Below are 72,089 nucleotides of genomic sequence, written 5' to 3'. Positions count from 1 at the left end.
GTGGATGGTATTAAATGATAAAGTATGAATGTGGGTATCATGGTAAACTGGTGTTTATCCTGATATTCTATGATTACTCATTCTCAAGTAGAGAGGAGTAACTCATGTGTGAGAATGAGAAAAGGTCCTTTAACCTCAGGGTATCGAGGTAATTTTCACTGGACTAACCTTGTGGGACAGCTTGATGGGGGTCTTGCTGTTTCACCATCACAAGTGCAGAAACACCTGTAGCTACACATTTATACAATCTGGATGGTCAAGTAATAGTGTTCAATCTATACATGAATTGTGGTGTTCATTTTGTATATGATTGCTTGTATTCGGTGTTGGCATGAGGTAGCGTTCGGTCTCACATTGTTTGAACTTGTATGAAATGTATAGATGTGTTTATAATTAAATTACATTAGCTTACCCTACTTTTCCTATCTTGTCTTATGTTTTCCGTTCGGTCGTATTTCTTTTGCAATGAACATCCTGTGGATGTAAGCAGAAGGCGATGAGTGTTTGGTGGAACAAGCGTTGGAAGGCGATGATCCTACTGCTTAGGTTAAGACCTTTCGGTTATAAATTGTATATAGTTTTTGGTAAATCGTTCGGTCACAAATCTATAATTGTAATAGTCGTTCGATTATTTACTTTGTTTTGCAATAGTATAAGAACTTTCTAAAGTTTTAAATTTTTATAGTTATTTTTGGATAACTGAAATGTTAAATACTTTACGAACTCTTAGAGAACTGATCTATCATATTTTATATGTGATTAATCTATGATATAGTATTATACTATATTTTAGGATGTTACAGAATGTATGTTTGTCACATAAGAAAATTTTTAACATCTAATAACAAAGACTACATTTATTTATTTTTAAAATTTTGAGATGAAATTGTATTAAAATTGGAGGAAAAATTTCAATTGTATTATAGTTTAGATAATACAAATATATTTAATCCCACATTATTTAAAAGTTTAATTTATATATGCATTACTCTAATATAATAATGTGATAAAGTGATCACATTTTGTTAGATGTGTCTATTGTGTCATTTACATCCACCGTGAAGCAATTCAATTATTATTATTATTATTATTATTATTTTACTTTTAAACTTTCTAATGGTTGAAATTAGTAATTTTGTAAATATCTAGAACTCTTTTCACAATAGTGACATGTTAGAAACGGGTTTTTCCAATGTATTTTAGCAAGGTGTGACCCATCTAGTAGTATTATTAACTACATTACAGAAAGCATATTGTATTGTAATGTATTGAAACAAATACATTATGAAAACTATTTTGCGTATATTTTAATGCATTACAACTTTGCCTTTTGTAATGTATTTAAAATTATTATGTCATGAAAACTAGTTTCAATAAACTTTTGTGAAAAGAAAAAAAAACACACAAAGTTACTTTTACCGGAGTTTAAGAGAAAAAAAAGTAAAGTTACTACGAGGGTGATGATAAGAGAGAGGAGTGGAGGAGTGGAGCCTTAAGTATTTGAAAAGTTAACTAAACTGAGTGGGGTAGAAAAGTAAACATTTCATGACTTTTTCACCTAAATATATGGATAAAAAAATTACTCGAATAATAATCCTGTATGAAATATTTATATTATTACAAAAAGAAAAAGGTAGAATTCTTTATAGATATAATTTGTTAATAATCACAAAATTGTTGGTAAATTAAAATTATTGATGATTAAATTTTTGTTGATAAAATATTCGTCAATAAATTTTATCAATAGACAAAAAAATATGTTAATAATTGTCGACAATAAAAAATTCATCAATAATTATAAATGGTCCAAACTTGTTGTAATTATCGATATATTTTAATCATTAATAAAATTCATTAATAAATATTGTTATATGGTTTTCTTCTTCTTCCTTCTTTGTTTTTCTTATTTTTCCTTTTCTTTCTCTTTCATGGTGATCGTTGTTAGCAAAAAGAAGGTAGATATCTTGCTTTAATAGAGAATTTTGATGATGATATTTCATGGAGGTGTTGAAGATTAAAAAAGTGCTTGGATTCAAGAGATACATTGAAGACTTAATAATTTAGTTGTTAAAGTCTTGTAATATGTGTATTGTATTTAATTTAGTAATTCAAGAGTCAATAGGTAGAACCTAAGTAGCATATATTCAGAAAAAAAAAGTTTTATTTTTCATAAAAGCCTTTGTGATAATCGATTATCCAATTAAAATAAAAAATTTTAGAAATGCCTATGTGATAATGGATTATCCGTGATAATCGATTATCACACTTCAATTTTTTTATTTGAAAACGTTTTTGGAATAATCGATTATCACTTATGATAATCGATTATGAGTGGAAGTTATGCACCTAACTCTTAGGTTTTTAACCTAATTTTCAAATGTAAGAGTATATAAATACTTAACTCAAACCTAACTTAAAGAAAATTTTCACTACGAGTATTGGAGTTGTATGTCTAAGGGAAATTCACTATGTTTCTGAAAAGAGAGCTTGTGATACTTGGTACTTCTAGAAGAAGTGTTTTTTTCTTAGTATGTCTAAGTGGTGAAGTATACCTACAAAGTAGAGTTAAGTTGTTTATCCTTTTGTGTGTCAAAAGGAGGTGCCTTTCATCTCTTATATGTTGAGAAATGTGGTTTCTAATCTCAATCTTTATTTCTCTATTGTAAATTGTTACTTATTTTAGCGGAAAGGTTAATCCCTCTCTTGGAGAGATTAACCACTAAACGTATGGTCTTTTTGATATGAATCGGTATAAAAATTACATGTGTAATTTTTTTTCTTCCATTCTTTCCTTTATTTATTTGCTTTTATTCAAATTAATTTTTCAATTTTATTAAAGAAATTTTTAAAAGCAAAAATCTGTTAAAAAGGAAGCAATTTTTAACACGAACCAATTCATCCCCTTATGTATTTATCTACGCTTTAATAATTCCACTACATGTTTTTTACAATCGTTGTTTCTATCACATTCGTTTCCTTGTTGTCACCTGCTCTTCCTCCTTCTCATTTTCCTTTTCCTTTGTCGTTGGTTGACACCACCTTTGTACTTGCTATTATTGTAGTTGCCTCCATGTTTGTCATCCCTTTACGCTATTGTTATAACCTCTCCCTCCTTTTCCTCCTTCTCCTTCTCCTTTTTCTCCTCCTCCTTCTTTTCCTTCCTCTCCTTCTCCTTCTCTTTCTCTTCTTCTGGTAATCTACATCCAATTTAATTTATAACAAATATTTTGTCAACAAAATTGATACTCATTTTGTTGGCGTAATTATTTTTTTTTAAAAAAAGTAGAATTATCGACAAAATATACAAATATTAAATTATTGACTAATTTAGTGATGAATTTTCAAAGAATACAATTATTAAGAATTTACCAATTAATTTTAAAATTCAATCAATTATGCACAAATTTAAAAAAACATCAATTACCAAGTGATTTACCGATATATTTTACCACAAAATGGTGAAAGCTTAAAGTGATAACTTTGGATACTAAAGAATGATAATTGATACTCACAGTGATAAGCACTAACACTAATACATAGCGTCACTCTGTCACATGTCACTCCATAAACTTCAGACTTGGACAACACAAATTTAAAAAAAATAAATAAAAATAAAATAAAAAGATACAAGCAGACACCTGACATGTCTTTAATATTAATTGTATAATACTAATTGAAATTAATTTTGAAAAAAATAAAACCTAATTGAAAAAAAACAAGAAAGAATTAAATTTTTTCAACCAAACATTATAAATTGTCTGACAAATTTTATCGATGAATTTAATTAATAATAAAAAATTTAATTTAACTATGAGTTTTATTAATAGATTAAGTGACATATATTTTCTTTAAAATTTTAAAAACTGTTAATAAAATTTTATTGATAAATTTTGTTTTATTAATATATTTTTTTGACAAAATAATATCGATAATATAATATTTTTCTCATAATGTATAAATAATACGAATTGTTTAGGTAAGAATTTGGTTTCTGAAAAGTCAAATTTGGAATTGTGATAAAAAACAAACGGGCTGAAAAACAAATCAGAATTTATTTTCCTAAAAATCAAATTTTAAACTTTTTTTCATTTAAAAAAGATATATTTACATAACATAACACACATCAGAATTTGATTTCTCATAAATTAAACTTTATCTTGGAATAAAAATCTTATATATATATATATATATATATATATATATATATATATATATATATATATATATATATATATATATATATGGATATTTAAGAGAATATGTTATTTGGGTAACTTTTTAGGTCCAATCTACTGTACGGATGAAAAATATCACATTACATGGAATAGAACTTTCCTCGTCAGGAAAGAAACCGAACATGACCTTAAGAAAACCAAATTCAAAGCACAAGTCTAACCAAAGAAAAGAAAGAACCCACCATTGGCAGAATACCAAGAACAAGTACCCAAACTGCCAGTTTACATCTTCTCCCCTCAAAGATGATATTTCTTTAAGAATTTCAAGATGAACAGGATGGATTGATCGATGAATATATTAGTGTGTTTCTTCAGAAAAAGGTTTCAGTTTTCTACTATGCATCACTTGATGATGCTTTTGATTTCATTTTGAGGTGGAGAGATAAAGTTGGAAAGTTAATTATTAATATTATTATTATTATTATAAAATAAGAAGGAAAGTGAAAATTTTCAACTGGGAAAGTTTGGATTAGGTTGTGGGAAGAAAGTTGGTGATGAGATGACATTTCTTCTGTAGCTGTAGCCGCCCACACAAAACGTTGTGCTATTAGCTTAAACAATTTTTTAATTACATATTGTTTGATGATAATGATGGAAAGATTGACCAAATGTAAAACAAACCAACCACACACTTATTTTACTCATTACAACCAAAAATACTTTAATTATTCCCGTTAATGCCTATTTCTTCTTAATTCCATATAAAATAATATGTTTAGATATTATTGCAAAATAAATTAAGAACAAAAGATAATCTAAATGTATTACAAAAATGAATTAAAATAATCCTGGAAATCAATACAATAAATGTTTTTTTAAAGGACTTAAATCAAACTTACAATTCGTTAGAAAATAATTATTTTATATTAAAACAAAAGATATATCATAGAGACCAAAACCTTATTTAGACCAAAATATAAAGCAAAATTAACCTTAGTACGTATATACCTTATAGTTGTTAGAATAGATAAAAAAACAAAATTTTGTGAGAATCATACAAGTTAAAATTTTCTTCTATAACTTATAAATAAATCATCTAAACATAACCTAAATTCAAACGCCAAGAAAAAGAAAAAAAAGAGAATGCAGAATCAGAACATTGAACAAACAATAAACAAAAAGAAAAAACATTTCATTTTGGCTATTATTTTGTCCAGAAACTCAGTTGAAGTGGCCATTTGGCTAGAACAAGAACAATTCTTAAGCATCAGAAACATATCTACAACTTAATTACACAATAATACCACCATCAACCACTACCTAAGCGTATGAAGAGACCCTTTGGTTGTTTCCACACGCTCATCCAAAATCGAAATAAAACAACATTTCCAACACTTGAAACCACAAACTTGAACTCTTGAATAATCAAAGAGACCACCATCACTTTCCTTCCACCAGAACCAGTTGGTCTGCACCTTCAGCTTTTCTTCTTCAGGCACCAACCAATTAGCTCCGTAGTCATGTTCTTCTTCATGCATCTTCATGCTGCAATTCGACGATGAGTCAAACACTGATGTGGGGACTGAACCCCAGAGGAAACGATGATTTGGGTGGCAGAAGAAGTAGGGTTGTTGGAAGAGGGTGAAGGTGCAGAGAATGAAGGTGGTGCTTGAATTTGAAACCTTCCCGAATCACCAGGAAGTCTCATGTATGAGTAAGAAGGGGACTCACAAATCCATGATCCTAAAGGACCCTCTTTGCCAGTACCCTTGTATTGCATTATGGCCTTGTAAACGAAAGGAATCAGACCCTCCATTTTGTATGTGTGCTGATGAGTTTCAGAGAAAGAAAAGGGTTTTTGGGTTTTGGTTTGGCCTTCTGGGGTGTCTCAAATGTGATGAATGTGACGAGTGGAAGGCATGATCAATTCCTAGGGTATATAAAAGGGTTGGAGAAAAATGATGACGTTGAGAAAGTTGTTTTGGATCAGAGTCCAATTCTTCACGCAAAGCCAGGAAATTTTCAACATAAACTCTCACGTATGACCTTGAAAGCTACGTGTGAACCAACACCTGCATTTAGCACACAAGTTTTTCTATTATTACTGTTATCTAGCTGGTTTTGTAGGTTTCTGTTTGATGGGTTTGAGCTTTTGGAACAAGATTGGATGGTTTGAGTTTGAAGTTTGGTTTTTATTTTATTAATTCCCTCCCAAACTATTGACGGAGCACTGGTTTCTTCATTGTTTGGTTTTCTCTTTTATATTAATATTATCTATACTCCATTCGTTGTTTGGATGTTGTTTTTAAAGTAAGGTGCTTCGTAAATTAACAATTTGTTCGTTCAACGGAGGCCACTTGTACCTGTCTGATGTTTGAGCATGACATAGGATCTTTACTATTTATCATGTTTTGCATATGAAAATTGATTAACGCGTCACTTCATGTTTAGGTACGTGACAAGATTAGAATGTAGGTGCCCGAAAAATAAGATGAAATAATCAGGTATAATATAGTAAATGAATATTATAAGCAAAGTGAAGTAACAGGTGAATGCATATTTGAATCTATTATATATGCATATATGCTGCCTTTACCTAACTTTTTTCAATTTATTTCTTCTTCTTTGTTTTGATAGAGATGTTCTTTTCCTAGCTACATTAAATCATTCGTATGCTTTGGATAACAAGAAAAAAGCATAGAGAGAAAAACAAAACCCGTGGTGATTAAAATATTCACGTTTGGTTTGGTGAATTCGTGATTTACATTCAAATTACTGAAAATATTTTTGAGTAATTGCAATTTTTAATACTCAAGACTATAACACAAGTAATCACTTACGAAATGAAATTAAACATTCTCTTTGTTCATATATTAAATGATCATAAGGTATACTTTTTTACATGCTCAAAGAAGATTAATTTCTAATAGATTAAGCTATACAAAAAGTTCCGTTTGGTTATGGGCTTTATAGTGTAAATAAAGTCCACTGGGGTTAGCATCTCAATTTATAATAAGTAGTATCTTATAGTTTCAGGCATGAATAAAGTCAACACTAAATAACTGGATTCGTCCCATGCGCAATCTGTTTTCTAGAAAATCTTATAATGCCAAAGTATATTTTACTTGTCTCGTCCCATGCACACGAGACCAGTCAAAAACAATTCACTCTCTAAGGTTGATTGGGCGCAGGTTTAAGGTCTATCAACCAATGGAGTAAATTACACAATGACATCATCCTACGTTACAGCAGCCATGGAGGCTACACGAGAAAATCAGAAACAAAATGAAGCAAAGATAAAGAGAATATTACTTTCGTTTTTCAAGAGCTTAAGTTAAATAATCTTATTGCATCAATTTCAAGTTTACACTACATTTCACTTCTTTTGTCAAAGATTTTACATTAGTTAGAGATTTAATAATATATAAATGCAATAAGACTTTTTCTTTAAGACTTTTTCTTTTAATTACCATGAGTTATAGCAATGCATCTATCCGTAAATTTAAATTGATCGACGAATTCTTTTGACAAATTTCATAATCGATAAATTTAAATTGATTGACAAATTCTTTCAACAAATTCCATAATTTAATTTTGAAAGAAATCTATTGATAAAATTTATCAGAAAAAAAAGTCATTAAATAATAATTAATTATTAACAAATATTTTTATCGATAACTTATCATTATAATTATAGATAGTAAAAAATATTGACATTGTCCATTGGTAAATTACATCCCATATTTTACCAAAAGACATTACCGATTTCTAAAATCTGTTGGTAATTATCAACATATATTTACCGACAAACATTTACCAATATATTTGTGATCGTTAGTAATTATCAACAAATTTTTCTTTTTATTGGTACTTATCAACAACTACTTTACCAACAAATTTTTGGTTATCTATAGTTCGTTAATAAACAAGATTTACTGACAAATTTATACTATTATCGACGGATTGACCTTGTTGGTAATATGCAATTTTCTTTTAGTGATGTGTAGATAAAACTCACCTTAATGGATTTTCTTTACTAATTTCATTATTTTAAAATGATATTAGAGTCTAATATGATATCAAAAATATTAACAATCTATCATAGTTGAGATTTTGATCGATCGTTATCGAGTCACCTTCTATACTTATGCTTAATGTTCTTGCATGAGAGAATAAAGACAATATCATTTAACAATATATCAATGAAAACAAATATTTTCTTAGTGAACTAATTTTATGTAAATGAATTAGATTTAAACACACGTTATAATAATTTGGAATCTTTATTCATTTTAGCGATGACACCTATTTTATTTACAATAATAAGAGTACATTAATGAAATAAACAATCGCATAAGAAAACATTAATATATTAAACAAAAGTATCATCTCATTCCCATTGAGGTCATATATCAATAATGTACATAGAGTTTCAAAGTAAGTAGACTTTATGTAAAAGTTCAAGTGTAAAAGAAAATCATTAAAATATTATATTATTTATTATTTAAGTACCAATAGATGAGTCCACAATATAAAAAAAAATAGGCTTTTGTACATTGGATATTAATTATGCTTCTTTTTTTAGTTAACAATCCAACGCGAATGTAGGTAACTTAGATTTATGTAATTGAGATTTGACGTAATTTTTTTTGCTTTTTCTAATTAAATCAATTTTGGCTTCAACCAGAATTTGAAATACAAAAAAATATCACTGTTAATTTATATACAAAAAAATTTATAGTATCTAATCTAAATGATACAACAAAATTTTAGGACATGAGAAACAAAACAATAAATAACAAAAAATTAAAAACACAAAACTCTTAAAGACATTCATGTATTATCATGATTGAGATAATCATAGTTCAATTTTAATGCTTAAACCCACAAAACTTCAATACAATCAAAAAATATTATTCACCATCATGAAACACTCACAACCACCCATTCATACAAAAAAGTAGCCTTCTAAATATTCATAAACACTCATGCAACAACACAATCATCATCACTATCCAATGAAAGAAACGTGAAGGATAAGGGGGAAAAATCATGAAGAAGAAACATGAAATCCTAATTTAAATTGTTTTATGTCATAATGATAGGGGTTTGATATAAAACTTAATATTTATATCAAATTTTATGTTAATCCAACGTAAATGTCAAGTTTTACATTCGACCCTAACAATTTGACATAAATATATGTTCTAGTTATTTACAAATTTGTCATCACACATTTTATTTCATTAATTTTCTCTAGGTCTGTCATGAATTGTGTGACATGAAAATTAATTTTTCACTAGTGCTAACTCTATTAAAAGATCTAATTGAATACAATATTATATGAGTTTAACCAACAACAATTAGACAAGTCTAATGAGATATCATTAGAGTAGTCCAATGGTCAATATAGTAAATAAGATTTGAGCTCTTCTTCAAATCACATGCTTTATAGTCATTTTCACAAATTTTTGCCTTAACTCCAGATCATAAAGGAATTTTTTTTATCATTGTTCATCTTTTTCAAATGAAAAAAACTAGTAACATGAAAGCAAAACTTGAACTAAGATCTTAGTAAAGACTTCATAAACATAATTGAAAGATTATTTTCAAAAGTTACCTTTGTAATCTTGACTTTTCTAGGCTTAACAACATCTCTAATTAAGTGTAGTTTAATATGTTTAGTCATCTTATAGTACATTGATGATTAACTAATATATGACTTGGTTATCACACTAAATAGACACGTAGTCTTATACAATACTTAACTCATATCATCCCTTCAACCATATTGCATGTAAATGGTTTCTTACAAGTCTCCAAGTAATAAGAACGTTATTTTGACATTCAATTGTTGTAACTTCGTATTATTATGATTATTTATTCAAATCAAAATCTTTATCGAGTAATGTTTTAATCAATCTCATTCACAGGGGTAAAATTTGTTGGTACTAGTTTTGTCTTGAATCTTTCTTTTTCCATACCTAGTAGTTTGACCTTTTTTTTCTCTTGAATAGTGACTCACATCCAACCATATTTTTTACTTTTAGGTAGGTCTACATGTTTTGACATATTATTATTCTTCAAAAATTCAATTTCTTCCTCCATATTCTGTTGATTTTATACACTCTTGTGTGTTCCCTAAAATTTATTAGTTTATGATAAAAAAAAAGTAGACTCCACCTAAAGTTAAGTCTTTTCATTTCTCTTTTTCATATTTCTACATATCATTGTCATTTACATCTCATCTAATATGTTATCCCTACTTATGAAGCATATCAGTAAGACAAACACTAGATCTCATATTATTAAAAGAAAGTTTATCTATGAAAGTTTTTTCCAAGACACTCATAATTTTGATAATAAAAAATGATTAAGAGCACTAGACAAGTTTAAATAAGATGCAACATACTTCATATAAGCACCATATCAAATCCAAACCAAACACTACATAGACAAACTCTAAGTGCAAGACACTACATAACACCACAAGAAGAACTATAAACAAGATGCACACTAGTACAAAAACACCTTTTTAAGTCTCTCCATTTAAGTCTCTTTTGAAATAATAGATTCAGTAAATATGCGTTGACATTTTGGTAAATAAGAGTTCCTATTTTAAATCTGGTAATATTATAATAGATTTAAATTTTGATTTTAAGCCTGTTGGAATATAAACAAACTTAAATTTTACATATGATATTTATACATATTATGATCATGAATATGAGTTATGAACATGTTAAAATTTTGGTAATGGTAGTTATCTATTCACTTGTGTAAATTTAGTTTTCATTATTATAATTTTTCTTATTTTCGAGTTACTGTGGTAAAACATTCCTTTTAATTATTTTTACCGTTGGATTTAGCTAAAATTTTAATATATGAATCCTAAGACCTATTTCTTCACTTTGACCGCTCGGATCATTAATTAAGAGTCTGTACTTGGAGAAATAAGTTCTGCATGTTTGAGTAAATTAATTACCCCTGTTATTGTGTTACTGAGTACTCTAGGTAAAATATAGATTCTATTCAATTTGACCGTTGGATCAACCTGAAAATTTGATATATGATTCCTAAGATATATTACTATAATTTGACCATTCGGATTTGTAATTAGAAGTCTATGTGTTGAGAAATAAATTTCGAAATTTTGAAAAGTATGATGAACACTATATTTTTGTTCTTAAGTTATCATGGTAAAAACTTCATATATATTTCATTTACCGTTACATTGAACCCAAACTTTAATATGTAGTTCCTAAAATATGTTGATGTATTTTGGCTGATCTATGACCTTTGATTGGTGAAAATATGTTGAGTTATACTCGTTATGGGAAAAATGAGTTTATAATATGAAGTATGATATCTGGCAATATGTTTAGTTTATTGACACCAAAACGGGTTATTGTCAAGTTATGGTTAAAGAATGAACATGATTGAGTTAGGTGGATAAGAGGGTATGAATTGTTGATTTTATGAAATGTTGGAGTGGATATAAGAAATCATTACTTATGAAATGATGTTTACTACTGGGAGTAGTATGTTCGGTTTATACCATGAGAGCTTGATATGAGCAAAGTAATACCTGAGGTTTATGAAAGCAAACAGAAAGTGGTATGACCATAAGACTTTGACATAAACATATGATTCGTAAGTTTTATAGAAGCGGGCAGAGAGAGGTCTGACCATAAGGCTTCAGAAAGTAAGACATAGTATACAGGTAAGGCTTAAGGAAGCAGGCAGAGAGCGGTCTGACCATAAGGCTTCGTGAGTAAGCATGGTATACTTGGAAGGTTTATGAAAATGAGAAAGATGATGAATTAATGACATCGGGATAATGATATTTATAAATTGCAGAAATACATGATTGAAACATTTATATTATAAGTAAGTTTAATGATTGTATGATATGGTTGACTTACCCTTATTTGTTTGTGCTGTGATCATATAACTCATGTTATATGTGAACAGATAATGTTGCAGATGTGGTTGAAAAAGCTTAGAGATGATGAGAGAGATGTGGGGAAAAATTTTCAGGGATTTTTGTAAAAAAAATAAATTTGTATTGGAAAAATATGTTGTGTAAGACTTATAAGTTTAATTTTGAATTTATGTTAAGTGGTGAAGACTATATTGTTTAAAGTTTGTAAGTTTGGAATTATAATTTTGAATGAATTGAAATAAAGTTTGATTGTTTATATCAGATATCAAATTAATTTAGTCTCTACTACCAGTAATACCCTTTAAATTATTTGGGTGTTACATCCTACACCCCTAAATTTTCCTACCCATACCCCTCTTACCATTAACTAGTCAGACTTCACCAGATCATGCCACCATCTTCTTCCTCGTGAGCTTCTCGGCAGCCAACCCCAAACCAAAGCCGCACACCATGGATTCTCCACCGCAAGCACCTGAAAGAAGAGAAACCCAGAATCGCGTCGCCCACGCTCACGACCAATCTATCTTCTTCGCGCTGCTAACACCAAAGCGAGACCTCCATGAGCACTGCTTCACCACTATCCTCGCGGACCACCTGCACAACCCAACAAACCATAAACATATCCGCCTATTTATGCCAAACCACTACCACCACTTCCACTCGCACAACAATCGCAAATCGCGATTCCGCCATGGACACCATCAACGAGCATCATCGTCGCTGTAAGACCTCCGTCACGCGTAAACTTACTTCCACGACCACCATCATCTTCTTCGCAGCGCCTCCATCAGTAGCGAAAAGCCATCTCCCTTGCACAACTTGCACTCAGAAAATGCCTCCATGATTCGCAGCGCCGCGGAGGAGAAGAGGCGAAATTGCAAAGAGAGAATAGACGCTGGAGAAATAGTATTCCCCCAATCTGCTGAACCATAATTTTGGGTGGAAAGGGAGCGGACACGTGGAAGCACCTCATTGGTCGCGTCTCCCCCTCAGTCAAAGTTGGTCAACAGGGGTTCTGGTGCAATTTTGAAGAATTTTGAAGGGGCTAATGTGCAGATATAAGAAATTTCAGGGCAATTTTGGAGAATTCTGATGGGGCTAATCAGTGGAATTAGCCTATTTCATTATAATCATTTTTAAGTTTCTTATTTGTTCTTTAAACCTTCTCCAAACATCATTTTTATTCTTGAACATTGCATTGCATTCATAAGATTCAAATTTTAAAAGACAATTTCGTATTCGTTGGGAGACGACTCAAGATTACTTTAACCCTATCTACTTTATTGAATACTGCTTGGCAATACTAAAGTTGTCTTGAAAAGTAGTATTAATTTGATAGCTTCAACGATAGTCTATCACCTTAGGATCAACCAAATTGAATAATCTTCATCTACATGTTGTTCTTTATGTTCCAAAAATCACAAGAAATTGGATAAGTACTTCAAAATTGACTGTTGACAACAATATTCTTTTGTTGAGTTTGATGAAAATTGTTGCTTTGTGAAGGACAATTTAATAGGGAAGGCTCTTCTAAAAGGAAAACTTAAAAATGGCTTGTATCAACTATGTGACAATAAAGATTCTTACGTCTACATGTCTCTTAAAGAAAATTGGCATAGAAGCATGGACATCCCAACAATAAAGTTTTGGAAAAGGTCTTGAAGAAATGCAATGTGAATACATTATCTAGTGACTTATTCACATTCTATGAAGCTTGTCAATTTGGAAAATTGCATATGTTGCTTTTCAAAAGCTTTTCCTCACATGCTAATGAAATGTTATTTTTAATTTAAACATGTCCAAAGGATTGCCTCAAAATTAGGAACTTTTTTTAGAATGTCTTGTCCCTACACCTCTCAACAAAATGGTAGGGCTGAGAGAAAACACAAACATCTTGCTGAACTTGGCCCAACCCTATGAGCACAAGCCAAAACTCCCCTACACTATTGGTGGGAAGCCTTCTCAATTTTTGTTTATCTAATGAATAGACTATTATCATCAATAAATCCAAAAAAAATTCCATACTCCCTGATTCACAAGAAAAAACCTAACTATGGAAACTTGAAAGCTTTTGGTTGTGCTTGTTATCCTTGTGTCAAACCATATAATCAAAATAAACTTAAATTTCATACAACTACGTGTTTGTTTCTTGGTTACAGTAACTCACACAAAGGATATAAATGCATTAACTCTCTTGGGAGAATTTTTATCTCAAGACATATGATTTTCAATGAGAATCACTTCCCCTTTCATGAAGGTTTCATTGATACAAGAAATTCTTTAAAAGAATTAACTGAACCTATGTCAATTTTTCTTCCAAATTACTCTATAGATGCCATTATCAAATATACTCTTAAATCAGACAACAATACTGCAAGTCATCAGGAAGAAATCACAAGTAATAGTCTTGGCAACAATGGTACAAATGAAGGATATCTTAGTGAATCTTTTACTGATACATCAAGAGAAATTCAAGAGAAGTTTCAACATCAGTAGAGTCAGTAAAGAGCAACAATCAAACTAAAATTGAATGCAATGAACCCATTGGATGGTGACTAGAAGCAAAACTGGAACTTACAAGCCTAAGCAACCATACATAGGATTAACAGAGGTTCATGAAGATGACAAAGAACTAGGAAATGTCAAGGAAGCTTTAATCAAGCTAGAATGGAAAGAAGTCATGGATGCGGAATTCAAGGCTCTAGTGTCTAATCAAACTTGGACATTAAAACCATTAAAGGGTTAAGAAAACATCATAGACTCAAAATTGGTCTTCAAAACCAAGTATAAAGCAGATGGTCCAATCAAAAGAAGAAAAGAAAGACTTGTTGCAAGAGGCTTTCAGCAAACAATAAGCATAAACTTTGATGAAACTTTCAGTCTTGTGGTCAAGTCTAGCTTTGTCAAAATCATATTAGCCATTGCAGTATATTTCAATTGGAATGTTAGGCAACTTGACATAAACAATGTCTTCCTAAATGGAAATCTAAAGGAAACAATTTTTATGCATCAACATGAAGGCTATATAGACTCAACAAAACCAAATTATATATTTAGATTGTCCAACGCCATATATGGTTTCAAGCAGGCAGCAAGGGCTTTGTTTGATAAACTAAGAGACACGCTTTTGAATTGGGGTTTTCATAACACCAAAAGTGATTCTTCTTTATCTATTCTTAGAGGTACAAATCATACCACGTACCTCCTCATTTATGTTGATGACATTATTGTAACAAGAAGCAACCACCAGTATTTAGAAACATTCATCAATCAACTGAATGTTGCTTTCATATTGAAAGACTTATGATATATACACTACTTTCTTGGTATTGAAGTACAAAGGAGTGACAGCGGAATGTACCTAAAGCAAACTAAGTACATAAAAGATATTCTGAAGAAGCTCAACATGGAGATAGTTTTTGCCTATCCAACACTAATGATGGCTAGTAGACAATTCACTATAGAAGCGCAACAAATGATCAATGCTACTTTGTACAAACAAGCCATAGATGCATTACAATAATTGACCAACACAAGGCCAAACAATGCTTTTGTGGTCAACAAGCTCAGCCAATATATAAGCATACTTACCATGGATCATTGGGAGGGAATAAAAAGAATACGAAGATATCAGGCACAATAACCTATCTTTGCACATAAAACCTTCAAATGATCTTAACATAATGGGGTATTCTAATACAAATTGAGCAATTAGTACTGATGACAGAAAATCCATGACAAGACAATGTGTATTTCTTGGAGAAAATATTGTTTCCTAGTCTTCAAGATAACAAAAGGTAGTGTCACTATCAAGAACAAAATCAGAATATAGAGTCTTGGCTGATCTTGCTGCTAAAGTAGCTTGGATTACATCTCTGCTGATAGAATTAAAATTACAAATGCTCAGAAAACCAATTTGGTGGCGTGATAACCTAAGTGTCAAGTCAATTATTTCTAATCTAGTCATGCACACACAATCTAAACACATTGAGATAGATATACATTACATACGTGATCAAGTCTTACAAAATGAAGTAATTGTGGCCTATATTCTTACTACTGATGACATAGATATGCAGATTATTTGAGATAGATATGTAGACTATTTGACTAAACCTCTCACTCATACAAGATTCAACTTGCTAAGAGACAAACTTGGCATGACCATGTCTCCACTAGTTTGAGAAGGGGAGTTAGACAGAATCAAATATTCTATCAAATATCCTATTATTTATGACTCTTGGTTTTGGTGATTTATAATATTAATTTTCTTTTATGATATAATATTACGGTAATTATTATAATTATTCATCAACATCTTATTGTATTACCATAATTATAGGATCTTGATTGTACATTACTACTTGTATTTAAAAAATACATTATCAATGCAAATTATGACATTGAATACCATTTTCTATCTATAATAATATATATGATGTGGTGATTTTGTAGTTTTAAACATTTTTTATCTATTAACAAATCTTAAAAAAAATTGAAAAAATAAAGTTCATAGCATAATACAATATATATATATATATATATATATATATATATATATATTAATTTAGTCAACCTTGGAAATAATATTTCCATTATCTCGAAAATATCAAATTATAAAACTTATGAAACATATAATCACACAAGATAACCACCAAAAATTAAAAAATAAAATCTCTTGAATAACCCTTAATAGCTACTAACTAAATGAAAAAAATATACAATACCAAAAATACCTTCAAGATGTGATAAAAGCCACCTATATATGATAAGTGTTCAAAATCCAATAGTAAAGAACCAAAACTACAAAACTTAGCCTTCACATATGCATTTCTTCTAAGTAAATGTAGCAAGAGATATTATAAATTCTTGAAATGTTTCTTAATTACATAAAATTAACAATTATAGCAAGAAACTCATTTTTTTTCAAGAGAACATTAAAAACTATGTATAAAAAAAAATTTAACAACAAAATATTTGGAGTTAATTGACTATTTTTTATATTGGTTATGAAAACAATTACACCAATCAACTAATAGATTATTCTTTCATTGAATGAGAAATTATTGCAATATGAAAAATTATTATTTGTATATGATTCACACCTATTCATATATTAACAACAAATTGAAAATTTTAATTCTTTTAAGAAATTAATAAAATCAGTTTACATATATTAATAAGACCATTTTGATAATTGTTTTTTATCAACAATAAAAAATACATTAAATGGGAACATTTGGGGTGTTCCAACCTTTTTAAAAAAATATTCAAAATTAAAGTTCAAACACTAAGATTACACATGAAAAGACTTGAAATAGAAATATACATAACAAATAAGCACACTCTTGTAATAAACAATTAAAAAGGATATCTATGTTAGATTTTGCTTCCTTTATTATTGAAATAATACATAATTTGGATTTTCTTACTTTCGTTATTGCTACACTTCATAGATTTGCATATTTGAAACCTTCATGTTTTGATATTAAATTAGGCAAATTTGCCTAAGATATTATGAAAGTAGGCAAAAGATTTTCGAAATACGAAAATAGACAAGTCGTGAGAGGTCCAAACAACTTTCAATGAAGAACACGACTTCACTCTAACACCATGGTCAAAGATGCAGTCGTGCACCCCAAAAACGATTTTAGGGCATGGTAATTGATTACTAGGTGTTGTAATCGATTACCACGCCTTTTTTCATAAAAAAAAAATTGAAGTCCTAGGGGGAGTTGACGACTTCAATAAAAGAAGTCGTGCACCCCCCACACATCTTTACTTTTTTTAATTTTTAATTTTTTTTATTAATTAAAATCATTTATAATTTGTATAAAATGTTTTTAAATGTATTTAAAATAATTAAAATTATATCTAATTAATAATTAAAGTTTTTTAATATTATTAAATAAATAAATTTCTTGATTTTAATTATTTTTGTAATTAAATTAAATTTCTTGTAAACTAATTTCAATTAAATAATTTATAACTATAATTATTATAATTATCTAATTAAAAATTCAAAAAAAATTATATTTCATTATAATTTATTTTTTTGAATTTTTGTTATTTTAACAAATTATAATTAATTAATAACATTTTTTTCATTATAAACTATTTAAATTAATAAAAATATTAAATATAAACTATTTAAATTAATAAAATATTAAATATAAGCTATTTAAATTAATAAAAATATTAAATATAAACTATTTAAATTAATAAAAATATTAAATATAAACTATTTAAATTAATAAAAAACCAAATAATTAAGTTGTGGGGTTGACTACTTCTTGTATTAAAGTCGTGCACAGCACACAATTTCACTTTTTTAATTTTTTTTAATTAGAATGATTTATAATTTTTAAATAATGTATTTAAATGTATATAAAATATTTTAAATTATATATAATTAATAATTAAAGTTTTTTAATATTATTAAATAAATAAACTTAATGGTTTTCATTAATTTTGTAATTAAATTAACTTTTATAAAATGATTTAAATAAAATAATTTATAACCAAAATTATTGTAATTACATAAACAAAAATGCATAAATTTATTTTATTTCATTATAATAATTTTTTTTTAAATAAATATTTGTTTAAGTAAATTATTATATTAAAAAAAATTATAATGAAATATAATTGTTTTTTAATTTTTAATTACATAATTAGAATAATAATATTTATAAATTATTAATTGAAATCATTTTATAAGAAATTTAATTTAATTACAAAAATAATTAAAATCATGAAATTTATTTATTTAATAATATTAAAAGTTTAATTATTAATTAGATATAATTTTAATTATTTTAAATACATTTAAAAACATTTTTTTACAAATTATAAATGATTTTAATTAATAAAAAAATAAAAATTAAAAAAAAGTAAAGATGGGTGTGAGTGCACGAGTTCTCTTATTGAAGTCGTCAACCTCCTACGACTTCAATTTTTCTTATATTTCTTTTATGAAAAAAGGCGTGGTAATCTATTACAACACTTAGTAATTGATTACCATGTCCTAAAATCATTTTTGGGGTTCACGATTTCACATTTGACGATGATGTTAGGAGAAAGTCGTGCAGGAAGGCACGACTTCTTCATTGAAAGTTGTCTCGGCTCCCATGATTATTCTATTTTCGTATGTTGAAATTTTTTGCCTACTTCCGTAATATCTCAGGCAAATTTGCCTAGTTTGGTACAAAAATCGAAACCTTTAAGTGTGTCTCAGTTTAGTATAATTAATTAGAGACAAGATCCCTTTATGTGTGGATCCAATGATTTTCCTTAATACTGTCAATCATTGTAATTAGTGTAATTACCAATCAATGGTTGTCAGCATTATTTGTTACCTTATTTGCTTGTAGTATCTTAATGCTAGCCTTAATCATAGGATCATGTATTGCTAGCATTCGCTATATATGTACACGATAATCATTAGATCAGGGATATTGTTCTTTACCTCTCATTACGTTTTCTAACTTGGTATCAGAGCACTTAAGCCCTGAAGGCTCTTGATCCAATAAAATTCATGGCATTCGCTACAGATTCAACGTTCAAAAATGATTTCCCATCCACTGTGTCTGTCAAGTTGGACAGAGACAACTATCCACTATGGAAATCCTTGGTGATCTCTATAGTCAAAGGCTACAGGCTCGATGGGCACATGCTTGGGACAAAGGAGTGTCCTGAAGAATTCATAGCCTCTGCAGATTCAAGCAAGAAGCCAAATCCTGCTTTTGAAGATTGGCAGGCTCATGATTCACAATTCCTTGGATGGTTGATGAATTCAATGACTATTGAAATGGCAACACAGTTGCTACATTGTGAAACCTCAAAACAACTTTGGGATGAAGCCCAAAGCCTAGCAGGTGCACACACAAGGTCTCGAGTCACTTACCTTAAATCTGAGTTTCACATCATCAGAAAAGGAGAGATGAAGATGGAGGAGTATCTGGTCAAAATAAAGAATCTCGCTGACAAGCTTAAACTTGCAGGCAGCCTCATTTCTAATTCAGATCTAATCATTCAAACCTTGAATGGTTTAGATTCTGAATACAACCCTATGGTGGTCAAGCTATCTGATCAAACCAGTCTCACTTGGGTTGATCTGCAAGCTCAATTGCTGACCTTTGAAAGTAGACTTGATCAAGTGAATAGCCTCACCAACCTAACCCTTAATCCTTCAGAAAAATGTTGCCAACAAAACTGATTACAAAGGAAACAAATTGAACACAAACAACAACTGGAGAGGTTCCAGTAGCAACTGGAGAGGCTCTAACTTCAGAGGTTGGAGAGGAGGCAGAGGAAGAGGAAAAATATCTAAACCAACATGTTAAGTTTGCTACAAGGTCGGGCACACAGCAGTAAATTGCTACTACAGGTTTGATAAGTCTTATTCAAACTCAAATTATTTAGCAGGCAGTGACAGACAAGGAGCACACAATGCCTTTCTAGCCTCACTAAGCTCTCTTCAAGATTATGATTGGTACTTTAACAGTGGTGCAAGCAATCATATGACACACCAAACTGAAAAATTCGAGGATCTGGCAGAACATCATGGTAAAAACTCATTAATAGTTGGAAGTGGTGAAAAATTGAAGATTGTTGCCATAGGTTCCACAAAACTAAACTCACTTAACTTACATGATGTCTTATATGTGCCCAACATTACCAAAAACCTATTAAGTGTGTCGAAATTAACTACTGACAATAACATTCTCGTTGAGTTTGATGCAAATTGTTGCTTTGTGAAGGACAAGTTGACAGGGAAGGCAATTCTAAGAGGGACACTTAAAGATGGCTTGTATCAGCTCTCAAGGACTGAAATGGACCCGTGTGCTTATGTATCTATCAAGGAGAGCTAGCATAGAAGGCTTGGTCATCCAAATAATAAAGTCCTAGATAGAGTCTTGAAAAGTTGTAATGTCAAACTATCACCTAGTGATCATTTTAACTTTTGTGAGGCTTGTCAATATGGCAAAATGCATTTTTTTGCCCTTTAAAACCTCTTCCTCTCATGCTAAGGAAATTTTTGAATTAATTCATACTGATGTCTAGGGGCCTGCACCAGTAACATCTCCTTCGGGTTTCAAATATTATGTTCACTCCCTTGATGACTTTAGTAGATTTACCTGGATTTATCCTCTGAAACAAAAATTAGATACTGCATAAGCTTTTACCCAGTTTAAAAACATGGCAGAAAATCTGTTTAACAAGAGAATTAAGACAATCCAATGTGATGGTGGTGTTGAATATAAGACTATGCAAAACCATGCATTAGAAGCAGGGATACAATTCAGAATGTCATGCCCTTACACATCACAACAAAATGGTAGGGCTGAGAGAAAACACAGACATATTACTGAATTTGGCTTGACATTACTAGCACAAGCCAAAATGCCCTTGCACTATTGGTGGGAAGCTTTCTCCACGGTAGTTTATCTCATAAACAGACTGCCCTCTCTAGTCACTCAAAATTAAAGTCCTTACTCATTGCTCTTTCGAAAGGAACCTGACTACAACTCCCTAAAACCTTTTGGGTGTGTTTGTTATCCCTATCTCAAGCCCTATAGTCAGCACAAACTCCAATTCCACACAACTAGATGTGTGTTCTTGGGCTATAGTAACTCCCACAAAAGATACAAATGCATAAACTCTCATGGAAGAATCTTCACTTCAAGACATGTTGTCTTCAATGAAGAACATTTTCCATTCCATGATGGCTTTCTCAATACAAGAAGTCCCTTGAAAACACTAACTGAAAGTCCATCTGCCTCCTTTTCTTTGCCTACTGCAGGTAACTCACATATTGGAGAAGCAACACATTCCGATGACAACAATCCAGATGTTGAACAAGAACCAGCTAGTCCAACTACAAGTGCTACAGTTAATCTTAACAGAGATCAAGCTGCAAATGATTCAAGTGCTGCATGTAATCTAGGCAGAGATCAAGATACAAATGATTCAACAAGGAACAATTCAATTTCCCATGACACTGATCCCACATAAACAGTTTCTGAAGCTCCCCAAGACCTTGCTGAACCAAGCACAACCATCAACACTCATTGGACCAGGAGCAAGGCCAGAATTCACAAGCCAAAGCAGCCATATGTTGGGTTAGCTGAAACCTGCACAGATGAGAAGGAACCAAAAAATGTCATAAAAGCACTCACAAGACCACAGTGGAAAGAAGCTATGGATAATGAGTATCAAGCACTCATGTCAAATCAAACCTGGGTTTTGGTACCATATCAAGGCCAAGAAAACATCATTGATTCTAAATAGGTCTTCAAGACCAAGTACAAAGCAGATGGGACAATTGAAAGGAGAAAGACAAGATTAGTTGCAAAAGGATTTCAACAAACAACTGGATTGGATTATGAAGAAACCTTCAGTCCAGTTGTCAAGGCCAGTACAATTCGAATCATACTCTCAATTGCAGTGCATCTCAATTGGGAGGTCAAGCAGCTGGACATAAACAATGCATTACTTAATGGCTACCTCAAAGAAACTGTGTTTATGCATCAACCAGAGGGATTTGTAGAGTCAACTAAACCTACACATATTTGCAGGTTATCTAAGGCAATCTATGGATTGAAACAGGTCCCAAGAGCCTGGTTTGACAGCCTCAAAAATGCCTTACTCAGCTGAGGTTTCAAGAACACAAAAAGTGATTCCTCACTCTTCACTCTAAGAGGTACAAATCACATTACCTTTCTACTTATATATGTGGATGATATAATTGTCACAGGGAACAACACCAAATTTTTAGAATCCTTCATCAAACAACTCAATGTTGTGTTTTCCCATAAGGACCTTGGTCCACTACACTACTTCTTAGGCATAGAAGTTCAAAGAGATGCATCTGGTATGTACTTGAAGCAATCGAAATACATAGGAGACATCTTGAGAAAATTCAAAATGGAAAATGCCTCATCTTGTCCAACACCTATGGTAACTGGCAAGCAATTTACAACTGAAGGGGAGAAGTTAAAAGATCCAACCGTGTTCAGACAAACTATAGGAGCATTGCAATACTTAACAAACACAAGGCCTGACATAACATTCTCAGTTAACAAACTCAGCCAATTCATGAGCTCTCCCACTATAGATCACTAGCAAGGCATCAAAAGAATATTGAGATATCTTCAAGGTACCATCCAACATTGTCTACACATTAAACCATCCACTGACTTGGACTTAACAGGCTTCTCAGATGCAGATTGGGCCACAAGTGTGGACGATAGAAAATTCATGGCAGGTCAATGTGTTTTCCTTGGTGAAACACTTGTTTCCTGGTCCTCAAGGAAGCAAAAGGTAGTCTAAAGATCTAGTACGGAGTCAGAATATAGAGCCCTGGCTGACTTAGCTGCTGAAATAGCATGGACTCGTTCACTCCTTGATGAGCTAAGACTCCTTCTGCCAAGAAAACCAATACTGTGGTGTGATAACTTGAGTGCCAAGGCATTAGCTTCAAATCCAGTTATGCATGCTCGATCCAAACACATTGAAATTGATGTGCACTACATCAGAGACCAAGTGCTGCAAAATGAGATTGCTGTGGCCTATGTTCCATTAGCTGATCAAATTGCTGACTTCCTCACTAAAGCATTAACTCACACATGATTCAACCAACTCAAAGACAAACTTGGGTTGACTCTCTCACCCATCATTTTGAAAGGGGGAATTAGAGACAAGATCCCTTAATGTGGGATCCAATGATTTTCCTTAATACTGTCAATCATTGTAATTAGTGTAATTACCAATCAATGGTTGTCAGCATTATTTGTTACCTTATTTGCTTGTAGTATCTTAATGCTAGCCTTAATCATAGGATCATGCACGGCTAGCATTCGCTATATATGTACACGATAATCATCAGATCAGGGATATTGTTCTTTACCTCGCATTACGTTTTCTAACTTAATTAACTATTAAAATCCACAACTCCAACAAAATAGAAACACTCTAAACTAAATAGTGTTAAAGGAAAGTTAGTGCATATATATTCAAAAGAATCTTTGCCTGTCTGTTCTTAGGAAACTATAAGCTTAAGGATCTTATGCAAATACGAGAACATAAGCATCAATCTAAGTATGAAAATTTTGCTTTTCGTATTTTATTTGTCATCTAAATTCAAGCCTTAACTTGGGCTAAATTAAATAGCTCATTATATCTTTCTCACTGTTCCTATATATTATATTGTTCGTATATGTCCAAATAGAACATACAATAATTATTCACATACATTTACAAGTTGCTATCTTTATTGTTTATCCCTAACAAGTCAAATTGTTGGAAGTGTTTTTTTGGTATTTTTTTGGTGTGCCATAACAATTCCAACGTATTTATCACACAACTTTCATAAGTTTCCTACTACCATACAGTCAAAGAATAGATGTAATGATTCCTTACCCCTCCCACACATAACACACACATGACTTGTCACATTCATCATTCTCTTAGACAAGTTGTCACGAGTTGCAACTTTTTTAATAAATGGTTTACATGCAAAGTGTAAAACAGATGACAAAGCTTTAATATTCCAAAATTGTCCAAAAATATCAGTGTCTTCCCCCAGTTTTATTCTATTTTTAATTTTGTTGTACGCTAATTTCACTGTAAATATATTAGTCTCACTATCCTTCCACTCCAATTCATTTTCTTTACCCTTATCTAAGGTACACTCTCCAAACTCATACAAAAGGTTAGATACATGAACTTTCTTTTATTCCAACCAATCTCTTTGCCATTGTAATTTCCATTCCCAAGGTTCCTTATTCCATTTTCCAACGTCCCCTAATTTAGCCTCCATAGTGATAGAATTGGCGTACATTTGGGGATGCTTTTCTAGTAGAAGGACTTCGTTATGACAACTATCTTCCTAAAATTGAATATAATTTCATTTTCCTTACACCAAGAAATATTATTATCAAACCAATTCCCTTTTTTTGCCCTTCCCACATGCTTTTTTAAGATCTCTCCACCGCAACGATTCATATTTATTCTCATTATTGTTGTTTAAGCTTATCTAAGATCCATACTTTAACTCCAAAACATCCTTCACAAATTGTGTTTTTCTTTGCATAGACTCCATTTTCATTTACCTAATAAATCTATTAAACACTTCTATGTCTCTCTCACCTAACTCATTCTCTTTCTTAGATTTACATAAGTTTTCCTAACTTACACATGCAATTTTTCTACCATTATATCCACAACCACAAATAAACTCTCACTGAATTCTTCTGATTTAATTCCTTTTAAAGGCATTTGAAAGAGAGATTGGAAGAATAAAGGTAAAATTGTAATAACTTATTTTATCAATTTGATTATGCTTGCAAAGAATAAATACTTTCCTCTCCACTTATTAAGTTTCTTTCCTATAATTCTCCTTAACTGACATTTCTATGTATGTGAATGAACCATCATTTTGCTGGGTACAAACAAAGATCCACATCGGATAAAATAAGAGATGGACATGTGTTTATATACACATAAGATATATCCATTGATAGGATGTCTTTTGGAGTGTACCAAAAGCAAATCCGTGAGGGCTTGACCTAAAACAGAAAATATCTTACCAATACGGAGATCTATGTGTATGTGTATTGAATCTCCCTACACATTTTGCTTCAATTCAATAGTACTGAAAATTTATATAAGGATCAACTCCAATCTCTCCCAGCTTAGATATATATAAAAATTAACCTTTAGTTTTTATGCTAATTCGAAAAAAAAACATAGAATTCTATTAATAACCAACCTAACACAAAAATAAAGTATCATCGACAAATAGTAACATGTTCACTTCTATTTCATTTTTCCTTATCCTTTTTAGCTTATTTTTGTGAACTACTTGCCTCATCAATTTTGGTAACCCTTTAACCACGGTAAAAATTAAAAATGGGACTAGTGAATCTCCTTGTATTGGAGTAAATTTTCATTTGGCTCCATTAACCAATATGGATATTGAAATAGATTCTAGACCATCCTTAATCCACCTAATCTTAGAACAAAAACTTGCAAAAAAAATCCCAATTTATTAAATCATGTGTATTTTCAAAATCTACTTTTATTATGGTCCCGCTTTTCCTTACTAAAAGCAAATTGTTTTTTTATCTATAATCTTATTAATAACTTTAATCAGTCTGTTTAATTGAATTTTTTATATTACTTTGTACATGATACCAACTAATGATATTGGCCTATAGTAATTTAGTTCTTGAGGATTTTCTATCTTAGGTATGAGGGTAATTAATGATGCATTACTTCCTTTTGGTCTTTCCAACTATGAAAATTGTTTACTGCTTCTATCATATTTTCTTTAATAATATCCCAAGAAAAATTTTAAGAAACTGAAATTGAAACCATCAATTATTACAATTCCATATATATATATATATATATATATATATATATATATATATATATATATATATATATATATATATATATATATATATATTTCATTATATTGTTAAGAGAATACATATAAAACGAATAGATATAAAACCAAACAGATAGGTTTAGGGGCAAAGCTTAATTACCAGAAAAGTTAAACTGAATACGCAAACAAATAAGTCAATAACCACTATGGACCACTTTTCTTATATGCAAAACAAAAATGGGCAAAATACAATAAATATGTACTTCGATATTCCGTAAGTAATAAAGCAATCAAAACCTCCTTTAGGCACAAATTCTATCCCCTAACGTCACAATTGTTAACAATGCTTAATTATACTATTATTATTATTATTATTATTATTATTATTATTATCATTATTTCGAATTATTTTAAAATATATTTAATAGTTAAATGATTTAAACATACATTGCAGTCTAACTTTTGTTTAATCATAATTGAACCACTCAACTGATCTGGCGAGAAGTAATTAATTAAGTTAAAATTTGATGGTTGATGATTGAGAAAAGTTTACCACAGAAAAAACCATGCTTAAAGGTCAGCAACAATATGATTTCATTTTCTTATTTTATGCAACATAATTGTGTCCAAAGTATATATTATAAGCTTTTAAATTATAATCCATCAACAAGCGTGAAAGCTAGAAGCTTCTTTAAGAGTATGATATAAACATTAGAATTTACACTTATTACTTTATCACTTACCGTTCAATCAAGCTATTTCATATAAACCGTGTCATGACTCAAAAGTCTATATTATAGATAAGTACAAAACCAATTGCCCAGTAGAAAGAGGCTCAAAGTCAAGCGAAAGCATTAATTTTATATTTAATTTAATTTTTTATTTTAGTCAATGATCTAAAAAAAACAAAAGAGATAAATATATATGAACATTCTTACGTAGTTCTCTAATATTTTAGTCAATAAAAATTTATAAAATGTTTGTGATGGATACTAAAACGATATTAAGTCAGATAGATTGCTTAATCATGTTAGCCCATTGATGTTTTATAATCAAAAATATTATTCATGTTTTTTATATGTTGATTGAGGCACACAGAACGATTCTTAGCCCTAAAAAATGTTTGTTTTAAAATTAAAAAATTAGCAAGTTATATATTCTTTTTTATTTTAAATCGTGATTAGTCTTTATAATTTAAAGATAGCAGGGATATGTGTTGATCATGGTGCAATTTTAGGTTGGATTTCAAATACGGTATCGTAATTCACCAAAAAAAAAAGAAGGAGAAAATCTATGTCGTAAGTCGTTGGTTTTGGTTTCGGTCTTAACTTCATAATCTAGTAAACGCATAAAATAATCTATTTTTAAATTTGGAACAAGTAATAAGTTCACGGAGCAAAAATAAATTCCGTTCAAAAACATGTCGCAACAAAGAAAAAGAATAAGTTATATCAACCTAGTTAAATATTACAGCATTAAGCCATAAACGTTTTACTATAGTCACTTTTTTTTTTCAAAATGTATGGTCGAAATATTAATGAAACTATAGCAATTGTTGATATAGTAAAGTAAACTTCAGCCTTCTAAAAAAATTACGGCTTTTAATTTAGTGCAGCTATTAATGCTAAAGTGTGTTTCCCTTCTAACTTCATAATTAACAAGCAACTATCTAAACATACTTTATCAAAATTATCATGTTTTTATTATTAATAAGGAAAAAATATATATTTAAACATAACTTTAAACATTGATGAATAAATGATGAGATTTTATAGTGTATCAAAATAAATTCTTTAATTAAGAAATATGAGAAGTATATAATCTTTTTTATCGTTATGAAATTTATATTTTAATATTAAGTTTCACTATAGAAGGGTTTTGGCATTGATTGATTTATATATTGAGTTTTGATTTTACAACTAAGATAAAAAAAGTGGACTTTTGACTTCTAACCAAAATCTAAAGGTCCGTAGTTTTCTTTAGTTTTTTAATAACCGAATCATGAAACAATAATAAATAATAATAATAAAAATTATGGATTCGATTTTGGTTAAAATAGTAATGGAAGCCAAATACTATTTGATTTAAAAATATTATTTTAAAGATATTATGTACTGAATTCGAATACCTTAAAATTAAATAATATACTATTTTATAATTATTGATAATAATATCCATTGATAATGGTTATAGACAGAAAAATTATCTACAAATTTTTAACTGTCGATAAATTATCCAAAATTATTTATTACGAATATGGGTTGTTTTCAATGGATCTTGTCTGTCGACATTTTCGATTTGTTTTTGTATTGAATATATTATTCAGCAAAACACGTAAATTTATAAAAATATGAAATTCATACGTAGAATTATGGATTAGTTATATTATACATTAAAATCAAATCTTCTCGCTTAAATAAAATAATTAAAACAATAATACAATATTTGATAAATTTTAAAAAATTTGGCTCACATTTGAAGTCTCCATTTTTTTAATAACCAAAGACAAAAGAAATTATGGTTTTGATTCCTTTACAGTCAATATTTATAAATTTACAAAATTTTCAAAATTGACACGGATCTTTATATACTTTATTTTCTTAAAAAACATATCATCCAATTTAAAAAATCAAAACTAATGTTTAATAAAATAATATTATTATTAAGATAAATCAGCATGTGAAATATTATTGGCTTTGAAATTAGATATTTATATTACTCATGCAATGAAACTCTATTGGTTATTTTATTCATATATTTTACTTAATAAACAGTAACACATTTATAAATAGAAGGTAATAGAATTTTCCTCACTCATAAAGAAAAATAAAAAGAATACCACTCATTAAATTTTCTGTTCTATAAAACCAAAATAGGACACTTCAAAGTCCTAATAATACCTATGTAACTGGAAGACAGCAAAAGATAAATAGAAAAAGTCTTGTTCTGCATCAAAGAATATATAACCTAAGTAATATTGCAGAAAGCTAAGGAAAGAAAAAATGCTGTGTTAGCCCATAAAAGAACACTTTCTTTCTTGTGATACAATTCCATCATTCAATTGTAATTTGGAGTTCTCTAATGGAGACAATGAAGGTGACAACCAAATTAAATTTTTTAGATTCATTTTCAAATTTTATTCAAATACTCTCTAGCCTACTACATCAATTTTTCAAGGATTAAAATATTATAACTTGTGTGAATTAAACTAGACCCCATTAATTGTAAGTTGGAAAATTTAATTAGGACCTATTATTTTCCAACTCCATCTTATAGGATTTTTACTCATTCATAATAATTAAAATAATCAATGCAATTAAATAGGTTGAACTTGATGCAAGAGTCCAATGTATATTAGCCTATTGTTCCTTCTTTATTTTCAACCCTAACTATAAATTACCAACTATAACATTATTCAACGTTACTTAAAAAAACGTAATGTTTTTCCATCAACGCAGAAGATGATAAAATGTTTGACGTAAGTTTGATAAGCATATACCTTCATAATACCCACTCCACTGTCTCAATCCTGTATGAGGTCATGCTTTGCAACTTTTGAAATAATTAAATAAAATATATTTTGAAATAAATGATAAAATATCTAGTAAGAAATTAATGAGATAACCGAAAAATAAAATAAGGAAAGTCACCGTCCAAGGGTCTATAACTCTCTTTCTCAACTACAAAAATCAAAAATAAAAAAATAGATGTTTATTTTATTAATTCTGGAAGTTTCAATGCATATAATATAAACTTTTGCGGGGAATTCATTACAAGTCCAAACTTTTTTCACAGCGATTTTATTACATTAAAGATATAATCAACCATCCTTGAATTGATATATTAAAATTATATTTTCAATCTTGTGTAATAATAAATCATTAAATTGATTAAAATAAAATGTGACAATTAAGCATGTTCAGATTAATGAAAACCCTTGTAAAATAATTAGTCCACTCCTAACAAGTTTGCAATTTTATTGTTTACCTTGACCCTCAGATACCTAATATAATTATTTCATTTAAATATTTTATAAGTTGAGATCAATTATGTTATAAGCTTCACAAGCAAGACGATGACCAAAGTTTTTTTTTCCTATGGACTTTATGTATATCATTGCTAATATTCTTTTCTTGTAAAAAATAATTTATGAGCTTCTTTTTATCAACGAGAAGGGAGATATTTGTCCCTTTGTAATACTAGGAGTAAATATTTTCTTCCTAAACATAACTTTCTTATTATCTTTTCTACTATATCTAATATATGAAAACTAACTACAATGCAAATTACTTTTCAATCCATGTCCCAATTTACATCAATATCCTTAACAGATTACTTTTCCTAGTATTTTGATTATTATTATTATTATTATTATTATTATTATTTATTATTATAAATATTATTATTACTATAATTTATTATTATTATTATTATTATTATTATTACTACTTTATTATTATTATTATAAATATTATTATTACTATAATTTGTTACTGTTACTATTATTATTATTATTACACACACACACACACACACATATATATATATATATATATATATATATATATATATATATATATATATATATATATATATGTATGCTTTTATTTACCAATTGTAACAACAATTTTGTATTGTATTTATTTTTTATGAGATCATATATTTACATTTTACTCTAATATTTATATATATTCCATTTTAATATAATATATAACAAAAGTTTAATTGTGAATTTTAATTATAACAATATCCTTTCACTATAAATTATTAATCTCATAATTATTATTTTTATTATTAGTAGTGTTATTATTATTATTACAATTAGTATAATTATTATTAGTATGGACATTTTTAGTTATATTTTCTTTAATCCATTACTTTAACATTAAAGAAATAAATATTAAAATAATTATATTTATTTTTAATCAATTCATTATAAAAAGATAATGATAATTAATTATTTAATTTTTTTTTACTTTATTAAGTTAATTTTATTTAAAATTAAAATTTAATTTATGTTTTATTTGGTTAAATATAATTAAAATTAAAATTTAATTTATATTTTATTTAATTTGATTTTAAAAATTTATAATTTATTTTTTAAATATATGTGGATATCTAGTGGAGAGTATCCGAAGATAAAGAATTGGTTTTTTGTGTTGATTGGATAGCTCGTAGACATTATTTCTACTCGATCTTGACATGTTATAATCTTTTTTAAGTTGTGCTTTTATTGAAGTTTGTGTTGTATGAATCAAGAATGTGTAATATATCTACATTATAGGAGATTCATAATGTATAACATGCTTACATCTTACTTTAACAACGAACTGTGTATACGCATTTTTTTAATATAATATATAATTCAAAAGTTTAATTATAAATTTTAATTATAAGGTTTAATATCTATTTTGTTCCTTAGTTTTGTAGGGTTTATTCAAAGTTGTCTTTTTTTTTTTTTTTTCAGAAATTCACTAACGTCCTATATTTTACAAAAAACGATTTACGTTAGTCCTTTTCGCTTACGGTGTTAAAAAGGTTAACAACAGACTTGTCCCATTGACAAAAACTTGATGAGTTGGACAGTTGTTGTTGACGTGGTGCAGTGAGTTCATTTAATGTCTTAATTTATGAGAATAAAGGTAAATGACGTGGAAATTTTATAACAGAGGGTTAAAATGAATTGTTGATTCATCCTGTGAGTAAAGTTGGTATTCCCAAATTGAAGTGCAAATGGTTTGGGTTGTGGGTGATTTGTGCTGCAGTGAGCAAAGTTGTTGTTCCCAAATTTAAAAGCAAGGGTTAGGGTTAGGAATGACTTCTTCACAAAGTTATTCTTTTTGTTCGAAGGCATGGGGCAAAGGATTTTCGCATTCCTAACATGGTACTGTTTCGAGGGGAGTTAGGATAACCCTTATTTGTCACTATGGTGATATTGCTATAACGAAAGTTGTCAGAACTACAAGGGGTGTTGGGAGACAATTTTAGGAATGTCGTCATTATAAGGTTTTTTGAATACCCTAGTCACTTTATGTGTATTGGATTTGATGTGTTCATCCATTTGTTGTGTTTGACATTATTTTGCTGCCTAATTTGGTGAATAATAAGGTGAATTTTCAATTGGGATGTCATGTAATTTTTTCAATTGATGTTCTGAAGACAACGTTGATGGTAGAGATGGTACAATTACGAGGCAAAGCATGAGGATATGTGATCTCGAAAATAATGTTAAAGACTTGTAGAGAAGGATAAAGTTCTTAGTTGGAGTTGTGTTTGTTCTGATTGCGCTGAACATTATCATATTGTGGTTGTGTTTAGGTTTATGTTAGGTGGGTAATGTGTAATGTATGTACATTTTGTTGATGTAATGGTTTAGGTGTCTAGCTTCATGTTTTGTTCATGTAAAGGATGATTATCAGTTTCTGTTGTAACTGAAATGAACAATCTGGGTTACTGTAAGAAAGTTCGTTTTAGTCCCTCATATGGTTTTAAAATGTTAAATGTGGTCCCCTTTTGTTTAAAAATTGTGCAATTTTCTCCCTAACGTATATGGCTATCAGACATATTAAGGATACCTCCCAGCATGAACAACATAGCTTTTAATGACCTCCTTAAACTCATCCTTATCCCTAAATATAGTACCAAGTTCTTGTTTGTAATTTGTCACTGACTTTTTTCCCATATGTAGTAAAGGGACCACAACTTGGTCTATCGTCACTATCATCCTCCTCATTTCCACTGTTTTCTAGAGTTAGGATCACATTAGACTCTCATTCATCATCTGGCAACCTCCTTCCACGTCCTTCTGCATCGTTATCATTGTCTTCATACTTATATTGTTCAACATTGTTATCTAAACCAATACTTAAATCTCCTATCTCCTCCAAGTACTCATCACCACTAATATGTGGTTCATCCTCACTATCCACTTGCACTTCTTCCTCACTATGCAGTTTCAGTTCTACGTCACTCTCCATCTCAACTCCACCATCTTGGTCAAACTCCACTCCACCCTCTTGGTCCACCTTCACTCCACCCTCTTGGTCTACCTCCACTCCACCTTCTTCCTCCACCTCCACTCCACCCTCTCTCTGCACCTCCACTGCACCCTTTATCTCACGCTGCACTTCACCCTTTGTGTGGACCTTCAGTCCACCATCTCTCTCCAAGTCACCACCATAGTCAACACCTCCTTCCTGAATCTCCTTTTGGACTTCAACTTCTTCCTCCACATTTCCTTCTACACCAACCTCAATATGTCCCAAACCTCCAACCCCACTACCCTCACCGCTCTCTACAAGCCTTTGACATAGGTAAAGAATTTGATTCTCATTATTTTCTACAACCACTGGTTGGTTCACACCATGTACAACATACAAGTTGACTTTCCCTAAATAATTTGCCACCTTCATCATGTTTATAACTCTTCTATCATCATACAACTTATGTAAAACATGTTCTATATTGTAATATAACTCTTGTACTTCAACGTAACCCAGATCTTTAAGTGCACCTAGTACTTCAAAAAAACTCATTTATCGGGTCAACATCCCAATAAGCTATCTTCCCACCTATATACTTAAAGGGCACTTCTTTTATCAAGGTCCCATGTGATGGACCATTACCTCAAACATTTCCTCAGATATCTTGAAACGGGGACTACTAAATTAACTTAAAGTAACACCTATGGTACCAAAATCAACCCGCAAAATGCGACAACATTTTCCATATTTAAACCCTAACCAACAACGTATTAGAAAACAATTACAGATTCCACTCATTCCACCCATTGAAGACGACAAACATTCTCAATGAAAGCAAATAATAAGGAATTACGACCCCTTACCTAAAACCACCACCAACAAAGTCAGGTTGAGAAGACTTACCTCACTAACGTTGTTGAATGAACCACGAACAACAAACCACGAACCAAATTTCAACACCAATTGAAAGCAGATTGTTGAACCCCAAATCGAGAATTGATTTTACCCTAAATGTAATTTCTCGTCTTTAACCCCTAAATTGATTTTAACCTCTGTTTTAGATTTTCCATGTCATTTACTTTTATTCTAAAAAATAACACCTCAAATGACTTCACCGCGCCACGTCAACAATAATTGTCCAACTCATCAAGTTTTTTTCAGTGGGACAAGTCTGTCGTTAGCCTTTTTAACGCTATAACTAAAAAGGACTAACATGAACCGTTTTTGCTAAATATAGGACGTTAGTGAACTTTTGAAAAAAAAAAGAGAACAACTTTGAACACACCCTACAAACTGAGGGATCATAATATATATTAAACCTAATCATGACGATATTGTTTTACTATACCACTAACCAATTATTGTGTTAATTTTATAATTTAAAACAAACAAATTTATATCTAAATATTTATTTTTAATCTTATTATTATTATTATTATTATTATTATTATTGATATTATTATTATTAGTATTATTATTTGTACTTTTAATAGTTTATTATTTTAAATTTAATAAATCAATATTAAAATAATACTATTTAATTTTATTTAATTTTTATATAAAAATAAAAATACTAATAATTATTTATTTAAATATAAGTATAATTGTATTAATTTCTAATATAAATTAAAGAAAAGAAAAAATAGACCCGTTCGTTATACTAGTTTATGCTTTTAACATAATCCTAAATATAATGCATTTGTCAAAAAGTAGGTCATAACTCGATACCCAATTAGTTTAATGCAAGTTAGAGTCAAGTCATGCTATGAAATAATAATAATAATAATCATAATAATAATAATAATAATAATAATAATAATGTTATATAAGAAAACATTCTTACATTTGAAAGAAAAAAAATGTAAATTTATAACATAGAATTATCAATTCAAACTTTCGAATTATATCCTCCAAATTGAGTAAAAACAATCCCTAGAGAATAGGAATGATGGTGAATAAATCCTAGGAGAAGGTACGTATAATGTATTTCAATACAAAGCTATAAAAGAAATTTGAGCCATGCTGATATAGGCGTTCCTCTCACGTGCAATCCACGTGTGTCAAATTGGTCCGGGCTTACTTAATTCTTCTCCTTGGCCCAATCCACTGACACAGGCCCCTTTTTGCAGCCAGTTTGGGTATGATCAAATTTTCACTAAATCATGATTATGAGTAGGCTGGAATAATGGGAGAAAGTGTGAAAATGAAGACAGTGGTCCGGGAGGCGCGTGGTGGGGATTGGAGGCGCGTGTGGGAATGAGTTTCTTAGAGAGCGCGTGGGAAAGAAAGTGGGGCATTGGGAAGAGGCAAGCAATAGAAAAGCAAAAGGAATGCAGAAAGAAAGACTGAAACAAACAGTGAGAGAGAGAGAGTGATGACGTGAGAGGTATTCAAGTGGCTCTCTTTTTCTGTCATGTTGTGCCCTTTTGGTCTGTGCCTTATGTTGCACTCAACACTCCACTCCACAACAACCTCTCTCCAATAATAACACCACCCTTTAACCTCGACTACGACTTCGACTTCAACCTCAATTCCATTGCCTTGTCTCTGCCCATTACACACGATGTTCTGTTTCTTTCACACGAACTAATTCCCCTCCACCTTTCCTTCCATTACTTTCCAATATATCTTTCCATTACACACGATGTTCTGTATTTTGGTTGAAGAAAGAAGCATTGGTGTATGTAATTGGTAGTGGAAAATGTAATTCAAATTTAATGGACTAAATACAAATTATTGGACTCAAGACTAAATTCTGAGCCTAAAGAAAAATGTGTGTTATGCTGCTAAATATTATAAATTGTTCGCTATCTAGAAAAAAAAAAGTTAAAAAATGCCTAAGGATAAAAATTCCCTAGTATATAAAACGAAACTGTGCTCTTATTATAGACCACTCCTTTTTAATATGTATTAATGTTGTTCTCGTATTCAATTTTTTTTTAATTTAACTATTATTTCATACAATGATAAGTTAGGTTGTTTTATAACATTAGGCATAATTAAAGAATTAAAAAAAAAAAAAACTTAAAACCAATGTTATTCAGGGAAATTTATGTGACGTTTATTATTCGAACTTTTTCTTCACAAATATCTTCACAGCAAATAGAAATGCATGTTTTAATATTACAAAAACAAAATGTATATCTCATCCGTGGAAACCACCATTTTATATATCCTCTTTTCAACAACAATTGGTATTTACATACATCAGCCAACTACTTCTAAATAATATTGATGCGTAAGAATTGTATTATATTAATGTATAAAAACTAATATGCTACTTTTAAGAATTAGTTATGAAAATGAGATCATTTTTCTTTAATTAAATTTATTTTTTATTATTCCAAATATAATAATAATTTATGTAAAGAATAAATGTTTTGTTATAAATTTATTTTATACTAATTTATAAAAGGTTTATTTTATAATTTCTTCAAATTTTTATTAAGTTAAGTTTACTTTATAGAGATTGTTCTTACCAATATCGAAAACGTGGACTTTTGGATAGATGACAAGATTTGAGTAGTTTGATAACTCTTTATGAATCTATTTGAGGATTGAAACAGAAGGAATATTCATCTATAAAAGACTTTCTTACCTACACTCAAGTTAGTAAGAGAATTTGAATCTATATAGTATATAAGTAAATATGTGACCGTGTTCTGTAAAACCCTCGAAAATGGTACTTTTAGAAATGATAGTAGTATAAAAATAGTGAGACTCAATTATTTTAATATTAAATAATTTTATTATAAATAGTTTTGTTATAAACGAGTTTCATTATTTTAAAACGTATCATCTCTCTAGAAACCACTTTTCTAGAGTTCTCTACCTTCTTTCTACACTTTCTTCCCCTCTGATCATCTATTTGACGATCAGGAAGTTCCTATGTGATCACCACTGAATTGTCTTAATTATCCACCGATCAATTTCTACAATAGAACAAGTAAGTTTCTACCCCTTTTTTTCGGTCTATCTTGGTTTTTGATTATACGTATCAAATCTGTCTCACATGTATAAAGTGTGTTTCTTCTTTGATTCTTGGTTTATTATGGGTGCTAAGATTTCATCTCAACTATCATTCCGTCAATTGTAGGCGTTTACCTAAAATTCTTCATGGTGGGAGCGTCGGTCGAGTAATTTTTGGACTGTCCTAGTTTTCCCTAAGGTAAGGGAAGCTAGTTGACTTTTAATAATTGTAGTAAGATGTTTGTAATCTCTCTTTTGGTGTGCATGTGATTATATGATTGTTAATGGTGTGAAATTTGGAAAAATATGAGTAATTACCCTTTATGATGTGTTTTTGAAAATTGTGAATGTATGATTATTGTATAACTTATAGTATGATGAGATGGAGATGTTGTTGATATAAAACTGTGTTATTATTGATAGTTGGAAGAGTTGAGGATTTGATGTATAAATTGGAGATTTAAAGTGATGGGTGTTAGCATGTCAAATTTTGGATTGGTGAGTATAAAGGGAATTCTGCAGTTTGGTAAAGGTCTTTGGGTCTATTATATTTGGTTTAAATCCTAAAATAGTTATAGAATGAAATTGAAATTGAGAAGTAACACTTGAGTGCATTCTATACCATTTTAGAGTGAAATTGGGGGGTTTTGAGAGGTGAATTTTAGAGGGAATGATGGTTTAACAACAATAGCAGTTTGGGGACCATTTTTGAGTTATTTTAAACTTGTTGGAACTCTTAAAACAGTAAAATCTAATCTATATTGGAGTAGAGGTCTTGTTAGAGTGTATGTGCATGGTTTTTAGTCAAAAAGAGGGTGTTGAGTAGTGAAATGGGGAGGTAAGAGGTCTGCACTGTTTTGGAAGGTTAGGGGTATGTTATCACACCTACTAGGACTTGTCTAGATGACTAAACCAGTAAAATTTGTTCTAAAATGGAAAATGGCTTCATAGGTTAATTTTTTAACCCATTTTAGGGGTTCTAAGGGGTGAAAATGAGAAGTAGGACTGCTGGGAGTATTCTGTGCTTTTGGAGAGTCCTAGCAAGTGTAATTGGACTTTTTTATGCAGGTTGCAAAATGGTTTTAGGGTTTAAAATGATAGAAATGAAACTGGATAGCTTGTAGGAGTGAAAAGTGAGTTTTCAAGTGTCAAATTAAGTGACAACAGGGTTCTCTATGTTTTCTCAAGTTCTGAAGGGTCTTAGGGGTCTTTAGAAGTTGAAGGTAGGATCTCCAAGGTCCAATTCGAAGTGGTTTTGTTACTATCATGGCGCTGGGCGCCCTTGTGGGGGTGCTGGGCGCCACTTGGCAACTCTGCAACATTTTTGGGGAGTTTTTAGGGTTCTGGATGTCTGTTTTGGACGTTCTTTATATCATTTTGGGGGGTTTTGGACCCTTCCAGAGCTGTTGGTGAGGGTTTTAGAGCTGTTTTCCCTACCTAAATATGAGTATCATTATGCCATGAATAAATTGTGTTATTGGGTGATTTCTGATGACTTGTAATTATGTTTCTATTTCTTTAATGCATGATCAATAGTCTCAAGTATTGGTGTACTATGTGAATGTGAATTAATATCAATCGTTTCAAAGGTGTGGAAGAGAGTTCCAAGGAGGAACTTCTCAGTGGTAGTTTTAAGTATTGTAAGTATGAATATGGGAAGCTCATTCTTGGAGTTCATCTTGACATTCTAATGGTCACCCATTCTCAAGTAGAGAAGGGTGAGACATGTCATGAGAATAGTAGGAGGTCCTAGTTTAGGGGCTTTACCTTGGCCTAAAGAGAGTGATAACGGACTAATCTTGTTGTAGCTTGGGGTGGGCCAACTGTTTCACCCCAACAAGTGCATGAACTGTCATAACTCAATATTCATACTAATCTGGATAGTCAAGTCTAAGGTCTTTACAGGTTAAGATGTTTGGAATGATGTATGTGATATAAATGATTTATATATGTTATGTTATAAATATGATATGATTTCTTTGGTATCTAGCTTACCCTTGCTTTTGTGTTATATGTTGTGTGTTATTTTCTCTTTTGCAATGATCACCTTAACCGGGGTGAGCTTTCGGAGGACGTCTTTTAGAGGATTCAACGTTTGGTTGAGAGAGAAAAACAACAGGATAGATAATCTTTGGTCTGTTTAAGGATAGGATCTCTCGTCCTAATAGCCTAAAGTTATTTGTAAGTTCTCATTTATGTATATCTTATTTTAATAATTTTATACTACTAAAATGAAATGTTACATGTTCTACTCTCCATATAAATAACATGTATTATAAGATTTTAAAACTCTCAGAAAAATCAATTATAAAATATGAAATATTAATAATAATGATAATAAAAACTTATCATATGTCACACTTAATATAATAAAGATAATATAAACCAAAATTTTTTAATATGTATTATTATAGACCACACGTTTTTAATATGTATTAATGTTGTTCTCGCACTCAAAATTTTTAATTTAAATATTATTTCATACAATGATAAGTTAGGTTGTTTTGTAGCATTAGGCATAATTGAAGAAATAAAAGAAAAACTTAAAACCAATGTTATTTAGGGACATTTATGTGAAGTTTATTATTCGAACTTTTTCTTCAAAAATATCTTCACAGGAAATTGAAGTACATATTTTAATATTAGAAAAACAAAATGGAAATCTCATCCGTGGGAACCACCATTTTATATATCCTCTTTTCAACAGCAATTGATCGTTACATACATCAGCCAAGTACTTTTAAATAATAACGTATAAAAACTAATATGCTGCTTTTAAGAATTTTAGTTAAGAAAATTAGATAATTTTACTTTAATTAAATTTATTTTCTATTAGTGTAAATTGACACTTAAAGTTATTACATTTATAGTGGAATAATAAATTTAAAATGTATTTATTTAAATTCTTAACAAAACCTTATTTATACTATATTTTCTGGTTTATTATACTTTAAAAAATTAGCCAATATTATATTTTTTATGAGTTGTTATAATAAGAAGAAATATAAATATTCATACAGATATACATAATATTTTAAACAAAAACTTAATTATTCGGATAGTTTTCACTTTGAAAATACCATGTTTATTGGGTCCTCGATTTTAAAAAAATTAATTTTATTTTTAAATTTGGTAATTTACATCCAAATTCAAATAAATTATATGAAATTATATGGTAGTTCTATTTTAAGATAGTCCAAATATAATAATAATTTATTTAAATAATAACTGTTTTATTATAAATTTATTTTATACTGATTTATAAAATGTTTATTATATAATTTCTTCAGATTTTTATTCTTAATGTATATATAAGTTAACTTAACTTTATAGAAAATAGAAAATTGTTCATGCGGACATTTGGACAAGTTATAAGATTTGTGTGGTTTAATGGTTCTCCATGAATGTACTTAAGAATTGAAACACGAATAATATTCACGTGTAAAAGACTTTCTAACACTCAAGTTATTAAGACAATTTAAATCTATATGAGTGAATATGTGAAAGTGTTTCAATCCCTAGATGAATGACATATATTTATAGAGTTTTGAAGCTTTCGAGAAATCAATTATAGAATATGGAATATCACTAATAATAAAAACTTACCATGTATGTCACAATTAATATAATAAAGATAATATAAACCAATCAAATAGACCATATTTTTGTTGACATGTGATATTAAGGGTTATATGAAATATAATCAAACTACCAATATTTAACCATATATTTTATCAATATACAATAACTACTTTAACAAATATCTTTGTGAATATTATTTAGTCACTTTAGGCTAATAATGTTGATTGGGCCTTGTTGGACCAAGCTCTTTAGTATATTTATTGGTCCGAGTATGAACACAAGGCCCCAAAAACTTAGAAGTTTGATTAACAGATGGAATGAAGTTGTTGCGACTAATGTTACCATTTAGGTAATGTATGCCCCTTGCAAATTAATTGTTACTATTATGCATGTCAATATAGTAGCAGTTCGTTTTTGCCTTGTGTGGTGGTAGGTTGTTCTCTTTTCTTAGTTGGCCAGGATATGTATGTTATGGTCGATATGTATCCAGACACTTATATCATCACACTTTTGGATGCTTAATTTATACTTAAAATTTTCTGAGTAAGTCCATAATCAGACACTAGACTTGAATCTGTTAAGTTTTGTCGAGCTTCCTCCAAACTAGGTCTGCTTTTTGGAATACTCAAGTGTTATGATGTTGCGCTACTATCTTCAAGCTTATCTCTTCTCACTTCTGTAAGCTTATGCTCGTCCCTTTACTCGTGTGTTGTACCATCATGCAACTCTTTGCTTTGTTTCTTTATGTATTTGAGTTTCTTCTCGTATTTCATGTTTGAGATTTAGATTGAGTTGGCAATCCTCCTTGCCAACCTTTAATAATGGGTGATTCCCTTTTCCTATGAGGATGATTTTGGTGAAGGTTTAGACTTTTAACAAATGATGATGTACGTTGATATTAGCACCACCTAAATTTCCAACTGTGTGATGCATAAAAGTTTGTAGAGGAAAACATTGTTGAAAATTTATTAAGTAGACTCGTAGAAAAGAGAGGTGAGTCACAATAGACAAACTTAAGAACCTTCTCTTTCATAGCCAGAGTTTTCCTTTGACCCTTTTTCCTTTAACATACTAAACATGCTCACAATCCATAAAAGGCCTTTAAAACTTAGTATAGTTATTTATGAATCCTTGCTTTGGAAGATCTATTATTAACTTTCTTTAGCCTAACCCCAATGGGCTTCACTACCACAAAAATGACTTTTGATGTCAATTTTTTTTACCTTTAACGTCAGACAAGGCACAACATCATAGCCAGAGACATAAAATTGACATTGGAATGGAAAATCAACGTTGAAGGATGCCAGTCATGGGAAAACCAACGTCAATTGACGCCTTTTTTAATATGTTTTTGCTTTTACAATTTTCCTAAACTTGAAAAACAGAAAACGTTTAGCATAACTTTTTAGGGTGGTGTCGCCACCAGTGAGGGAGAAGAGAAAAGCTCGCCACTACTCAAAATAATGTCCATGCACAAAAACAAAATCCAAATGAAAGAAAATTATACTAAAAGCATCCAATCAATGTGCGTTTGTGTTAAATGAAGCAAAAATTACCTTTAGTGGTCGCATAACTTGTCATTGGAATCGTGCAAAAGCTTGAGAATAGTGATTGTGTGCCACTGGTGAGGGAGAAAAGAGAGGTCGTCGTTGCTCAAAATAATGTTCATGTAAGAAAATAATCGGTCAAAATGAAAGAAAATTATATTCAAAGCATCCATTGAACGTGCATTCTAAATAAATCATAAATTACCTTTAGTGGTCACTGAACTTGTCGTCGAACTGTGTTCGAACTCTTGAGAACAATGAGCGTGCAAAAAAATGAGTGAAATGCTCTCTCTCGTGCTATTTTTGTAAGTGATAAAACAACATATGACGTCGGATGCCTCAATCGGCTGACGTCTAATGGGTACTGAAAATTCAATTTCACGTTACAACTTTTTACTGATTTGAACACATTTAGTCATCAACCTTGTGACCCTCTAACATCTAAAGTGTTATATGGACATCGAAACATCTTTGCAATTCAGCCGAGAGCCCAAGCTCAACACCTCGACAGTCCGAGCTCGACAACTCGTCAGCCTGAGCTTTACAATTACATAGTATGAACCCAGTAGGAGTTCGACATCATATTATATGTTGGTGGGCTCTCAAAGCCAACTTTGAAAAGGTATATGACATCGTCCCGACCAGTGGACGACACCTAATTACTCATTTTATTTACAAAGGCCAAGCTCAACAGGAGTTCAACATCATATTAGACGTCAGAGGGAAATCAAAGTCGAGGGTGATTAGTGTTTTATGAAATTCTTTCGAAAAACAACATCTAATGACTTGTAAAGAGAATTAATAAAAATTATAAGATGTTTAGACACTGGTATTTATTAGATAAGTAAATGGAAAACATATTGAATAACAAAGCAATAAATTATAGATTTTTATACTAGTTCACTCAACCTAAGCTACGTCTGATTCTTCCTTAAGAACTCTTAAGGGGTTCCACTAATCTTTTCCAAGATTACATGAGATTTACCTCTCCAAGTTTACACCCTGTATTCTCACAACTTTTGGTTCCCTAGTCAACACGACTAGTCCGAGTTTAACCACTCTTGGTTTACAATAAGTATTCTTACCACTCCTAGTTTCAAACCTAGATAACACGTCTAGACAAGTGTTTTAATTCTCTTTATAATTTACACCACAAAAAGTGTTAAGAACAAAGGTATAAATGATAACTCTCAAGGAGAAGATATAAGCAATATGAGGTGTTTTGTATTTTATTAAGATTTTTCTCTCAAGAGATATTTAGCTTTAGACGATATATAATCACAACAAGCTTGAGCTTACTATCCTTTTTATATGATCATTTTTACGTTGTTATTCTTCTTGTGTTATCTTTCTTGTCTTATCATCTTCTTATTCTCTTCAAGTTTTCTTCTTTATATATAACTTTTTCTTGAAAGATGATCGTTAGACAAAGAAGTTGACTTCAGGAAAGTAGGTACCCTTTAGATGTGAAGTCAAACTTTAGTCTACTTTGTAGGGTTCAAAGTATAGCCTTAAGCTAAACTAATCTTGTACGATGTGACAAAGCAAAGGGCTTCAAGGGAAACATTCCCAGAATACTATTTTTCTCTCACAACGTCTTTTTCTTAGGTGTAGTGATTCAAATCATATTTTTTTACTTTAATGATCTACACAAATATCAAGAAAATAAAGTATACAAACATCAAGGTTCTTTATAGTATAGGCATTGAATGTTTTGAATGTTGAAAAACATTAGACAATGTCGTGTGTTCAAGACATTTTATCATTTGGCATTTCATTCATAAATGCATCATTTCGTCAGACATATCACATGAATATGTTTAATTATATTAATTTAATAATTGGTTCATGTAATTTAAAGAATAACTTTGATGTAAAGATTCTAATGTGATGATTATTAGAATATAAATGTATTAAAGTTATAAGAGATTATTTTAGAGTTATTAAAATTAACCCATCTCTTCTCACTTCAATAAAGGGCATTTTGGTATTTTATTAAAGTTGGTAAAATATCGTAAAAAGAAACATGTTTTACTTCTGTTGACACGTTAAGTTTCCGAAAAGCGAGAGAAAAGTCTATGCTCTCAGAAAGATAAAGAAATAATGTTTCTTTTTACAGAAGTTAACATCCTTGATAATTTTTATGTCATCAAAAAAACATATAAGAGAAGTAAGAGAATGAAGAACAATTGACAGGAGAGAACTATGCAATGGATTCTGGTAAGTTATTTCTACTGTGTATGCGAGAATAGTGAGAATAATGAAATTCAAGATCCTGTATATTTTCATTCAATTGAAATTATAGAAATTGTTTACAAGTGGTATTAGAGCCAGGTTCTAGATTTTATGACTATCCATGAATGATAATTTTCTCAATTATAGAAACCCTAATTTTTGATTTATAAAATTTAGGGATTTTAAATTTTTCAGATGTTTAATTTTATTATTTATGCTATTAATTGTTTTTTATTGGAATGAATGAAAAATTCAATTTCCTATTATGTGAATTTGAAAAATGAAACTGTGAATCTGTTCCACGCACATTGTAAATAATAAGGATGTGTGATTTTCAATATGCACTTAATGAAAATTATTTTGTGAATTAAAAGTTTCACAATTACGAATGCTTTTAATTTGAAAAGTGCATCTATTGACACACATGACATAATGCTTTGTTTTATGAATATATGTAATTGTTAATTTCACTTTGATAAAGAAAATTCAATTAAGTTGAATTTCGGGTGAGTTACAATTCTAATCAAAATTAAAAGTTTTGGTAATTTTGATGTTTTTTTTTAAATTGCTCATGTTATGGTCTAACCAAAAACACTGTTAGGAGAATATAAATGCATTATTTTGAAATTCCATTGGAATGTGTATTTACAGTGTGTACCATAATGTGGTCTACGAAATATTATGAAAATTATTCATAATATAAAGATGTTAAATTATGAATATATATTAATTGGTTTTCGGATTAATTGAAAGTCATTGTCATGAGGATGTTATGGATTACCCAAAGGTGAACCATTGTTTATAATTGATGACATTAAAGTGAGACATTTCACATACTTAGTAAATATGTTTGTTTATCCAAAGATAGCATACATATAGACTTAAGTATGATTGATGTTTATTAAAGTATATTTATTTTAGTATCTTTATTGTATGAAATTTGTCAGTTTAAGAATCACCCAAAGGTGAACTTAAATGAATGACTTAAATGATTATCTATCAGTTTAAGTGTCACCCAAAGGTGAACTGAAATGTATGACTAGCGTAGTTATTGTGTTTGAATCCATTAATTTTATCAAAGCATTAATGTATGAGCTTGTATATCATTTCCAGCTTCCATGAATCTATCAGGTTTGAGCAACAATGTGGTCAAGTTTAATGGGCTAAATTATGATGATTGGTCAGAATAAATTCAGTTCTAATTGGGTGTGTTAGACTTGGATATGGCTATTATTATGGATGAAATATCTGCAGCCATTACGGAGACCAGTACAAGTGATGAGAAGTCTCTTTATGAGTTGGCAAAGATCTAACAAGTTGTCCCTAAACTTGATGCGCATGTCTATGGCATAGAATGTAAAGCCTTCTATGCCTAAAACGAAAAACACAAAGGAATTGATGAAAATGATCAAGGAGTACTCACAATCAGACATAACTCACATTTCTATTATGGGATCTCTTATGAGTGAGCTGACTACCAAAAAGTTTGACTGGTCACAACCCATACATGACCATGTAACTGGAATGACTAATATTGTAGCGAGATTGAAGTAATTGGGAATGAAGGTGAATGAGTCTTTTCTAGTACAGTTTATCATGAACTCTCTTCCTCCTGAATTTAGATAGTTCCAAGTGAACTATAACACTCTTAAGGATAATTGGAACTTTCAGAAATCAAATCCATGTTGGTACAAAAGGAAGGTAGATTGAAAAAAATGAAAGATCATTCTATCCATCTCACAACTCATGAAGGTGTTAGCTGGTAAGATGTCGGCAAGTGTACTGAATCGTATCAAGTAATAATAAATGGTAAGACCAAGTATCGTTTCCCAAGAGACTCACGACATTAGACAATCATGTAATTACTTAACTAATTAAGACTTTGAAGAACAATTTTTGGGGTTTTTGAATGCAAATGCAATAAAAATAAACATGAATGCAATTTGATCAATTGAGGCTAAACATAAGAATAAGTGGATGATGTTGATAATATGATATGAGTATGTTGTTGGGGTTTAGATTTCACCATCTTTACTCTCATGCATATACGAATTCTTCTTCTTCATTCAATTGTTAACATCACTTTCTAAAATACTTAGAACCCAATGTCTCGGCGAAAAAAGTTTATCCTTAATTACTAGTTTACAATGTCTTGTCTCCCTAATAACTAATTCTGCATTACAAACGGAACCTTAAGATGACCAAAACTCATATCCCTATGTCTAGGCAATACTGCTTTTGGGAGAAAATTCTCCAGATTTAGGTTTCCCCGTATGTGTCCATATCACGAAAACCAATAATCATGCCATGAATGAGTTAAACAGAACAATGCATAGAGCGAAGAAGAATAACCCTAACAATTAATGAAAGAATCATAAATAAATCATAATCAATTCAAAATACATGAGAGTTTAAGAGGTTACATCTTTCCCAACAACAAATAAGGTTTAGTTCTCTATTATCATGGAAAAAGTAGATGAACAATGGAATGAAAGAATGGAAGAGATAGAAAAACCCTAGAAAGAGAAGAGGAGAGCTGTCACATCCCCAAATCTACCCTCAAAGGGGTGAAACGTGTGTTTCTATGCTTATGCCCATCAAAAGATACAATCCCTAGGACGTCCAAGTCCTTAAATAGATAAAAAAAATAACAGAAAATGGGTCCATGCCCAACATGCTGGAGCTCAGCGCCCCAACTTAGGGCACCCGAGCGAAATTGCGAGAAAATTGGCGTTCAACACCCCTGGAAGGGCGCCCAGGCGTGGTTCGGGAAAAAAAACTGGTGCTCAGCCCTGGCGGTAGCATTCCAAAACTCACTTTTTTTTGCTGTTTTGCTTGCTTTTATGCTTGCTTTTATGGCTAATTCAGCTCTATACAACTCTATATATTGTTGGAGATTCTTCCAGGCACATTATTAGCTACAAAATAAAGGGAATTTAGTGATAAAATCATAAAGTATAACCTCTACTCACTTATTCCCAAAACTAAAGCAAAAACATGAATTCAAGCAAGTTTCTAGGTCAAAAAGGGTGTGTTTAGTATCAAAATTATATCACAGATAACAGTATTTTCAACCGTTATCACTAGCTTCAACAAAGCCAAATCAAGAAAGAAGAACAAGAAGGACAAAGCCCCAATGAAAGTGAATAAGTATAGTATCCAAAAGGACCAAAAATATTTCTTTTGCAAGAAAGTGGGTCACTTCAAGAAAGATTGTCCGAAAAGAAAATCTTGGTTCGAAAAGAAAGGTACTTTTTATGTTTCTATAAGTTTTGAAGCAAATATCATTGAAGTGCCTAATAATATCTGGTGGTTGGATTATGTAGCTACCACTCATGTTTCTTATATTATGCCGGGATTCCTTTCAATCCAGCCCATAAAAGGAATTGAAAAGTATTTATATATGGGGAACAAAATGAAGGCACAGATAGAAGGAATTGGGACTTACAGAATGATTCTAGACATGGGTTATTGTCTAATTCTGGAAAAATGTCTCTATGTTCCTAGTTGTGCTAGGAACTTAATTTTTGTTGCAAAGTTGGATTGTTTAGGTATTGATGTATGTATTGATTGTATTAAGGGTAAACAAATAAAACACATATCAAAATATCCTGCCACAAGAAGCAGTCAACTTCTTGAGTTAATACACATTGATATTTGTGGTCCTTTTGACATTAAATCTTGGGGTGGTGAAAAATATTTTATCTCCTTTATTGATGACTTCTCACATTATTGTTATATATATCTATTACATGAAAATCTCAATCAGTGAACTTCCTTGAGGTGTTCATAAATAAGGTGGAAAGACAATTAGATAGAAAAGTAAAAGTGGTTAGATCTGATAAAGGTGGTGAATATTATGGTAAAACTGATGAGAGTGGATAATGTCCAGGTCCATTTGCCAAGTATGTTGAAAGTCGGGGTATATATGCACAATATACAATGCTCGGTACACCACAACAAAATGGTGTAACAGAAAGGTGGAATCATTTAAGAAGAATACTTAATACCTATCAATTTAAGTGTCACCCAAAGTCCATTCCTTATGTGTCAGTGGTTGGAAGTTTGATGTATTCTCAAACTTGTACTCGGCTAGATATCAGTTTTGCTATTGAAATGTTAGGCTGATATCAAAGTAATCTCAGAACGGATCACTAGAAAGCTGTAAAGAAAGTTCTTAGGTACTTACAAGGTACCAAAGCATACATGCTCACCTACAGAAGGTCAGATTATCTTGAAGTGATTAGCTACTCGAATTCACACTATGTTGGATGTGTGGATTCAAGAAAGTCCACATTTGGATATGTTTATCTATTAGTTGGAGGAGAAATTTCATGCAAAACTGCAAAATAATCAGTCATTGCTACTTTCACCATGGCGACTGAATTCGTGGCATGCTTTAAGGTCAGGCTTCATGCTTTATGGTTGCGAAACTTTGTATCGAGGCTTAACATTATTGATAGTATTGTTAGGCCAAAAAGGATTTATTTTTATAATTTCACAGCCGTCTCCTTCTCTAAAAACGACAAGTACTCAAAGGGTGCTAAACATATGGATTTGAAGTACTTGTTGATCAAAGAAGAAGTGCAAAAACATAGAGTGTTGATTGAGCATATTGGTACTGATTTGATGATAACTAATTCGTTAACTAAAGAACTACCGCCCAAAACTTTTATTGGCCATGTTGAAAGTATGGGCATTATAGATAAGTCAATATTAACATGATGATGTTATCTATCTATATGGGTATGTATGGTTATATGCTTGTATTGACATGGCACTTGTGAATTCAATTAAAGTTATGTTTCTCTTTATTCTATTGTTATCCACATTAAGTTATATACTTGTATTATTGATTGTGATAACATGTTATATCTCTTTCAGAGACATGAAAGTTATAAGATTGATTAAGGTTATGTTGAGTTAGTTTGATTATGTGATACATGGAAAGAATCTTGTCGTTCATGACTTTTGTCCGCCATGATCTGATCATTTCAATTCATATAAGGATGATGACTTAATAATTCTAATGAATGGTGCACACTTACATTTTAGTTTTAGATCTTCAAGTCATCACATGAACCAAGTGGGAGAATGTTAAATTATATTAATTTAATAATTGGTTCATGTAATTTAAAGAATAACTTTGATGTAAAGATTCTAATGTGATGATTATTAGAATATAAATGTATTAAAGTTATAAGGGATTATTTTAGAGTTATTAAAATTAAACCATCTCTTCTCACTTCAATAAAGGGCATTTTGGTATTTTATTAAAGTTGGTAAAATATCATAAAAAGGAACATGTTTTACTTCCGTTGACATGTTAAGTTTCTGAAAAGTGAGAGAAAAGGCTACGCTCTCAGAAAGATAGAGGAACAATGTTTTTTTAACAGAAGGTGACATCCTTGATAATTTCTATATCATCAAGAAAACATCTAAGAAAAGTAAGAGAAGGGAGAACAATTGACAAGAGAGAACTATACAATGGATCCAAGTAAGTTCTTTTCTACTATGTATGTGAGAATATTGAGAATCATAAAATTCAAGATCCTATATATTTCATTGAATTGAAATTATAGAAATTGCTTACAGAATAATCATCATATGGTATCAACATAAGATGCTTTTCCAAAGGCTATAATGTTTAGCGGTCATTCATCAGACGATATTTTCTTTTAAAAAGTTTTGCTTGATATAACATTGTATAAGGTATTTCTTTTTTAGACGTTATTGGTTTAAACAACTTTTCATACACAACAATAGTTTTTTAATGCTTTTTATTAAACTTCAAAACTTGGGTTACTTAAACGATCTATTCTCTAAACGATCATGTATTAACACAAGCTGCACAATAGTCTCCACAAGCTTTAAAATTGAACCTAGAGAGCCCTTATTCCCGTTCTGAGCACCAACCACCTTAGATCGATAAAGTTGTTGTATTTTTGCACCAACTCTTTTCTCTCCAACAAAAATTACATTGGCATCTTGTTGTATCCGTCTACCATTAGATAAATCATGTGCAATCATTTTACAATTTGAACATAAAGGAGGCAATTTTTCATACTTCCACATCAACAATATATGAAAATTTTGCACTTTCCACCAAAATTTGATTAGGCAAATTAGCTAACAAATCAACACCAAGTAAGACATGAGCAAAGAAACATCGAGACTTATTCTTAGTGTGATTATCCAAAAATAAAGGTGTGTCCATATCATATGAGAAAATCACCTACAAATATTCCAAAAGAAAGACTTATATACACCCAACATTAAGTTTTAGTAAATTTCATTTTAAATATAAATTGTTAAAAACCATATACTGAGGAAAAATATATGATAAAATAGAAACTATAAATCTTATATATTTTTCTCTTAAGAATTGTAATATTTGATATAAAGCAATACACATTAAGATAATAAAAAGATGTAATATAAGATTCAATATAAATCATGATTTTATTAGAATTTTTTTATATATTTTAACATTGTTCCTCAAATAAATTTAGGTGAATTAGCCTATGCCTAGAAGTATAGGTCGACAAAAATTTTATATAACCTGAAAAAATAATTGTTGCATATTGAAATGTGGAATGACATAGGTTGATTAACAAATCAATAGTTTAAATAAGTTTACGCAAGGATATAATGAATAATAAGACGTTTCATGTTCATTCAAGTCGTTGTCATTATAGCACTTATATAAAATACGTTGATATTTAATACATTTATTTAAAGTATTAATTTGTTATTTACGCTATATATTTTTTCTGTTTTTTCTTATTTTATCATCAATATTAGTGGAGTTAACTTATAAAAGTAATCTTCTCAGTTTGATTTAACATATATTGAAATTTTTTGTTTGGATAAATTGTTCTAGATTTCTAAATTTTGGAATAATCTTATTATTTAGAGTTTTGAAAAGTGCTTAGATGTTTTAGATAAAACTTTAGGACAAATTACCTAGATGTAAAAGTGACTTGCAAATAGATTTTGGTTTATGTATAAGAATTATGCATTGATTGAGAACTATTTAAATGCTTTTATTTGAGTGTTATTGAGCTTTTTTCAATGAATAATTGTTTCAAAATGTTTTGAATTAATTCTTAGTGAAAAGTTAATGTAGTGATCAATATAAACAATCTATATTGGTTTGGCTAATCACAAGTCTACATTCAGCCCTCCTTCAACAACCTTAGTTGAAGGAATTCCACTATAATTGATTGAGTTTACAGAAATACAAAAATATCCCTCTCAATGCACTTCTCTCCACACTCAAAATCAATATAACAATATAAAAGATGAATAACCTCACTCTGTTACACAACCGAGAACAATCACAACTCTCAACCCATGGCAAACCCACACAAGTACACAATCACAGATGGTTTATGATGAATCTGATCTCCAAGTCACACTGTTCTAGTGTAGCTCAAATCATAACAACTTAAGCATACTTTCTTGAGAGAATCTTGATGGGTAATCAACCAATGAAGCATCGATTCTCCAATATCACTTCTTGAACTCTCCTTTAATCAAAACTCAGTGAAAAAGTTAGTATTTGAAAATGATAATGATTTATTTTCTTGAAACAGGTCTCAAGATGCATATAATCGATTAGGACTGTTAAGCTTTTGTTTCTGTTTTAACAAATTATGTTGAACATATAATCAATTATATAAACTCATAAGCCAATTATTAATTCAATTGAAAGTATGACAGATCATGCTTTAAATGCAAAGGATTAGACAAAAAAGTAAACTGATTTAATCGATTAGAAAAACTTATGTAATCGATTAATCCTATACTTAAGCAAATTGTCTATCCAATTTCAATTCTAAACATATTAACTCACTTATGAAACATATTTTGTCTAGCTTTCTATTTTAATTGGTTATATATCCTGTATAATCGATTACTACAAAACAATTTGTCCCTGTTAAGCTTACTAAGTGATTTGGTGAAATCTAACAGATTATATATACTATGTTTAATCGATTATTTCAACCTGAAATGAGATATTCAATCTGTTTTAAAGCATGATTCATTTAACAATAATGAATTCATATATCAAGCACAAACATAATCAAGATAAAGCAATTGTTATGCCATTTGTTGTGCAAGAAAACATAAAATCATTATTTTGTTCATCATAAAAAACAAATATATATATATATATATATATATATATATATATATATATATATATATATATATATATATATATATATATATATATATATATATATAAAGAGGTTAAAGCTCCCCGTATCAACAAAGTCTCTTCCATTAAATTGGCATAAATGGAGTTAAATGTTTGATTATGTGGCATAAAAATCTGCACTTTTTTTTCTCTCCTCTGCTCCTCTAACTCATTTCTTTCTCTACATTAAAACCTAAATTGTTTAACAAATCTTGATTGTTTAACTGTTTTTAAAAGTTGCACTGTTCCTGTATCAATTCATTGTTCCTGCTTTATTTATATTTTAATAGAGATAGATTTATTATATAATTTGTTTATATATTTTCTTTGATTTTATTCACACCCCAAGCTGAGCATGAACTCCTTCTTCAGCGTTTTGAATTCATACTCTGAATACGAGTTAATCAGAGGCTCAATCCTTTTTCCAAAGCCCAACGCTTCATTACTAGAGGATCATCTTTCACAACTCTACAGTCGCTTCTTTCCAACATTCAAGTTAGTAAGTAAAGTAATTACTCTCTTTATGGTGAAGGAACCCAACACCAAGCAGTGAGACTGCAAAATCCTCCTAATCTCGGAAGCCTCCATCTAAATCTTTGTCAAGAATAGAAAACACAACCTCAAATTGGACAAAAATTTCACAACCCGAATCTCTGAAAACTCGTGCAGCATGACACAAACCCGATTTACAAACAATCCAAATTTCAACAAAAAGTCAATAAAGGATAACACATAACCTCCAGATTCCTCAAAAATCAATCAAGGGCTACGAGTGATTAAATCACCCAATTGTTTCTCATTGAAAACCTTAGAAAGCAAAGTGAAAACATGAATCATCACCCCAATTACAACAACCCTTGTTTCAACAAATTCTCTCCAATCCAATCACAATACTTTCCAATAACACTCTTCAACATCTCTGCAACCTTAACAAAATCAAAATTAACACCCCCAACCAAAATACAGGGGTTGGAAGCAGCCACATTGATCAAAGTCTTCCACGAAACACCGAGGTTTTCGTATTCCTGAAGCTTCGAGATCAAGATCCCGGGTTTATATCGAAAAACCTGAGGTACGAGTTTGAAAACCCTCCCCATCTTGGTGCGGGGTACCCTAAAGTTGCAAAGAGCCTGGTGATTCTCCATAAGCACAACGTCGTCGTTTAGGTAAATCATATGAGGTGGGAAAAGGGACGCGTACTTGGAAGGGAAAGACTCACGCTCTCGAAGAAGGGCTCAAACTCGTTGATGGGCGAGATGGAGTGCTTGGTATTCATGTTCGGCATGTGCATCTAGGTTTTGGCGAGGAGGTCCTGGATGAAGGAGGGCCACTTTTCGAAAAGAGAACATCGTGGGTAAGACGTCGTTTCAAAGGGGTGATAATAGAGAAATGTGGAGAGTGAAGTTAAATGGAAGAGAAGACACATATTTAGGTCAACGACGCAGCTAGGGCAAACCTATTACCATGTTAGTGTGTTTCAGAAGCCACACAAAAGCTCACAATACTATGTTAAGAGGAATACATAAGAGAGAGAAAAAGATGGACGCATGGTAGGAAGAGTAGAGGAGAGAGAGAAAAAAGTGCGGATTTTACTCTCACATAATCAAACATTTAACTCTGTTTATGTCAATCTAACGGAAGAAACTTGATTGGTGCAATTATACCACATGGGAACGTAATTAAGACGTTTTTAAAATCGGATACCAGACACTCATTGCTGAATTTAGGAACCAAGTAATTAAGCCTATATATTATTTACATTGTATTTTGAAATAGGTTTAATACCCTATTTTGTCCCCAGTTTCGCTCGACAATGTCAAATTAATCCATCCTTTAAAAAGTGCGTCAATTATGTCCTTACTTAATAAAATTTATATCAATGAAATTTCTTCCGTTAAATCCGTATAAACGACGTTAATTATTTTTCTATCTCTTCTATTAACGCCGTTTGTATGGATTTAACGGAAGGGATTTCATTGATATAAATTTTATTAAGTAAAGACGTAATTGACGCACGTTTTAAAGGATGGACTAATTTGACATTGTCGAGCGAAACTGGAGACAAAATAGGATATTAAGCCTTTGAAATACTATATCTATTTGACACTATTAAGTCCTTATGTTTTCTTTCTTTTTCTCTCTTTAATTTGGCACATAGTACATTAAGTCTATGTTGAATAAACTTTTCCACAATAATACTATTGATATAATCTATCACAATGTTATTCTCAATATAAACATGCAGGTGTATATATAATCAATTTGGATATGTTACTATTAATATACACATGCAGGTGTACATATAACCAATTTAGTATCGGTTGGATAAAGTTTATTCCGATAAAAAAAAAAATATATTAGACGTATAATGGATCTTCATTAACTCTATTGGAGTAAAATTGCTCTAGTGCGTGACTCACATATTAAATGTAAATAAGCAATATATTACGAGAAAAAAAAATATTATTATTTAACATTTTGGGATTGAGAATAATATCATTAATTTTATAAGGTTTTTCATGACTGATTTAATACATAATTTTATTAATGCTTTTTTTTAAAGACAAGCCAACAAAAAATAGAGTTTCTCAATTTTACAAGGGTACTATTTTCCTAAATATTTCTAAAAGAAATTAAAAATAAAATAAAATAGTTGTCTCCAAAAATAAAATTTAATTTTTCTATAAAAATATATTAATATAATTTATATAAATTAATCTGTACATAAAATTTTTTTTTATTTATAGAAAGTTACTTTGTATTTTTATCTTATTTTCTTATCATAAAAATATGTTTAAAAGGTTTATCTATAGACTTACATATCTATATAACTGTAAACTCGTTTTGTTTCATTTCTATTTTTAAATATTGATACAAGTTAATCACTATAAAAATATTTTTGAAGACATAGAGACTATATAGTAATTTTATGATAATACGGTTTATTTTATATCTAGAGCGGCAAATTCCAAAATCAATTATTGAATAATTTGAATTTCGTTCCCGTTACATATATTGTTGTTTTAAATGAACCAATATGTTACTTTCGTATTTGAATAAAAATGGAACTATGATTAATTCATATTTGAAAAGAAAGTATAACTATTTAATTGTGGATGTAGATGCTGCTAATTGAACTGAAACATGTTACTTTCGTTACGAAGAGGTCGGTTTGTCAGGATTAAGGGGTTTTAATCACACTATCAGATATGGTAAGTGGACCTTATATAATATATGCAAATTCGCTTATCATATAATTAAAGCTTATAAGTGATGCTGACTTATATCAACTTTTTTGGCGTATTAAAACTTAAAAGTTCTCAAGTTGGACATTAACAAATGCTTTATGAAACCCTCTTGAAGAAAAGGACCCCTATGTTACTTCTAGCATTTGGCTTTTTCTTTGGCTTCCAAATTTATTAATATGCAAAGAGATATAAAATAATTCGTAATCCTTTGTCAAAACCAAAATCAGTGTATAGTTTATTTAATTTTTGGATTAAATATGATTTTGACCTTTTATTTAGTAATAATCGAAATTAATTTTTTTTTAAATTTTGGACTAATTTAACCTATTTAATTTTTTAATTAAATTTTGTTAAATTTATTTGATGTTTTAATTAGTTTCTCATATAATATTAAAGAAAACATGTCAAATTGTTTAAATAACTCAAATATTATTATAAAATATATTTAAAATGTTAAATAAAATTAATAAAATTTGATTAAAAAAATTCTACATATTTAAAGTTAAAGGAACTAAATTAAATAAAAAAAACTAATTTTAAGTTTTATTAAAAGTTAAAAAATAAAAACATATTTAATCCTATCTAAAAAAATGTTTCACATGATATAATCAATTTAATATCGTGAATATCCTCCAATCATGCACATTACTAAAATAGATTTAAAATGTCAAATATCAAACAAACACGTCATGAATGTTACGAAGCACTAACTCTTATTTCCATTAATTATAAAAATACATCAGAATTTGTGTGGTCAATTTAGCAAAAGTTAATAAGCAATTTGGAATCACTCGGTGTTTCAGTAGGGATGTAGGGACCAAGATACGAACCTAACAACCTTACTTTCTTCCTTCTCTGTGTTGCTTTCACTATGTCGTCTTTCTCTCTTCTCCAAAGCTCTGAGTACGGTGGGCTGGGTACCTGCAAAGGCACTCCGACGCTCAAGTCAATAATGGTCTTGGTTAGAGCAACTGAATCTTTCTTAATTTTCTCTTAGGGGAAAAACGTACCTTTTTTCTGGTATGCTGTGTGTATTTAAAGGAGTAAAATAAACCGTTTACCTGAAATCTCGGGTGGTTACTGGAGTTGGCTATCTATAAGTTATAACTGCTAGATATTGAGTCAAGTACTTCCATGATTCACGGCGCTTGTTAGCCAATATGCGTAACTGTTTATTTGTAACCGCTAGATCACGATGTCGCATATTGTATGTCGATCATCATGCGTGTCGATCTGGGCGGACGACGTGTCGATTGTCGAGCCTCAACTGGTCGACAACGCCACATGGTCGTATGTTATTATAGTCGGTTGTCTAGTGGTCGACCACACTAAGTGGTCGGATGTCATTACGGGCATGAGAATGTCCTGCATTGGTTTAATTGTCGTCGGGTTATTGGTCGACAGTTGGAGGATTAGGTATCCTATAGTACATGCCCCCCAAGTCCGAGTAAATGGGTGATGACAGAGTTATGAAGGACTTTTAAGTAATGTGTGAAGTGTATGACAGCTGTACGGGGCGTTACGAATTTTGGGTTTTCCCGCTCCTGTAGGGAAGTGAGGGGACGCGTCGTAGTAGCCGTTAGATTAGAAAGGATCGGACGGCGCCTGACGATTAAACGGTTTGGCTTCTTCAGCACGATTCAGAAGGAGGTTATTCACTTTTGCGGAGGAACAGAGTTTGACAGTGTGCATCCTGAGCGAGATTGTTTCTCTTCTATCCTCACTGCGTACCCTGTTACGAGACGTTACCAGGTAACCCTAAAATCTCCTTCATCTTAGTTTGTTTAGTGTTGACTATGGAAGGAAAGGGGCAGAACATTGGGGGCGGGACGCCGGGGCCGTCATCTACGGCGGAATGTCTTGAAATTACCACATTGCCTTTTGGGGAGGAGGCTTTTACATATGGAAATGTGTGTGGTGAAGGACCGGGGGGGCGTATAATATCTCCGATTAGTGGAGATGAGTACGCCTGGGCGGCGCGTGAGGTAAAAGAACTTAGAAGCCAATTTAGGAGTAGGGTTGTGTTAGCAGACTGGATTGAAAATAGCTGCGTGTTGCGAACCCTAGGGTATCAAACTTGTATAAAATTGATAGCTTGCCGGGATGATGAGAGAGTGTGCCATGGGAGGGAGAATGCTTCTGAGGAATTCTTTTATTTTTATTCTGTGTTATTCTACGATTTGTATGTGAGGCTGCCTTTTACCAGCTTCCAAATGGATGTTCTGCGTACCCTAAACGTTGCACCGAGTCAGTTGCACCCCAATAGTTGGGCGTATGTGCAGGCTTTCGCCATAGTGTGTCGGGCACTAGCTATTAGGCCCACTGTAGGTTTGTTTCTGCATTTCTTTAGATGTCGACCAGTAGCCACAAAGGGATGGGTGTCATTGATTTCGGAGCCGGGTAACGCGCTGTTGGAGCTATATCTGCAATCATATAGGAATTTCAAAGAAAAATTTTTTAAGGTGTCGATTACCGCTGTCGGTCGACAGTATTTTTTCGATGGTGAGGGGAACCCTAGATTTCCCCTGTACTGGACGCAGGACCCGCTGAGATTCACCTCTTGGCCAGAGGATAAGATGACGGTTGAAGAATTAGAGGCGTTGAGTGTGTTGACTGCGTTGCCACGCCCCCTTTCGTCTCGTCAGCTTATTAATTGCCTCGAGTTCGACGACGCAGGGGCGAGGGTGTTTGGTATGTGTCTTTGCTTATCATTTGTGTAACTTGTTATGTTGTTGCTGACCATGCTGGATGGGTTTTGGTGTTTTGCAGAGATAATGGGGAGGAAAGGAAGTGGTCGCAGTTGGTTTCAGACCATCGACGATGAGAGGGATGAAGGTAATCGTCCAGGGTCGTCCGCTGGGCAACAATGCCCTCCGGTGCCACCATCTGGTCCACCTCCCGTCGTGGTGGCAGCGGCTGCGGAGACGACATTAGCTGAGGTGCCTCTCGTGCGCAAAAGGAAATCCAAGACAGGCGACATCAACCGCGAGGCAGCAAAGAAAAGTAAGGAGGTGGTTGAAGAAAATGAACGCCCCCTGCCGCAGGGCATATGGGATCGTGCCTTCATGCCTGGTCATAGGGTAGACCTCAACTTGGATGTTTCAGAGAAGAAGGTGATCGAAAACATGAGCGAGCAACAGATTGCTGAAGGCTTACTAGAGATGAACACACGAGCACAAGCGTTGGCGTGGCATCTAGCGTATGCCTCGGATAGGGGTCAGATGCGGTCTGAGTTAGAGAAGGTGCGCGCCCAGCTGAAAGAGCTCGCCGAGATCCATGCGGGCTGTGAGGCCAGACAGAAGCGTAGTGAACAAATGCTGAAGGAGGGCGAGACATTGTTGAATAAGACTCGAGAAGCTGGTGTGGCCCTCCAACAAGAACGTGATCAGATGGGTAGGGATCTGGATAAAGCGAAGAACTCAATGTTGTTAGTGGCCCGAGAGAGAAACGCACTAAAGGTAGAGATCTTTGAAAAAAATGAGTTGATCGAGGAGTTGAAGGATGCAATCATGGACGAACATAAGAAAGGTTTCAGGAAGGCCTTGAGGCAAGTCGAGCACTTGCTTCAGGTATCAACCAAAGGAGCTGAATTTGACGTCCGGAAAGATGTGCATGAAGGTCATCTGAAGCCTTTGAAGGAAATTCCGGATGACGCTGTCCTGGAGGGGGAAGAGAATGAAGAGGAGGTCGCCAACAATGAGCCTGAGGGAGCAAGGGAAGCTGACGAGCCTGCCAAAGAGACTGCTGAAGCTGTTGAAGGCGACGCACCCCCAATTGTAATAGAGTAGGAAGTAGTAATGATCTGCGTATACATACTTGAGTATTTGATTGACGACTATGAATGTTTAAACTTGGATTATTCACGAATGAGTAATCATTGAAATAAAGTGCTCTGTTCGTTTAACTTAGCTGTTTTGGCGATTGATTTGCTGTAGTGATCGCTAAGTGTGAATGTCGAGTGTATTGATAGCGCCTTGTGTGACAGTGGAGAACGATAGTCGAGTGAGGAAAATATTGGGTGTTCAAGGGTGAACATCGGCCAATGGGAGTGTATCCCGAATAGACTGGGTGTTCAAGGGTGAACATCGGCCAGTGAGTGGGAGTGTATCCCGAATAGACTGGGTGTTCAAGGGTGAACATCGGCCAGTGGGAGCGCGTCCCGAACAGACTGGGTGTTCAAGAGTGAACATCGGCCAGTGAGATTGCTTTCATCCCCTTTGTGTATGGAAGTGTCTGGTACGACAACCCTGGGACTCGACACTAGAGTAGTGATAAATGAATCTAAGCAATAATCATGATGAAATATAATGTTTATTTGATAATTGAAGTTGATAGTGTTGTAAGAAGCATAAACAAGAAATGGATGTTAACTAAAGTAATATTTAAGGTGAGTGGCGTTCCAAGTGTTGGGAACTGGGTGGCCATCTAGAAGTTGGAGACGATATGCGCCGTTCGACATGTCCTCCGCAACCCGAAAGGGTCCCTCCCAGTTAGCTGCGAGTTTGCCATGGGCTCGATTCTTCCGAGCTTCTCCCCGCTTCCGCCACACCAAATCGCCGCTTTTGAAGGTTCTGGGTTTGACCTTGGTATTGTATCGTCGAGATAGCATGCGCTTTTGGGCCTCTGCGTGAATGGTGGCAACCTCACGTCGTTCAGGAAGGACGTCGAGATTTGTCCGTAATTGCTCTTCATTAAGGGACATATCAGTGATTTGGCGCCTCAATGAAGGCTCGCCCACCTCGACTGGAAGCATGGCGTCAGTGCCATAGGTTAAGTTGAATGGCGTGTCCCCCGTAGATCCATGGGGAGTACATCTGTATGCCCACAGGACCTCGGGTAGCTCCTCCACCCATAAACTCTTGGCTTCACCGAGTCGCTTTTTTAACTCTGTCAAAATGGCTTTATTTGCGGCCTCGGCTTGGCCGTTGGTTTGAGGGTGCTCGACAGATGACGTGACATGCTTAATGCCCAAACTGGTGAGGTAATCCTCTAATTTGCGTTCGATGAATTGGCGACCGTTGTCGGTGATGATCTTCTGAGGGAGACCGAACCGACAGATGAGACGCCAAATGAACTTCTGCACTCGCTGGGCGCTGATGACGGACAGCGGCTCCGCTTCTATCCATTTTGTGAAGTAGTCAACTGCCACGAGGAGGAACTTGTTTTGCGCTTTGGCGATCGGCAGTGGTCCAAGTATGTCGAGACCCCACTGGGCGAACGGCCAGGGAGAGACAATATTGTGTAAGTCTTCAGGAGGTGCACGGAGGTCGTGACCATGTGCTTGGCAGGAAAGGCATTTCTTGACGAATGTCTCGCAGTCGCGGTCGAGAGTAGGCCAGTAATATCCGGCGCGAAGAATACGTCCTCTTAATGTCCGTTTACCAGAGTGAAATCCACACATCCCTGTGTGCAGTTCGCGCAACACATAGTCAGCCTCTTCTTCCGAGAGGCATTTCAGCAGAGGAGTGCTATGGCCGCGACGATATAGGTCGTCGCCTATACACACAAAGCGCGCAATGTGTTTGGAATCAGCCGCGGTAATGCTAACGCCTTTGTCCTGTCGCTCCATGAGGTCTTTCACTTTCTGCCGCCAGTCTGTTATAGGTGTCGACACATTAGTGACAAAAGCTTCCACCACAGGGCGGTCGAGTGTCATTCTAATGATTGAGGATAACTGCGCTCGCTCCTTAGAATGAGTTAATTTGGACAACAGGTCCGCTCTTACGTTTTGCTCCCTGGGTACATGGATGACATTAACTTCGACAAAATTGCGGAGTAAAGTTTGAACCTTGTGGTAGTAACGCAATAGCTGATTGTCCTTGACTTGATAGATTCCATTGACATGGTTGACGACCAATTTCGAGTCCATCCGACACTCTAAACGCTCGACCGACAACTCCCTAGCCAGGGATAGGCCAGCAATTAAGGCTTCGTACTCGGCTTGGTTGTTGCTAGTTGGAAACTGGAATATGATGGCTTGCTCTAGGACCACATCATCTGGCCCCTCTAAGACGACACCGGCTCCTCCCCCCTTTTTGTCAGAGGAACCATCCACGCTGAGGAGCCATTTTGTCGTGCAGTTCTCTGGTGCAGGTGTTAATTCGGCTGCGAAATCTGCCAAATGTTGACCCTTGACAGATCCGCGGGGCTCGTAGCGAAGGCCGAATTCTGACAGTTCCACTGACCAAGCAACCATGCGTCCTGCTAAGTCTGGCTTGCGGAGGATCTTGGCGATGGGTTGATCTGTGCGGACTATCACTTGATGGCTCTGGAAGTATGGTCGAAGCCGGCGGGAAGCTGTGAGCAACGCCAAGGCAAACTTCTCAATGCGGGAATAGCGTTCCTCGGCCCCCTGCAAAGAACGACTGATGAAGTAGATCAATTTAAGGGAGGGTGTCTCTTGTATCAAGGCGGCGCTAATCGCATACGGGGAGGCTGCAAGATACAGCTGTAAGTCGGATCCCTCGTCCGGTCGGGCCATAATTGGAGGACTGGTCAAGATGTGCTTGACAGTGCTGAATGCAGTCTCGCAATCATTGTCCCAGTGTTGGGTGGAGCCCTTTTTCAAATTCTTCAGGATGGGTTTAATGTATTCAGCCAGCCTTGGAATAAATCTGGACAGGGCGGTAAGGCGACCTACAAGACGTTGTACTTCTCGTAGGGTCGTTGGAGCTGGCATGTCGAGCACGGCTTTGCACTTGTCGGGGTTGGCTTCAATACCTCGACGTGTGAGCATGAAACCTAAGAATTTTCCTGCGGGGACGCCGAAGGTACACTTGGTAGGATTGAGGCGCATGCTGTACCGTCGGAGCTGGGCAAAAACCTCCTTCAAATCTTGCAGGTGCTGTTCGACAGAGTTGCTGCGGATAACCATGTCATCGACATATACATCCATGCATCGCCCAATCTGGTGATGGAAAACTTTGTCCATAAGGCGTTGATAAGTAGCTCCGGCGTTCTTCAACCCAAACGGCATTACTTCATAACAGTAATTAGCGCGTTCGGTAATAAAGGCTGTCTTGCTTTGATCGGGCTCGTACATCGGGATCTGGTTATAGCCTGAGTAAGCGTCGAGGAAGCTTAGTATTACATGACCTGAAGCTCCATCTACCAGACGATCGATGCTGGGTAAGGGGTACGAGTCTTTAGGACATGCCTTGTTAAGATCGGTGAAATCGACACACATTCTCCATTGGCCGTTGGACTTTTTGACCATAACTACGTTTGACAGCCACGTAGTGTACGTCAATTCTCTGATGAATTGGGCATTCAGCAGTTTCCCAACCTCAGCTTGGATAGCCTGGCGTTTCTCTTCCCCGACTCGTCGCTTCTTCTGGGCGACAGGTCGTGCCTCTCGGAAGATGGATAACTTGTGGGCCATGACCCCGGGATGGATGCCTGGCATATCAGCAGCTGTCCATGCGAACAAGTCTGCGTTGTTCCGTAGAATGCGTCCCAAATCGTGCTCTTCGCTGGAGGTGAGGTCTCCGCCAATGCTAGTGGTTTTGGAGGTGTCTGTCGTTAAGGACAGGAGTTTGACTTCGCCTTGCGGATGTAGACGCTCGTCTACGTTGGTGCGGGGGTCTAAATCGGCTGCCGCTGCCTCGGGTCCTTTTGTCCTTCTGGTTGGGACGAAGGGAGTGATTTTTAACCCGGCGACATAGCACTGTCGAGCTGTGCGCTGATCGGCCCTCACAGTACAAATGCCACCATGGTCTGTTGGGAACTTCATGGCGAGGTGAGGAGTAGATACGATTGCCCCAAACGCGTTCAGACAAGGTCGTCCTAGCAGGGCGTTGTATGATGCATTTGCCTCGACCAGCAGGAATCGAACTCGAAGTTCTGGTGCCTCTCGACTCGTTCCGAGCCGAGTTCGCAGGTCAAGGTATCCCCTGGTATCGACCCGTTCTCCTGAGAATCCGACAATCTGCTCATTAAACGGGGCGATGAGGTCCTCAGATAGGTCCATTTTCTGAAAAGTGGACCAATATAAAATGTTGACCGAGCTTCCTTGGTCGACGAGGACCTTGCTGACATCATACCGAGCTATATTAGCTGTGATGACCATAGGATCATCATGATCAGGATCGGGGGCATGGAAGTCAGCGTTCGTGAACGTGATGTCAGGGATCGACCGAGCCTGTCGCTCGACCATATGGACCGACTTCAACTGTCTCAAATGTCGCTTCCTCGCCGAAGCCGACACGCCTCCCCCCGCAAAACCACCAGATATGGTGTCGATGCGGCCTCGGACTGAGCGCTCTCTCTCTGTGCGTCGAGGTGGACTGCGCGATCGCCTACGGTGTCGATCATCTTTAGGGGGAGATCGCTGGGGACTGCGCCTAGGAGGATCTCTTCGGCGAGGAGTTGTTGCTCTAGCGGAAACTCTCTCCTTGACGTAAGTCTGGAGATAACCTGCACGAATGAGTCGTTCTAACTCGTCTCTTACTGCGTTACATTCGTCCGTGTCGTGCCCACGGTTCATGTGGAACCGGCAAGTTTTGCTGTTATCCGCGTTCTTTGGGGTGGCACTCCGCCGCACGGTGAGAAGTTCGGCGTGTAAGGCCTCTTCTAGCACCCTCGCCCTTGGTGCGTTGAGAGTCGTGTAGCGATCGTATTTAGACGTCCACCCCGACTCCTTCCTAGGTGGTCGATCTGGTCTGTAGTCATTGGGGGGTCGTTTCGTTGGTTTTCCTGTTTCACGGTTAGGGGCATCTTGCTGGTGTTTCCTCCTGGAGTTACGGTGATCTTCGATGCGGATGAATTTCGCCATCGTGGATTGGAGTTCCTCCATGGATGCTGGAGGGTCAGCATATAATTGTTCTGAGACTTGTCCTGGCCTTAGGCAGGACGACAGGTTGCTGATGATAAAGGTGGGAGTAATATCTGGCACGCGCCGGGCCGTCTCGATGTACCGCTGCATGAAAGCTTTCAGGGTCTCATCTTTCTCTTGCCTGGTATGGACAAGCTCAGTAGCAGTCATCGCTGGTTTTTTATTGGCTGCGTACTGTTTTTGGAATAAAGATTCGACGGTTGCAAAGCAATCTATGGAATTACGGGGGAGTTTATGGAACCATTCTAGAGCTTCCCCTTTAAGGGATAAGGAGAAAGCTCTGCATATCACCGGATCGCTGTCAGTATAGAATGCCATGGCATCTATAAAATTACGTAAATGGTCATCTGGATCTTCAGAGCCATTGTAGCGTTCCAGAGTTGGAGGGGGCTTGTCCGGCATGGTTGCTTGCATGATGGCCTCTGTGAATGGAAGCAGGTTAGTGAGGCGCATAGGAGTAGGCCCCCTCCTCCCTCCACCGGCTCGTTCAGAGGCTCTCCCATGATGACTGGCTTCGTTATCCTCCTGTCTGTTGGAGGCAGATAACTCTGTTGCGGGGATCTGTGCTCGCAGCGCGGCTATCTCCTCTGCGTGTTTACGTTGAGTCTCCTGCATGGTTTGTGCTTGTGCCTCAATTTGCGCCTGCAATTGCCTGATCAAATCGTGCGTATTTGAATTTTCCATTGCTCCGGTGGTCGTTGTTGGGATAGTAATCTCGGGCCCCACGGTGGGCGCCAAAATGTTTCAGTAGGGATGTAGGGACCAAGATACGAACCTAACAACCTTACTTTCTTCCTTCTCTGTGTTGCTTTCACTATGTCGTCTTTCTCTCTTCTCCAAAGCTCTGAGTACGGTGGGCTGGGTACCTGCAAAGGCACTCCGACGCTCAAGTCAATAATGGTCTTGGTTAGAGCAACTGAATCTTTCTTAATTTTCTCTTAGGGGAAAAACGTACCTTTTTTCTGGTATGCTGTGTGTATTTAAAGGAGTAAAATAAACCGTTTACCTGAAATCTCGGGTGGTTACTGGAGTTGGCTATCTATAAGTTATAACTGCTAGATATTGAGTCAAGTACTTCCATGATTCACGGCGCTTGTTAGCCAATATGCGTAACTGTTTATTTGTAACCGCTAGATCACGATGTCGCATATTGTATGTCGATCATCATGCGTGTCGATCTGGGCGGATGACGTGTCGATTGTCGAGCCTCAACTGGTCGACAACGCCACATGGTCGTATGTTATTATAGTCGGTTGTCTAGTGGTCGACCACACTAAGTGGTCGGATGTCATTACGGGCATGAGAATGTCCTGCATTGGTTTAATTGTCGTCGGGTTATTGGTCGACAGTTGGAGGATTAGGTATCCTATAGTACACTCGGCATGAAGTAAAAAACTAAATTCTGTATCAATGTTACCATCTTACAAATAGGTATATATTTATAGATGATGATTAAGGAAGACTTCAAAGTATAACACAAGCTTAGGTTAAGACTTTACGTCCTCTTCAATATTTTCTTAAGATTAAGGTCGCCTAATTGTAGTTTATCAAAGAAAATTTATTGTTAAAAAATTTCAGAGGAGAAAACTCCTTATAAATTGCAAATAATTTGACCCTCGTACGAACCTTGATTTGAAGTTCATGTAAAACTAAGGGGATCCACATATTTTGATCGAGGAATATACCAAAGATGTGTGAAAAAGTAAAAATATCTGACCTGATATGTCTTTTTCTTTCTAAGTTGAAATTTAGTTTATTAAATGCATTTGCAAAAGTAATTGGCGCGTAGTTATTTAGATCATTAGCAACACGAAATCACATTGGACATATGTAATTTGGTTAGTGGATGGTAATCTTGTATTGTGAATGGGGAGAAAATAAAAATGTTATCAACAATTAATAAGCTAAGTCAACTTTTTTATCTCTCCCTTAATGTAATTTTTATTAACTCATTCTCATTTCCACTAATCCTTCCAAAGGACCCAGAATATATATATATATATATATATATATATATATATATATATATATATATATATAGAGAGAGAGAGAGAGAGAATGTCAACAATACAATTTTCTTTAGAAATCATAAATTTTTGTGGATCTAATATTTTATTGAACAACCTAATTGTAGTTTTTAATAAAGTTTAAATAATAAAATAATAGTAAAATGACATACATTTACATTAAAAAAATAAAATGATTATAAAAAATTATACTTTTAAAAAAAGAATAATATATAAAAAAAATTGTGTATGTCAAAGTATAATTTATATGTAAATAATTATATAATGGTGCTAGCTTTCTTTACCATATATCCGTAGTAGATTGTTTCTGCTGAATGGGACCGGGGAAAACTCCTGCTACCTCCGTCCGGAAACACTCCTTCTCCTCCGCTCGGTCTTCCTCCTCTCGCCTCCTTCTTCGCTCGGTATCAGTGCAAATGGGTTGAGCTGCAGCAAACACTCCGACGATCAAGTTAGAATGGGCTCTCGCAAGTCTATAATTATCAAATGAACAGAGATTTTACCTTCTCCTTTGACTGCTATTTATACAATTTCAGAGAATATTACCCATTAATTTACCTCTTAATGGCTTTCAATGCGCACTTTAAATACGCGACAAGGACCGTTACTTCATTAACTATACATTCATGAGCATTCAACTGCTGTCTCCAGCCAACAGTTTTACACAATTACCCGATCGGATATGTTGTGCTTACGAGTTCCGGTCGGGCCTATCGGATTGGAACTCCCGATCGGACCTTTTAGCCCTGCTTCTACCCAATCAGTTATATACAAACCTTCCCGGTCGGTTGTCACCCTTGGAAGTAACACAAGTCCCCCAAGCCCTAGCAAAAAATACTTTTGCGTAGGGTTTTGAAGTGACCTCCGTTCGGCCTGTACCTTTCTTTATATTGACAAGTCTTGAACACGCCTCTTGCCTTGGTGAAAACTGTAAAGTCCCGCCTGTAACGTCTTATCTCCCTAACCGTCAGATCTCTCAATCACCGAACCGTCACGTCCCTCAGACCGTCAGATCTCTTGACGTTTGACGCTTCAGATATCCCCGTTGAGTCGGCTTTAACCTTGGTATAAATACCCAGACTTTTACCTAACACTTTACTTCCATCTTCTCACCGTCGTCTGCCTCTCCTTCCTTTGAATCTTCCTCTGCTCTTCTCGTCTTCCGCGTCTCAGGTAACCATGTCTTCCGATCTTTCCGGCAACGAGGGTAGGGGGTATGCTGATGATGACATTGCCAGCCCATCTTCTTCTTTAGTCGCTCTTACCGGCACCGGCGCTAGAGCCTCGCCTTCAGGGAATTCCTCCGACCTCCTGGTTGACAGTGATGCTCCTGAGGAAGTGGCCATCCATGTAGACTCTACCGGCGCTTGGGACGGGAAGCCCCGAGCTTGGCCACCTGTTCCCGGCTACGACTGGGTGCCTCATGAAGTTAGGCAAATTCCCTCATCTTTCTACAATCGCCAGGCCTTCCGTAATCTAATCCCCCACGTCTGTCTGGTGAAGTCAGCTGTCGACGCCGCGCAGTTCAGACTAGCTATCTGTCAGCGGACCGAGCGTGTATGCCACGGTCGGGGCAACTACCCCACCGACTTCTTCTACGCGTATGCCACCCTGTTCAAGGACTTGAAAGTTTTTCTCCCTTTTTCTGACTTCCAAATGGGTGTTCTGAGAACACTCAATTTGGCTGCTACACAGCTGCACCCGAACGGTTGGGCTTTTATGCAAGCATTTTCTGCCATCTGCTCTGGTTTAGGCCTTAATCCTACTCCTGCAGCCTTTCTTTACTTTTTCCACGTCCAGCCTCATCCGTCCAAGGCTTGGGTTTCCCTTCGGACGGTCGGGAATAAACACCTGCTGACCCTTTACAATAGCTCCTATAAAGACTTCAAAAATCACTTCTTTAAAGTCGCGCCGACGGAAGCCGAATACTCGAGCTTCTGCTTTTTGGCTCAAGAGGCCAAGTTTCCTTTCTACTGGACTCAAGATCCCCGAAAGGTTCTCTCCTGGCCTAAGCCCCAAATGACCCCCGAGGACCTGGACTTGATAAGTCAGCTTTGTCAGCTACCCCCTGAGTCCTCCTGTCGGGTTCTAATAAGTTTCCTGGGCAACAAAAACCTTCCTTCTAACGTGTTTGGTAAGCTACTTTTGATCGCCTTCTATTGAGCAACCATTTGGACTTATCTGAATTTTCGTTTGTCTTTGCAGATTATCTATCGAAGATGGATCCTTCCAGGAACAACACCTTCGCCCGCCTGTTCGCTCAACGTGGGGGCGAAGTAAGAAAACCGGGCGGGAGCTCGTCACAGGCCCCTTCCATAGTTGCGACCCCTCGGCCAGCCCCACAGGCTTCCCTTCCTCCACCCCCGGTTGAGGTTGTTCCCGACCAGGCTCCCTCGGTCGAGACTAACCCCAAGAAGAAGGCAAAGCGAAAAGCCGCTCGAGAGACGTCTACAGAGTCCCAGCGCGTTAAGAGAAGTTTGCCCGACGGGCGTCCTCTTCCTAATCTATTGAGTCCCAACCTATGGGTAGCCAAGCGCCTCCATTTCGACCTTTTTGCTGAGGAAAAGGCTCTGGTCAGTGGTATGTCTTTCAGTAGAGTATATCTATTGAACTGCCTTGGTCCACCATAATCTTTTGAAAAAGGAAGTTCTCAATTTCCACAGTAATGACCATGGGATCATCAGGTCAACACCTTGGAAGTTGGCATTTGTAAAGGTAATCAAGGGCATCCTCATTCTTCTTAAGGTTCTGGATACAACATTAATAGACTACACCACCCTGATAGGCTTCTTTTTGGTCGATGCCAATAATACTCCTTCAGAAAACCCCCGGATATTCTATTGATAGAGGGTCTAGTAGCAAAGTGCCTCTCCTCATGCTCGGTTAGCTCTTCCTTCTTTTTCTCTTTGTCTCAATCCTTTCAAACTTCTCTTTGGTCATCATACCTCTAATAGTTGACACACAAACATCCTTCACAATCGCATCTTACAAACCACTTGAGGTAGTTAGCTTGGATGAGTTCCTCAACATTCTCCCTAAGTGTGGTGCATTTGCCTGTTGTATGGTCGTAATTGTAGTGGTATATGTAATGTTTCTTCATGTCGACATTCGACAATGTTTGGAATTTTTTAGGCGGTGGTATGAGGTCTGCTTGTAACACTTCCAGTAACATACAAGTGTGTTAACAACCCACTACCTCAACTAATTCGTTCACAAAAGGTCTTAACCTCAACGTCATGATCATGCAGTGCAAAACAACTTTAGGATTCAAGTTCTTGATCTTCAATGTCACTTTGTTGAACCTATCAATAAAGGTTCGCAAAGATTCCCCTTTTTTCTTGCCTCACATGAAGAAGTGTTAGGGAAGTGAAACGATGGTGGCAACTAGTGGCGAACTGCATCGTAAAGGATGATATCAAGGTGTCAAAACAACTAATGAAGTAGGTAGATAGGTAAGTAAACCACTCCAAGACAGGTCCTTTCAAGGTTATAGGAAAGACCTTGCACATAACATCATTGTTAGTCGACTACAGACTAACTTAAGTTACATATATGGCAATGTGTTCGTTGGGGTCGATTCTACCATCATATCAATCTAATATTAGGGTCTTCCATTGCTTAGGGAGTGGGGTATTCGTGATACCATCGACAAATGGGTGTCAGCAATTTTGTCCTACTGTCGAGGAGTTATTTATTGTCTCTCCAGTCTTATAGTCGCTTTCTCCTTTAACTTCATGGAGAACATGAAGAAGAGATACAACTTTCTACAATGACCCTTCATTCTAGGAGATTTCCATCTCCTTCCCCTTACCGGTTACTCTTTCAGCCTCGACTCTCCTTCTCAGCCTAACATTATCTTGCCTTAATTCATCCATCTGTTAAGCAATCTCTTCATGAACTCAACAAACTCTCACTGCATTTGCATTTGTGTCTTAAGCATCGCAGCTATGTCAATTGAGAAGGGTCCTTAACTTGCTTCCTTCGCTCCAACCATATAACTCTTATATTCACATAGTATATTGGTCGGTGTCAATTGTTCTTATAGAGTTGGATATACTTTGCGGAGACTCTAACTCCAAATGCTTTAAGCATTCCAAGCTCCAACTTCAAGGTAATTGTCCTCTCCATGTACTTCTCCTCTTTTAGCCGAATAAGGGTTGTGTGTAAAAGATGTTCCAACATTAAAGTCATCAAATATGTCAGATGAAAATAAATACAATAATTAATGAACGTAATAATATACTTCGTGTACTATATTATTTATATTATGATTTATGGACATTTTACTTGAATATTTTCGATCCACATAGTTAATTATCTTAATTAGTTTTTTGGTAAACCTTTTATGTTAATCATATCTTAATCATGATTTTATATTGGTTAACTTGATCAACGTCTTTTGTAGAGATTTTCTAATTAACATGTAGTCGACCATGCCGTTATGATACATACTCGTCTTATCAAGGTTAAGTACATCTAAGCATAATAAGCCGAGATATCCATGCACCATAATGCATCTATTATATCTTTTACTTTATTTGTTATTTTTCAGAATGTAGGTATTGGGATGAGATGATAAAGGTGAGCATAAAGATTGCGTTGAAAGAGCTTGCTCAATCATCACGGGTGATGCAACCGATGGTGATGATCCTTGATACAATATTTCAAATCACCGTTGACCTACACTTCGTCTTCATCATGTTTCTTTGTACACATAGAGACAATAATGATGGAATATAAACAATGATTTCTTTTTGTAATATTTGATGCACATTTTACAATAATGTATATGTACAGAACTGTTTGTAATTTATTATTTAAATACATAAAAATTATCCTTTAGATCTTTACTGTACCAATTGGTACTCAAGATCACTATATAGGAGAATTTTAACATTACTTTTTCCTAAATAATAATTATCGAAAACAAAATATATAACT

General features: G+C 33.4%; 2 protein-coding genes, 1 non-coding gene and 2 pseudogenes across 3 annotated transcripts; 3 read left to right on the top strand and 2 right to left on the bottom strand.

The window, feature by feature from the left end:
• Window positions 1-5,346: 5,346 nt before the first annotated feature.
• On the bottom strand, window positions 5,347-6,150 carry LOC124828133 (uncharacterized). Its single transcript, XM_047301362.2, has one exon. The coding sequence runs from the start codon at window positions 5,989-5,991 to the stop codon at window positions 5,716-5,718; it is 276 nt and encodes a 91-aa protein (XP_047157318.1). The 5' UTR covers window positions 5,992-6,150; the 3' UTR covers window positions 5,347-5,715.
• Window positions 6,151-19,657: 13,507 nt separating this feature from the next.
• Window positions 19,658-20,923, top strand: LOC148197656 (uncharacterized; annotated as a pseudogene).
• LOC124828138 (small nucleolar RNA Z247) lies at window positions 20,131-20,264 on the top strand. Its single transcript, XR_007027991.1, has one exon. It is a non-coding gene; the product is annotated as a small nucleolar RNA Z247 (small nucleolar RNA).
• Window positions 20,924-53,373: 32,450 nt separating the features above from the next.
• On the bottom strand, window positions 53,374-54,316 carry LOC124828135 (transcription termination factor MTEF18, mitochondrial-like; annotated as a pseudogene).
• Window positions 54,317-58,084: 3,768 nt separating this feature from the next.
• LOC148197655 (uncharacterized) lies at window positions 58,085-60,076 on the top strand. Its single transcript, XM_088116324.1, has 2 exons — window positions 58,085-58,979; window positions 59,058-60,076. The coding sequence occupies exons 1-2, from the start codon at window positions 58,085-58,087 to the stop codon at window positions 60,074-60,076; spliced, it is 1,914 nt and encodes a 637-aa protein (XP_087972450.1).
• The last annotated feature ends 12,013 nt before the right edge of the window (window positions 60,077-72,089 follow it).

This window comes from Vigna umbellata, chromosome 5 (assembly GCF_029865625.1).
Source record: "Vigna umbellata cultivar VRB3 chromosome 5, Vumbellata_1.0, whole genome shotgun sequence".
Lineage (NCBI taxonomy): Eukaryota > Viridiplantae > Streptophyta > Magnoliopsida > Fabales > Fabaceae > Vigna > Vigna umbellata.
Note: the sequence above shows the minus strand (reverse complement) of the source record. Positions and strands in the feature narration are given on the sequence as shown.

Excerpts from the sequence above, each read along its gene's own strand:
- LOC124828133 (XM_047301362.2), bottom strand. The coding sequence starts at position 5,991 with ATGGAGGGTCTGATTCCTTTCGTTTACAAGGCCATAATGCAATACAAG.
- LOC148197655 (XM_088116324.1), top strand. The coding sequence starts at position 58,085 with ATGGAAGGAAAGGGGCAGAACATTGGGGGCGGGACGCCGGGGCCGTCA. Across the intron at positions 58,980-59,057 it reads CGCAGGGGCGAGGGTGTTTG|AGATAATGGGGAGGAAAGGA; the intron begins GTATGTGTCTTT and ends GGTGTTTTGCAG.